This window comes from Tyto alba, unplaced genomic scaffold, assembly GCF_018691265.1.
Source record: "Tyto alba isolate M040663 unplaced genomic scaffold, T.alba_DEE_v4.0 Super-Scaffold_19, whole genome shotgun sequence".
In the NCBI taxonomy this organism is placed as follows: Eukaryota; Metazoa; Chordata; class Aves; order Strigiformes; family Tytonidae; genus Tyto; species Tyto alba.
Genome location: NW_024881281.1, coordinates 5,995,594 through 6,046,573, shown reverse-complemented (window position 1 = coordinate 6,046,573; position 50,980 = coordinate 5,995,594). Strand labels below are relative to the sequence as shown.

Here is a 50,980-nt window from a genome sequence, read left to right as displayed (position 1 = left end):
CCTCTTTCTGGTAGCTGAGTGCTTTCTGATAGTATGGCAAAATCCAAGCCAGGAAAGAGTGTTTTTAATAACCACAGGTGGATAATAGGTTTGCAAAACACAGTAACAGATGGGTATTTTAAATCAAAAGAAAAACAGAGAGGTTAAGAGGGAGCACTCTCTTGCCAGACAGTTAGAGCTCAATACCTGCCCAACTTCTCTGAAGAATTACCAAGAGAACAAGAGAAAAAAACCTGCAGCTTAGTCATATTTGTATTCTTATTAAATGCAGGACTGCCTGAGGCGAACAAGAGCTGATATCATAATTATTGGCTTGCCTAGCCAGCTGCCTTCTCTCACCTGATGTAAGATCAGATCTTTCCAGCCTTTGGAGACTCTGTACCGCTGAGCCTCCACTCTCTCTGCAGGGCTGTTTGAATGACCTAATCCTGTCCTGGAGCAGCAGCACGCCGTTTTGCTTCAGTAAAAAGGTAAGAGGAAACCTCTGACAACTTCATATAGCTTTTTAGAATTCAGCCGTGAAAGCCAAACGGAAGGGGGAGCAGAACTCTTTTGCTTTGGCTCATCTATTTAATCTGAAGTCCCCGAGGCTGACTTTGAAGAACTTCAGGCTGAGGGAAGGGGAAGGTCAGCACCTACATCCCGTTCCTCGGCAACTCCTATAGGTATTTATCAGCCACAAGTGAAGACTAGCAAGAGAAGGATACAAGAAAACACCAGGTAAGTTCATAGATCCATTGGTCTAGTACTGTGAGAAATGAAGACTGTAGTTGATTTCCCAATGGAAAAAACAAACAAACAAACAAACAACTTTTCTTGTCTCGGTGTATACCGGCTTAATCTAAGGTACTTTCTGTTCCATAGTTACAAAGAAAGCTGGAAGTGTTTATCACTACCTGAAAAAAAATAAATAAATAATTTTTTAAAATAGCAGAAAGACAAACCAAGAAAAGTATTTATTAAAAAAAGGTGGGAAGTCTCATGTCTCATAGACTCCTACTAGATTTATTTCAAACTTTTCCAATGGTGAAGCAAAAACTTGGGAAGTTATATGTTTTGAAATCAAGCTTGCTTTTACTACGGCCTCCGTTTTAAATCTGTTATTTTTGCCTCGTGTGTTTTGTAGTAGATGAAAACTTTTTTTAGACTTAACTCTTGTATTGAAAGGTGACTGAAGTGACATCCAGATAGAAGCTACGATGTGTTAAGTGCAGAAATTACTAAATTTGAGTACTGGAAATGGAAACTTGTTTCTTATTTCTCTATATGTGCAAGAAGTATATCGCTTTCTTTTCACTTCTTAGTTTCAGACTGTTAGATTTCCAGCAAGAAAGGAACTGTTTGTGTTACAAACACAATAATTATCAAACCTATAAATAACAGCTAGCCATCATTCACTCTTGGCTCTCCTGCAAATTTACTGGACATCAGATTAAATCTTGGGAATTAGATTTTATTCTATAAATTTTTCACTTTGGTTTATCCGAACTGTATGTTTCTAACTTGAATACTGATATGAGCTAGGTTGGACTGGATGGGGTTTAGACTGAAAATGTATATATTTTGTTCATAACTAATTATGAGCATAGAAGAACAAAAAATATTAAATAGCTAGAGTGCATATTTCTTAAATAGTAAAGGATTGTGTAGTTTTCTTTCAACCAGGTGATGCCCTGTATTATATATGTAGCCAAGAAAACATACACATTGTTTACCCTACATTCCGGTGAGGGGAGATGAACATGGGTAGAAGTAATATTAATGTAAATGAAACATCCTGGTAATTTGAGCATCTACACTTGTCTCAAATGTTAAAGTATAGTGTGAGAAAGTACTAGCTTGTGCATGAACAGAGATACTTGTATAATATTGCCGTGTTCCTAGATATAACAGGAGCCATGTGTCAGTTACTGAGATAGGAGTCAGTTGAGTACTCCTGGGAGTAAATGGAAATATCTATATGCCACTGTGATAGGTGTAATATAGGAACCTGGCAGGAACCCATGAAGACACTTGCCATTACTGCAAAACACTGAGCTGAAAGAGGAAAACATAGAAAGAGGGTCATCTACCTGAAGCAAGGTCTTTCTGATCCATTCCTTGTAATAACAGGCATTTTCTTTTTTAGGAGATTAGTTTGCTGCTCAGATACAGTTTTAGAATGAAATAATGAGAAAGACATATAAAAAACCCTAGAAAATGCACGATGTCCTTTTAGAGCATATATTTTGTAAAAACAGAAATAAAAAGAAAACATAATTGTTTAGGATTTCTGGAAACTAAACATTAACCACAACAGCATTCTAACTTTTTTGGCCATAAACTCCAGAAATTTAACAAAGAAGTGGTGTCATGCAGAACTACTTTCGAACATTAAATCATTCCCACAACCTAGTTGCATAGGCTGTTAAATGACCAAGGACAGGGAGAGAGTGGTACAACCTCCAAAAAAGTCAGAAACAGAAATCTTTAAGTCCTGCAAAAAATATTGGTAATTGATTCACATTAGAACCAAAAGGAGCCTGATTACAGCCCAGAGTGACCACAGCTAGTTCTGAAGTCAGAAGTTCTGCAGCAATTCATGCAATAATATTTAAAAGGCCTAAAGTTGGGAAAAAAAAAAAAAAAAACAAAAACAACAACAAACCAAACCAAACCAAAACCCCACCATATATTTAGCCTTTAAGAGGTAGGGACTCTAAGCACTGAAGAGTATATAATGAAGAATTTTCACATGTACTACTCTGTCCTGCTTATAAACCAAACAATTACAGATGCAAAACATTCTAGCAGCTTACGTCTCACTCATGTAGAAACTTTGGAAACTGGCTCTTTCTGACTGTGTCCATTGGAAAGTAAGGAAAAGTGTTGTTTTGGATGTGGCATAAGAAAAACAGTATTTGGTAGGTCAGTGTCTGTAAGCCATAGAAATAGTAAATGGAGATAACTTCCAAGCAGATAGGATTGACTGTTTGTGGCCATGTCCTCTATCGCCACTCAGAAAGCCTGAGCTTTATGATTTGGGTCAAACACACCTCTCTGCTCTCCTGCATCACAAAAATCATTAGCTCGCAATACAAAGAGATTAATTATGGAGATAATGCAGATTAAGTGAGAAGTACAAATAAAATCTTCCTCTTGTACATCTGTGAGTATGACCGGTGCCACACCTTTCCAAGGCAATTCTTCATTTAGTTAAGATTTGAAAGCAAGGTGGCAGTTCTCAGAAGCCATGCGAGGTTGAAAGAGGCTGGAAAACCCTGAGTAGGAGCCCACTAATAAATCACCATGGAATGGCATCATCCTGTCTGCCTTAGGAAGCAGAGCTGTGAGGTGCTGCTCTTTCTTCTGAGTCACTATTGAATCAATGCCCTAATACGGTGCTAACAACAGGATGATGCTTACATTAAGGACTAAAAGCAAAGTCTTGGCCAATTCTATTTATCAAAGACACTATGCCACTTTTAATAAGATTAGGGAAATAATTAACCCTTTTGCCACATTTCAAACATAAATTCAAGTCATACCCTCATAATCATAGCCAGCTTCTCTGCTACTTCTCTAACTAGCTCCTCACTCTATAGACAAACATCCTGTTTTTCTGTTGTTTTCTTTTAAATCAATTAAGTCCTGTACAACACAGACATTTTTTTGCATCACTTTTGTGCAACTAAGTCTCCTGGTCATATATGAGATACTACCAGTAGTTTCTTCCACAATGCCAAGAAAGCTGAGGCCCCCTCTATAATCCAACATGCCATGCTTGCTAGATTCTTGAAAACACCCTCTTCCTGAGTGGCCTGTGTGCCACTATTCTTTCTTCAAACCGACACATAAAAGAGCCATGTATTCCAAACAACTGCAGTAGAATATATTATTCTTTATTTTATTCAGGATGCAAGACCTTTAGAGTTGTCCAGAGAACAACAACATTACTTTTTTGTATTATATAAGCAAAATAATAAGATTATTATATGCATTTTACCTAAACTCCCTAACATTTTCAAATGAAACCTGCATTCTTTGTGCCCTGTTAAATGTTGCCAAGTATTGAAGGGAGCTGCTAAACATGTGGTTAGTAAAGTGATCCCTGTATAGTCTTTACAAATCTCAACAGTGTCTTTTGAGGCTTAGTAAATATATGTAAAATCATTTTAAGATGTTTGGATGAGACAGGGCTACTGCAATCCAGAGCATTATTATCTTTCTGTTGGTGAAGTGCTCAGAAATGAATGAAGCATATAGGGTGAGGTTCCATCAGAGTCATGTAATGAAGCTAAACATGCTGTCATTTTAACCCAATTTGTTTCCCTCTGTACTGCTGCCTCACCAGTTTGTTAGAGCCTCTCAAAGGAGCTCATCTAGTGTCAGCTTACAACTTCCACACCTAGCCCGTACTTTACTCCTGGAATGGGTAGGTATCCCTGCCCTGCAAACTCTTAACTGCTGGTTCAACAGACCTGCCAGGACAGGTCCCTGCAACATTCCCCTCTGTGGGCAAATGGTAGGATGCCAGAAATATTAGACAGGAACCTGTTCTCCCAGGAATGTAAGTAATTCATAGAAGGAAATAATTTACTATTTTCCCAGCTGGAATAATTAAACAGCTAGGCACTGTCCTCCCAAGGTGCAGAAAAGAACAAACGAGAGGGGGGAAGAGTAGCTGGAATGTTCTTCAATACAAATTCTCTTCCAGGCTAAACAACCTTAATTCTGTAAATCTTTCCTCATAAGTCACATCTTCTAGGCCTCTGACCATTCTCACTCCTCCTCCTATGGACTCCAAATTGTTTCAAAATGCAGTGGCCAAGACTGGACACAAACCTTCAGCTGATACTTTACCAAGACCAAGAGGAGTTAACTTCACAAGTCTCACAGAATATATTTCTGTAAGCACCTTATACCTGCTCGTATGTCTGCCTTTCTCATTATGGCATGATTTAGGTTCAGCTTGTAACCCATTAAAACCTCAAGATGTTTTTTATGCAGAATTGCTACCTAGTCACTTGTTGTCATTCACTATCTGCAGGATTTATTATTCCTGCCTACATGTTGAACTTGGTTATTATTGAACTGCGTTTTATTTTCTTCACATCCTTTTTCTGACTCCATATTAATCCTGTCCTCCATATACATATGCAAAGCCTTCCATCTTCACACTGTCTCCAAATTTCATTAGCGTTCCTCTCTAGTCTATCACACAAGTCATTAGTGAAAATACCAAGTAGTATCAGACTCTAAGATATCCACTCAAAATACTCTTTCATTCTGAAAACAAGCAGTCAGTAACTACTCTTAATGCTCCATTCCACCCAGCTTTACCTTCTCTCTTCTTGAGTTTTATCTAAACTAAATTTTCTTAGTTTGCTGCTGAGAATGTCATGGGAGACAGCGTAGAAGCCTCACTAAAGTCAAGCTGTATTACCTGTACACCTTCTCCTCTTCTTGCAAGGCCAGTATACAGGGAAACTACACTGGTACGACAGTTTCTCCTTAGCAAATTCATAACAGCTTTACTTTTGCCTTTTATTACCTTAGTTTAGTGTTTTGGTGGGTTTTTTTAATTTTGTAATTTTCTGGGAATTAAAGTTAAATCTGTCATCTGTAATTCCCTCATACTTTCTAGTTTGAAGACAGGGACTATATTTACCTCCTTTCAGGCTTGTATATGACACTCATACTCAGCGAATTCTCAGAGACAAAGACCTGCAGCTCTGCAGTAATTTCAGCTGATTCTCTAAATTCACTAGAATGAAATTAATTGGGGCCACTAAACCTGACGATGTCAAAAAGCCTCAGCCCTGTCCTCTGGGAGGTGAGAACACACGTATTCTTCAACGTATGAGATCAGAGGCAAACATCATTAATATTCCAGAATTTCTCATACTCTGACTTGGCATTTCCCCGTTAGTTTTCCATTGCGCTTTAAGGTCACTAATTAATGTATGCCCTACTTTTCCACCCAGGAATAGATTTGGGCTGGGTTTTTTTTCTTTGAAATGCAGAGTGTCTAGAGAGCACCTGACCTACCATATGGGTTTGAGGTCAGCTTTGTGATATCTGAATTCTGTTTTGGTAACATGCAAGAAATACTATTGTCTAGTGTCTTGTATAAGAACATTTCAAAGCACTGAAAAATTACATACTAGGACCAACATGTTTAACATTAGCCATTAATGCAAGGTTCTCTGTTTGGGGTAGTCTGCACACAGTCTTCTGAGGTGTTGAGCAATAATACCACATATTTTAATCTACAGAAATTTACTGTCTGTAAGTATATATCAGTTCAGTAAACAACATAAAATACTTGTATTTGTATGGAAAAACTCTTTGCCTCACAAAATTTTCATTCAATGGTTAAGACTCACTAGAAATCTAGCAATGGCTTCCTAGATTTCTGTCCATCTTCACACAGGTGAGAGTAGCCTGCAGCCTAATTTGACATGCATTGGCTAGCCATAGTTTCCAGCAGACAAACTTAACAGCTAAAAAACAAATGGGGCACAGCATAATTCAGTCACACCTGGTCTTTTTTCCTCTCTGACTCTATAAAAATACAACAGGGGACAGTTTTCAACAGGGAAAATAAGCCAGATTTATCTATGCATCTGTGTGCAGAGTGGCTCAAGAGGACTGCAAAGGGGACTGCAAAATTTGGTTCAGAGTGGCGGGTGAGAGCCTCCACAGAAAAAGTAATTTTATAAAGATATTCAGCAAAAATAGGAAAAGATCAGGTATACACGAATAGAAGATTTTCCCACATATAAAGATGCTGTTAAGCTAAAAAAATTGAGAAAGAATGACAAAGAAAATTTAAGAGATAATGAAAATGTGGAAACTGGAAATATGCATATACTGAAACTGAAGGTAGGATGTACCAGGAGTGAACTGAATGTAACAATCTTCATGGAATTCTGAAAAATAAGCATATCATGGATCTATGATACTTGCACATGGGTTTAGACACTGTAAGAATCAAGTTTCCACCTTTATTTCATAACTGCCAATGCAAAAATACATACTCTTGGCAAAATAAAATTTGTGATTCTTGTATACTCACTAGTCCGGCAGCACTGAGTTCCTCAAAAAATGTAAGATATGCCAAGAATCACAATAAGAAAAGTGATAACTGTCAGTATTTAACTTGGAAAGAGAGAAGGAAAGGAATACTTCACTGAAAACCAAAAAAAGAGAACCCATAAGAATTTCTTTGCCCTAGTTTATCAAGTCATATTTGATGATGCGTTCATTGGTGATGTTTAACGCTCAGACAAACACGCATGTTTTTTGCAACAGACACAGGGCCCAGATTTCCCTGACAGAAGAAACTAGGCACATGCTTTTTATTTTTCAGTTGTTTTTCTGCTGATACTTTAATCTAGCTGACCTGGCACTGAGCAGGGTGAGTTGGACCAGGTGATCTCCTGAGGTCCCTTCTAGCCTCAGCTTTGCTGTGACACGGAATCTTTCCAACGCTATTTCTGCTCTATAGCTCTTGCTGTGAATTGGAAACAGCAGCTGTGAAAACCAGGCACCTTATAGCTCTGCTCTACAGAGTCCCAGCCCCAGAAGAAAATGGCCTTTGACCATACTGTGAGATCTGCCGTAGGAAGCTACTATCACCACAAAACAAGTTGACAAAGAAAGCAAAGTATGAGGTTCCTTCCAGTAGCTGCCTGGCCTCTCCACCAGCAAAGAATAACTAAGCTGGCAAAAGCTTCTCATACAGAAATTTATTTCACACACCCTCAGATAAAACTAATCCCAAACACAAACCTTAAATATAAAACACGTTCCACGCTTCATAACTGATAGCTATCACAATATAAAATTCTGCGTTCAACAGGAAAAAAATATTAAATTGGAGTGCATAAATATGTGAATGCAAAAAGTCTAAAATAAAACGTTTTTTAATTTCAAGACTTGACTTTATGAATTAATATCTAAAAAGTCTCCAAGCAACATGCTCTTTGTTCAGGATGCTACTTTAGCTTGCTGGCATCTTTTTCATTCTACTGAATCTGTAGCACTGTGTTCTGCTTTTGCATTACAGCCTGTAGTCCCCCAAAATACTATCATATTATAAATTTAGTCCTATATGTGTTTAGTCAATTTGAAAAATCTAGAAACTAGAATGAGTTTAAAACTGTGTTACACATAGAGGTCTTTAAGAGAAAGTAAAATTCTAAGCCGTTGCTGTTATTGATGTTGGGTTTTTCTAAAATATAAATATATTTTTATATATCAATTCTCTTTTTTTCTCCTAAAATTACTATTCTGAGAACAGAGTTAGCAATAATATAAAACTGTACTTCTAGTCCCTTAATGAATATTCTTTATCAGCCGTGCTTTAAGCACTAGAAACAAACACCTATAAAAAAGTTTAATTTGCATTATTTTTTATGTATAAGAAAACGGAATGGTTTTTGTAATAAGTTTAGTTTTACATCTCTTTCTTTAATGTGGTAATCCCCTAAGATCAGTTAATTATGTTTTATGTATCACAGAAATTTAATATTTTAAGAAAATAAATGAGCAAAGTTTCAATCTCTTTATAGCTAGCTGCTCCCAAAAAAAGTAACATTGCATTTCAATAAAGGAGGTAATTTTTCACACTAAGGACAGAATGGACAAAATCCCTGTTAGAGGGGGCATGAGTCTCCCAGGAAGAATTTCTCGTGCTTCATAAGCTGCATGATGATACATGTGCGTCAAATTCATCATGCACACAGGGAAAAAATGCAGGACTTATGATTCCTGTTTAATTTTAGCTTTTTTCTTGTTTCTAATTTTCATCTCTATTAAGAATTTTGTAACAACATCAAGGATGTGTATATAATTCAACAGAATTTTGTAACAGCATCAAGGATGTATATGTAATTCAATACACTTGCTTAAATGATGCTTCCTCAGTGAAACAGAAACTGTTTATTCAGACTGTTTATTGCAAAACTGTTTCTGCACACACAGTTTTTGGATGTTTGTTGTTTCTGTGAAATTCCTATCCTTTATTTCAAGGGTGTTATTACCTCATGTTTTGTGGTGAAAGAAATCTCTATTCTGTAAAGTCATTGGGTTCTTTCTATAAGTGAGAGGTGGGAAAGGCTACTCATTGTGCAATAGAATCAAATTTCTCCTTAAAAAAAGCTGTGAACTTTACATTTTCTAGTTTTTGTGGTTTATTCAATATAGTTTTAATTATTTTTTTAAAATACTTTGCCATAAGATATTTTAATTAACCATAATTTGGGACAGAAAGAATTAAAAGCGTATTTGTTGTCTCAATTATCAATATAGTTGACATGCTTACCCTCAAGGGATCAACTCAGTAACTGGACAGACACACAAACAGATAGAATTTGGAATTTGTTGAGAAACAGTGGGAAGTAGATCTGCTATTTTTAATACATATATAGCTCTTGAAGGAGATTCTCTATTGCTTCAGGTATTCATAAAGAAGTAAAAATATTTAAGCATGGAAAAGACTATTATCATGGTCTCCATTTCTTAGATATTCTATTGATAGAACACTTTTGAGATTTAAACTCTGAACAGGTGCCCTTAATCTCCTGAAGAGGGGTATGCATTTCACAAATTTCTGCATTTTCAGTGTTTTTTGCTGGGCACGGGTGCCATTAATTACTTAGTACTGCTCTCCTGTTCAGACAGATAATGGCCAAACAAAAAGTGGATGTAAAAGTACCCTATGTTCCACAAGGCAGATGGATCTGGCTGAAAAGTTAATCCTAGATAAACAAATCACATTATTTTGCCAAAATTTTGCATCAAGCATTTAACTCATGCTGGCTTGAATGATGTGCTTTTAAACAACCAGGAATAAAAAGAACTGGGGAAAGAAACTTAGCTTTGTTTTGCTCTGCTTTTAGAATAAACAGTTTTCACAAAGATTGAAGAATTTTCCTGAAAGAGTTAAAATAGCATAAGATGAAGAATTAAGTAAAGTTAACTTACAAATCAAATAGCTATTCTCGGTATTTTTGCTTTTAACAGTAAGGAAGCAGTGTTTATGAAACAGAAATAGACTCTAGGAATAAATTAGGCATTGGAAAAACAGGTGGGTGTAGCAGAAGGATGAGTACTTGGAAAGTGGGAAGGGTAAAGGGGAAGAACAATCACTGGTCACTTTGCAGTGAAGCGGAGAGAAGGTTAATTGGGTGAATGAACTTTGGTGCAACTTAGTCTGTCAGATATGGCCATATTTGCAGTTTTTAGAGGCTCTTATGCTGGTCTTATATCTCATAATTGTAAATAGAGATGGTTTCAGTTGTGTCTATTCTCTCATAACTTCCCTCATTTCCAGATCTTTTTTCCCCCAGGAACTTCCTATGTACTTATATTAACAGCAGACATTAACTCTTCCAAGGCTTACAAAGAATGAACATAATCCTTCCTGAGAATTTTAATGCCTTCATGCACAACTTCTTGTTTTGTTCACTGTATTAGATTTGCTTTTCCTTCCCCCTCCTCCCTTCTTTTAGACTTCCTAATTTCAAGTCATTTATATCTCATCTTGTTCTCAGCAGTTATTCCTTCCTAAAGGATTAACATATTTGTATGTTACTCATTTCACCAAACAATGTCAGGCCATATTTTCCCATAAGGTTCTTTAATCCTCAGAACTGTCCCTTATTTATTCTTCAGTCTGTCTGACTGTCTCTTGCCCCTTCTGGTATTCCACAGCCAATGTTTTAAATTACAAAACTTGGTTCTCAACTTGATGCTGGGGTGTGAATGACTTTGTAATTTTGGGGGCAGGGAGGGAAGAGTGTGGGGATAATCAGGAATTTGCCTTTTTATATCTTCACCCTAAATTTTTTTTCTCTCTCCCTTTTCCCTGACTGTGTCGGCCACAGACCCGTGAAGTCGGAGCTAGCGTTCATATATTTAATAAGCCACAAAAAGACTTTTCCTTTCCATTAACTTGTCCAGCCATCCCTTGAATCCATACAAGTTTTTGCATCTACAGCACCCTGTGGTAGGGGCTTGAACAGCTTAGCTACACGCTGTGTAAAGAACCACCTCATTTTGTTAGTTTTGCATCTCCTTCCTATTAAGATCATTTGATGGTCTGCAGCTGTTGAATTAGAGAAAGACTGCCTTCAATGCCTGTTCACCCTCTGTGCCTCTTGTGATTTAATAGATCTCCCACTCTTTCACCATCACCAAGCATCTTTTTTCCAGGCCAAACCCCACTTACTCATTCCTCATATAGAAGCTGGTCCAGACCTTTGATCGGACTTGCAGCCCTCTCCTCAGCCTGTCCTGGACAACTGTCTCCTTTTCAAAACAGGGAGAACCAGAACTGCACTGTGCTCAAGACGACAGTGCATCATGGGTTTATACGGTAGAAAAAAATCGTGTATCTGTTTGTTCTGGTTTTCCCTCACAATTCTTAACATTTGATTTTGCTTTTGGGATTGCTATTATCATTGAGCTGACATTTTCATGGAACCACCCATCATTACTCTTTCCTGAGTTTTAATGGTCAGCAAAATACATTTTTTTTTTCTTTTTTTAAAAAAGGAAGTTAGGATTACTTTTTGGTAAACGATGTTTTGGTGCTTCTATTTAAGTTTACCTACAAGGTTAAATGTCCCGTCACTGACTCTCATAATGTCTTTTTGCTGTTCCTCCCACCCAATCTTCATCATAACTATTCAGAATAATATTATCATCTGCATATTTTGTCATTTTGCTTTTCACTTCATTTTCTAGGTTTTTGGTGAATACATTAAACAACACAAAGACTCAGCAGACCGCTAAAGATCACCCACAGCACCAGTGATCTCTTTCCTTATGAAAAATGATTACTCATCTTTACCTTTCATTTTCTATCTTTTAACTAAATACTTACCCATGCAAAGACCTTTTCTGTGGATATTCAGGATTTCAGTGGATATTTAGTCTCCTTAAAACCTTGTGATGAAGCATCTTGTCAAAAGCTCTTTCTGATAACCTAAGCAAATTATCAGCCCAATTTCCCCAGTATACCAGTTCAAAATACTTTAACATGCTAACCAGTATTGGCTGCTGCACATATAGAAACAACACCTGAGTTTTGTGAACAGAAAGGCTATTGCTAGGACTGGAGAAATAAATGTCATTCTCCATTACCTGTTCCTCCATCTTTACTACTTTATATGCAACATTTTTCATGCATGCCTAGGAATAGGTGTCAGCAGAATACATCACTCCAAATCAGCTGTGCTTCTGTGAGCTAGCTGGATTAGTTACTAGTTGCTAGGTGGATGCTGAAAGACCTTTGATCTTAAGAAGCCAAAATAGGAGCTTGAGTCTTGGGTTTGTTTTTTTTTTTTTATCTTTTCAAAGGTTTCCTCAGGAACTAAATGCTTGAACTAGTGCTGCATTATTTCTGACTGCATACAATTTCTTTTCTTCACTGAGAGTCTTAGAGGCCTGTGTAAACTATACGGCATAACCCAGACTAAACATGTAAAACAAGTACAAACTATAGCTTGCACTGATTCAGTTTAATTCTATGTAAAACTAACAGAAACTGTCCCAATGAAAACTGTAACTTACAGCAGCTTTGCCGGCTAACATTAAGAACTCAAAACAGATTATAACGGGTGAAATTCCCCTTTGTATATATGCACTGTAGTCAGACATTTCCAAAGCAAAAACTCCAAAAACACTTCAGTTAAATAGCCCCTGAACTTGGTTATCTCTGTCTCTACTGTTTCTCTACTTAACACATCCCTGCTCAGTGAATCAGTCATTCAAAGTTTTTTGTTTTTTGTTTTAACATACTCAGCTTACGACTGTGCAAATAAGATTCCCAAATCCATTCCTCAGATCAAATAAAGGTAATTACAGAGCTTACTGTGGGCGATTCCCAGTGGGAGGGTGGGAGTGGCCACGGGTGGGGCTGCAAGGTGAATACTGTACATGCACAACAGAGAAAATGGGAATGTACCACACCCATCATAAAACATGCTGCCACAGCCAGCAACAGAAACCATTAGGGTGGATCATCATACACACCTTCTCATAAAGACAGAAAGATGGCATGAGATCCCAAGATGAACTCTCAAGTCACAGGGAGATGAGCATGACTCACTGAGAGAGAAAAGGAACATAAAACAAATTATAAGACTACTGAAGGATCTATGCCATCTGTCCCCCATGTTCCCCCTATATGATGTTCCCCAGAGCATTAATAGTGTACACCACACTGCATACAGCCCTTAAGCTATCAATAAGTAATTCATGGGAACAGCTTACTATTAATCACGTTTATTACACTAGTACATAAGCAGCAAGGAACAGGGCCACAACACGTTAGATGTTGGGTAGAGTAGCTGACAGTTCCTGACCCATGATACTTGTATCATTCAGTGGTTCTCACATTTTTTTAAACGTTAACCAATCTCATCTCTTAGCATTGTCTTTAAAAACAACTGACACTTGCCTTTCAATTAAAATTTAATGCTGAACTCTAAAAAAAGAGATCTCATAGAAAATATTGTGGATAGCCCATAGACTGCTTTAGAAACCAATAATTAGAAAAGCCATAGTAGAAGGGAAAGGCATATATTGGAATATATCAAAAGAACTAATAACATGATAGAGGAAAGTAAAATGACATGGACTTTCATTGCAGGGAGAGGAAAGGAAAGAGGATGGATAAAGGAATACTTAGAAGGAGACAATCTACATGATGATAGGATAAAAGGACACTGAAGGGAAAAAACGATTATGCGAAACAAGGCTATAAAAAAGGTAAGAGTGAAGCACAGATGCAGGGACTGTGAGGGTTACCCGGAGAAGAGAAAAGTGGTAATTCCCTAGTATATTCTCATAGTTTTCAGCAATCCACAGTTCAGGAATGTTTTAGCCAAAGAAGGTATCTCTTTACTTACTGTAGCTGCTTTATTTCTGCTTCTTCCTATGACTTTTTTATGTCACATGATTGTACCAATGGCTCAACTATACCTTTTTTATCTACACATTCCCACTCCCCAGACCTGCTGCAGAGTAAAACTTTGCTCTGAATTCAGCACAAAGAATTCAGTTACACACTTACTATTATCAGCCCATGAATACTCTATGCCGTTATCTCTTGTGCTGGTTTGACTTGCCAACCAAGTCGGTTATTCATGAAAGAATCACAGAGTTTCTGTATCGTATTAACTACTTCAGCTCTTGGAACCGTGTCTGACTTCATGCTTAGATGTCTAGTATAAAGCAATGAAAGTTCATACTCCTCATTCAGAAAATAGCACAATCATTCATCCATAAACCAGGACAGAATATACAAAGGATAGGGTGTTGAAAATACCATCAGAGTTGCAAAGCTGGTAGGGAGAGCTAACATCTTTTTTTATTAGGTTAACTGGTGTAGTTGGAAAGATGTATTAGTGTTTATTACAATGAGGGAAAAGGTGTGGGGAAAACCAAGTCCAAATGACAAGTTCATTCACCTTCTTAGCTAAATTTTTCCATGCTTGGAAACTTTCTGTTCAGTGCTGGGTTCCCTTTCTGCTGAGCTAATTATATTGGCTCAACACCTGTGAGAGACTTTCTCTATCAAGGGCTTCACAAATGTTGAGTCTGACCGGTCTAGAAGAAATATGGAAATTCTTATAGTGTTGTTAGCTCAGCCGTACCGCATGAATTTCTGCCACGCTTTCTATTTCTGCATAAATTAATACTTTAGCATTAGAAATAAAATACATACCCAAAATGAACAGGATATGCAATGCAGATGAGAAGAAACCCTATGATCTGTTTTTCTCTATTTTGAGTGAATTGCTGTGTAGTCGGAGAATATCTGCTGTGTAAATGCCATGGCATGCCTACATCTTGAACAGTACATGTAGTTTTGGTCTTCCCATCCCAGAAAGGTGTTAGCAGAACTAGAAGTGGTTCAAGAAAGGGCTGCAGATATAACCAAAGGTCTGGAATGGCTTCAGAATGAGAAATGACTAAGTAAGTTTCAGTCTGTAAAAGAGAAAAATATAACAAAAAGGTAATAAATCACAAACCAAAAATCCTCTGCAGAGACAGACGTGTCCCTCCTTCCTCACAGTTGCTGTCAGAAGTAACAGATACAGGATAAAATATAAACAAAAAATAAAAGCTACAGTGTTGATGTAAGGATGGGAACCTGGACTAAAGACCACAGTTGACAGTAACACTGGCCTGTAAATTTTACTATGTTCAGTCATGCAAAGAAATGTCCTGGTTCTGCTTCTTAAAACATTTTTTTCTATACAATAGATTTAGGACAAATGCCTGCCTTTTGTTTTTTGTTTTTTTTTTAAAAAAGTTTGTTTATACAGATAGTTGTAGTATTCTGTAAATATGTTCTCATAGCAGATTAAAAACCTGCTGCAAACACTCCACTTTCCACTTACCAGGAAGCACTGGGATGGTTTAGAGCTCCTAACCACCCCTTCCTGAGAGCACATCTGGACATGGTGGCAATTACCCAAAGTCTCTATATAGTACAGAGTGATCTCTTGGTATTCAGCCTTGACTACAGGTAGTCCTTAAGGAAAAGAAATAAAAACTGGTAATTCAGGAACTGTCTCATAAAAAATGGCATCCTTCCTTTACATGAATTCAGTACCTTGATGTAGATGACCCAAAATTTTGGTAGACTTGTTAATGGCCCATGATACTGCAGACCAATACGCTGTCAATCACTCTTAAATTTCTCAGACAATTACTCCATCTAGGCTTCTTCTTCATTTTTGTATTTGTCATTACATCTTTTGCTATTTCATAATGAGTCCCATGTTTCTAGCACCCAATTTCCTTCAGTAATATTTGTCTTAACACACAACCTTTATTTACTACTACATGTGGCTGTCATAAATCGATTTACTTTCTCTCAAATCTCTAATGAAAATAATAAATTACATTAGAGTTAACCCTAAACCCCACTAGACAACATGCCCTGGTTAGATTTGTCAAATTAAGTTCATCATTATTCTAGTCAAGTGTCAGTTCACGTAACAAGTCTCAAATCCAAACTCATATGGAATTATTCCACAATCAGCTCTATTTGAATAGAATCTACACTTCTGTGGAGCTCTGAAAACCAACCACCTACCTACATGTAAACTCATTCAATGTTGTAACATTCAGGTTATTTATATCACTCTCAGAATATCTATTCCATAGGAACTGATTCACATGGAGAGATGTAACATCAGACAAGGTGTAACGCAGCTGTAGCCAAATCCTCTTTCCTCCCCGACAGTTACTATTAAGAGGGTAGCAAACACATCCCATGTAATATGACGCAGAAAGGGTCTCATGGTTGCAAACTTTCTTCACCCATACTTGAGATTATCACTGCTCCAGCCCTGATGAATTAATCTTGTTTTCCATGTGCTCCCACTAAATATGCAAAGTTATTTCCAGAGATAGCTAAATGTGGGCAGTAACCACTACCTAGCCATGAGAGAATTGACCTCAGAATCCTTGAATATGAAAGCAAAAATAGCATAGTTAAATTAAACAAAGACTCACAAACAGATCTAAATTCAGAAGAGAATATACAGTCCTTAGAAACTCTGAAAAAACTTTTCAAGTATCCTGTGATCAAGGTCCAATACATACTAAAAAGATGACCAAGAAAGCAGTAAGAAACTGATGTGGCTAAACCAGAGTTTAGTGCTGTGCAGACTAAAATCCTGCTCCTGAAAATGTCCTCTAAAAATATGGCAAGCCTTAGTAACAAGAACGCTAGAGATCAACAAAGCAATCATAGCTATCACCAATCATGATCCAACACAACCTTTAGTGGCAATCTGTCGGGAATAAGCTTTGAAAGAAGATCTTGCATACATTGTAAGCCACAAAAATTTCTGATTCTCATTAATAAATTCATTTTCTTCTGAAAGTTTCCTATATAAATAGTTAAACATAGAAATATTCCTGTATATATGGCAAGTGTTAGTCATAAAATTTTAGTCACTTCTACAACAATTTGAACTTGACATTATCAGGGGGCAGATTTTTATCTATAAACTGAAAAGTGGAATTCTAAAATCTGATGTCTTCTCTGACTCCTTTCTCATAAAAGACTCAGGAAAAAAATCCCAAATAGTTACTTCTTTCTTGCATCGGAAAACATCAGTGTGATTTGGAGAGGAAAACGATGATTTAGTGTTTTGGGGAGGGGGCAGACAAGCGAGTAGCTCACAGAAGCCAGTGTCAAGCAAGGATCAGCAAGCTGCCTAAGGCATGCATGCAGAAAGAATTACGAATTGGGGAACATCCAAACACACCTTCCCCTCATGAAAACTGATCTCAGCTCGAAGGGATGGAGAGGGCATTTACAGTAACATACAACGTTTAGAGCGGTTCGGGTTGCTTAGACGGCCCAGTGCCGAGCTCTGGTGAAGTGTATCACCTGCCAAATGCCCTCCAAGATCCAGAAAAGACACAAAACCAAGAATTGTTTGAACTATGGATTGCTGCCACAGGACTGCAGTCATGCAGAGCTAATAGATCAGCTGCTGCTACCTTGCTTATCCAAACGCTCAGCTGAGGTTACAGTTTCACACCATTTTCTTTTTTTCAAGATAGTTATCTTATCACAGGAGCCTGGGATTGTCATGCAACATTTACAAAAGTAAAAATTACATGGGCTGGGGAGAAATGGTTCCAGCTACATCTGGGATAATCAGATACCTTTTTCCAAATCAAAGCATCATTGTTTTTAACACATCCTACATCTAAGCGACCCACAATTCCCTTAAGCTGTCTCCCAGGAGCAGTTTATTTTAAATGATTGATTATAATCCCGATTATTGACAACTTCCACTGACTGTAATTTTTTCTCTCTTAAAGAACATTTTTCAGTAAGTGGTCTGATTTCTCTTTGCTAAAATCTGTATTAACAATGCAAAATGGTTTTGAGGGGTTTTTTGTTACATATTCTTTCTGCAAAATTAAATTAGTGTCTCTAAGGGACATTTTCAAAGAAAAAAAAAAAAAGATTTAAAGAACAGTAACACCAAAGATTTTTCAGTATGTTAATTTGGCAGTTTATAGTATTCATAGCTAGCTGTGATACATACCAGTGAAAGTAAAGTTGCAAATAGCTTTTGGAGCAAGAAGTCTGGACTCCAAGAAAAAAAATGAGAAAGTCAGAAGTACCTGACCAGAGATTTTTCTCACAGCAAGCCATATCCACAGTATGCCATTTCTAGGGTAAAGATAACTGGGAGAGGCAGTTATTACTGAGCTGCTTGCTGAAGAACGGTGCCGATCTTAATATGAAAACTGAAAACTGAAAACAGCACTGTGATCATAGACTTGGGATTTTTCCCCATATGGGAGATCCCTCTGAAATAGATTATTGACAAAGGCATTAAATAACCACCACTGAATGCAGATTATCAGCTCAACATTGTTTTAGTACAAGGCTGCTTCTCATTTAATAACCAGTAAAACACTTTCACTATGCAGGGGGGAATTTTTACAGTATTAAAATGGCAGTAAGACTCCTCCTTTCCTACCAGCCTCCATGAGACAGCAAAATGAAATTCATAAACAGAACCTGGCAAAAGTCTTGGAGAGGAGGGACAATAATTATTTGATCTTCCTGGACCTTTTGTATTGACTGTCCAAATAACCATGATATATTCACTTTGTTTTCAGAAAGGAGGTCTGATTGCCTTCGGTAAGCAGAGCCAGACTTTTCTGACCTATTGAATTAACCCTTTAGATAACACTTCTTTTTATCTGGTTCTGTCACATAACGACAACAGAAAAGCTTCAGGTGTTTTTATACTCTGCAACCAGAGCTTTTTGACTTACCTTTACTATTTTCATTAATCTGATTTTCTTGAAATCAAGCTCCTCCTTATTCTTTATTTGTGACCATTTGTCAGGTGTCTCTTGCAATGCAAAAGTCATTAGGCAAGAATTGTAACCGTACAAAAGCTTTTAATAAAATTCTAATGCTTAACACCACAAATTAGGCAGCTGGGTTGAAAAAATGCAGTATAAAAGAGAGGTCAGACACCGCTTTGTATAACCTGAAGATAAGTGGGAAACCAGCACTAAGAGGCCAGTCAGTGTGAAACACTTACCAATATACACACATACAAATTTCCTAGTTGACAATTTTCCCAGCTGCTTCTTTCAAGATGAGTGTCAGTTAGAAGCAGATCTCCCCTTCAGTCTCTAGTTAAGCTACTGGGAGAAGAGTCTGCACCTAAGACACTCCTGAATTTTATCTAACATATTTTTTTCCTGATATACTACTACTATAGGTCTCATACTTGATTCCCAAGCCCCATTATGATTTATCCCCTCAGGCAGTGAAGTCTTACTCATCGTAAATACAGATTTCTCTTTGAACTATAAGGGCAAAAAAGGCTTTCCACATTTTTAGGTGATATATCTTTGTTAACCAAACCTAAAAAAAACCCTTAGTTATTTACCTAACAGCCATTTAAACACGTGGCAAAGACCTTGCAAATTAACTCTTGAAGTAGCTTTTTTTCCTTGACTTGTGCACCTGAAATCTAAACTACAAAATTATGACATCTTTACATAGATACACACTTGGTGTGGTGTTACGTGCATGATATAAAAAGAGGATGCAAGTTTTTCTTTCGTAGTTTTACTGAATGGTTACAGTGAACAAGGACTGGGAAAAAAAAACATGGTAGAAAAATAAAATACTGTAAAATTAAATTTATTCCTCTTAATCCGAAGAACACCATCAGATACATTTCATGTATCCAGAGATCAAAGATTGGGAACTTGAGAGCAGACACAACTAACAAAAATAGGTATGAAATGATGAAGTTATTTACATATCTCAGATACATTTAATCATGCAAAACAAAACAAAAAGCCTGAAGGGATTAGTACTAATAAAAAAAAAGCAAAAGCAAAAATATAAGTCTGTTGTAACCACTAGTCTAAGTAATGATAGCAAAAAACCCTTTTATATAGTCCCACTGAAAGCATTTATATTACAATCTCTCAATAAAGCAATATTGCTAAATTTGGACAAGCCCAAAGCAATACATTTTCATTAACTTATGAACCTATAGAAAACAAAGTAATGACTTATTTTTATAAAAATTGTGTGGCAAATCCATATAAACTTTGTACCACATCATCACTGTAATTGTACCCACAGAACATTTCTTTAAGAGATTGAAAAAAAAATAAATTCAACTGTATTAGAAATTCTTCAGGATGGGTTATTGTCCAGCTGCATATCTAACCATGCTTAGTCATCTGCACATAACAAGATGGTTTCTTTTATAGTTTAAGTTTTAGAAAATATTTATTGTCATTTGATTTTGTCATAACAGGATTTCTATCTGACGTGGATTTGGTAATGGTTTCACTACTCCAAGATCAATCTAATATTAAATTTTCTTCTTCGGACACTCTGGAAAGGGACCAACAAGACCTCATGAAGACACAGGGGGATTCAGTATCCCCAGTTCAGCCAACTGTGAGTAAGATGGCCCAGTTCTCTTTCTCCAGAGGCACAAGTTCAGATATAATATTCAGCAACTGCTGTACTAAATCTCAGCATCATTAACTTGTAACAAAGTAAACACTGAAAGTTTTATTCTTGAATAGCAGAAACCTGAGTTATTCTTCTGAGCTAATCTTGAACTCCATGCTACATTTCCTGTTTGATGGCTTAAAAAGCCTATTTAAAAACAAAACAGACTATCCATTTAGCTACTAATCCAGTAAAAATGATACATTTAAAGTAATTCTCACCCTGTTTCTAAAATAAATAAATAAATAAGCAGACAGACAGACATCAGAACCTTTTTGTCTACTCCCTGCCAGTGGAGGATACCTTCAAGAACTTCAGAATTTCTTGGGATTTTTTTGGAATAAAATGATCTCTATTCTGTTGCCCGTATAGTCATCATGTTTTCTTTTCATAACAAAAGTACAACTGAGAACAGCGTTTTTCATCAAACAACATATATATAAAATAACATTATATATAACGTTATATATATATTATATGCATATAATATATATAGTATATATTATATATACATAATATATATATAAGATAAAATAACCATTGACATACTTTTATTACAAACTTTTCAGATGGAGAATTGACAGCATTGCCATTCATACAGTTTTATATAACTAAATAAAGGGGTTTTTTAAAATTCTTATTTAACAAAAGATATCATAAACACTTGTATTAGGACTACAGAGGAAAGCAAGGAAGTAAGAATTAAGAAGTTACAAACTAAGCAAGTTCGTGTTCATGCGAGAAGCCAGAAGTGTCATGAGGTCAGATTTGTTGTCTGCAGGAATCCATGACAGAACAAAACATTAAGAGCTTTGACACACAGGCCCATGTGCAAATGAATGAAAAAGCTGTGCCATGTTCCACTCTGCAGAAAGCACTGGCTTTACTCTGACTTCCCTTAGGGACTTCTTGAAATCTGTTTCTCCCATGAAGGCATATAGTCCTTTACCTGTTCTCCTAAAATACCATAAAACCAATTTGGTTTTGGAGGGGGAAGGGGGAAAGGGACCTCTTGGTAATCTGGTCTGACTTTTTGTGTAACACAGAACATTACATTTCCCCCTTCACTGAACACAATAACCTGCTCTTGACTTCAGCATGTCTTTTCAAAAGGCATCCAGGTTGTTACTCAGCCTTGATGTCAGGGAAAATATGCATATTTTCTAAGCTGAATGTGTTCAGCTTCAGGATCCAGACACTAGTTCTTGTTAAGCCTTTCTCTTCTAGATTAAAGAGCACTTTAGTAGCTGTTATTTTCTTTTTGCTAATGTGCAAAAGGGAAGGGAGGAGATGAGACAGGAAGAAGGTTAAAATGTCTGCCTAGAGCCTACCTGTCTCACAGAATGAGTGTGGCTATTTTAATGAAAGGAAGTGATGTAACTAGCAACATATCTGGCAGCTTGTAACACCATCAGAGAATGAGATCAAGCTCATTTGACTAAACTTGTATATGACAAGACTTGCACTTATCATATTCCTGTCATTTAATCTTTCATCACTTGATCATACATCATCTTTTCCCTTAAACTGTCAGACCAACTAGTCAATAGTTACCTAAGACGTCCTGTTTTGCCAGGATAGTTCAGTCTTCTCAATGCCTTTTTTAATTTACTTTTGAACAGTTTTGCATATCAAGTAACCAGAAAACCCTTTAGATCTTTTTAGGGTTTGTCTGCATGAAGGTGACTAGGACTAGTAATTTTATACTTCTCATCAATAACATATATTTTAATGTGTTTTTTTGTAAATAATGAAAATAATATTTGCTCATACTAATCCTAAATAAATGACAATAATTCATTGCAGGATAATCCCGGTTATAATTGCCAATCATACGAGTCAGACGGCAGGACAGAAAGGAGGAGTTCAGAGTCTTCTCACAGCCCCAGCCCTGCTTCTCCAGCCCAGGATCAAATTCATGGGAGATACCCCACAAGCCAAGGAATTCACTGTGTCAAGAACAAATTTAAAGCGTCTTTCAGTACTGAAAAGTTCAGACGGTACAGTTACGAGGAAAGTACTGTAGGAAATTATGACAGGTTTCTCAAAAGCAGCAGAAACCCCTTTCACCCTTACAAGAGGCAGATCAGCGAAGATGTCTTCCAAGAAGCACATCAAGCCCTCCCACCAGAAGGTTCACCCTTCAAAAATGCTAGAAGCATTGATGGTTTTGAGGGTCTACCAGGTTCTACAGGTCCTGACGAGTCAGAGTCATTTCCTACACACATTCCGAACATCACAGAACAACCATGGTGTAACAGCCTCCAATACAGCACCACAGGTCAAGATCACAGTTCACAAGTCATGGTCAGTATTTTTTCTGTCTTTTTTTCCTGTTCCCAAAGGCAAAAATATACTTTTGGAATTATTTTCTTATCTCTTAATGTGACTATATGGACATTTAGTCTTGTCAAGTTGCAGGCTAGAGCTCAGGATACACATCTATATTCATTTGTTCAAGTCCCCTTTTTTCTGGCCTTTCCCTACTGAGGAAAAACAGTCCTCAGAAAGGTGCACAAGGACAAGTGATTTTCCCCTAGACATGATACATGAATCCTAAATATCAAAATTCTTCCCAACAACAGGTTTTATATTAGTAGTTGTCATCAACTAGTATTTTAAAGGGACAAAAGTTCACAAAACATTATTTTTCAAGTGTGAGGTCATGTGTGTCAGATTCATTACAACACCTTGGCTGACTTGCATTTTTCTTGATGCAAATAGAAGAGAAACTATAAGACATCAGTACTATGTAAAATTAAATATCTGTTTATAGTATGTGCAGTGCAAAGGTGCCTGGGCTAATTCACATACCAGGTAGAGGTGATTGCCTATTTCGGGCAGCACAGAGATCCCTGAAAAGCAAGGCAAATTACCCTCCAGTATCTCCACGAGGTATCTCTGCTGTGATCCAAAGTGTAAAGCGTATCTTCATAATCTAGTGCAGACAAAAACAATGACTACATCTGCCAGGAGAGGGCCCTAACCACTGGTTCCAAATTGCTATGAGGCAAAGAATTCGAGGGTTACCAAAAGAAAGAAGTGTTTTTAAAAAAAAAAAAAAATCATCTTAATTGGATTAAAGCTATTTACCAGAGAATGGAGGGATGTTGTCAGGGTACATACCTGGGGATTGAAGCCATTCAGGTTAAAGAGGAAATTGATCTAAATCTCTTATTTCCTGGGTAAATACTCATCTAGGTCAGTTGAGTTTAATATAAAACCTATAAACACTTGATGAAAAAAAATTCCCATTTTATTCCCAAATCCTTGGGCTGCAAGATGTAGAGAATGTAAAGCCAGCACAGCAGGAGCCCTTTACCACATAGGTGTGACTACTCAGGAAGAGATTGGCTATGTGTTAATGTCTCCACTGGTTCAGTCAGCATGCACCTTCAAAGCTCTTAAACAGCTTACACGCTGCTGGCAAGTTGACATTTCTGAAAAACTTCATTTTACGGTCACTAAAACAGCATGGAGACTTATTAACACTGGATGCTTGGTGCCAGGATATCAAATCAAGCCTAATACGTAGCCCTGTACTAATCTATACCATAAAAGATGGTCATTATGGCCTTGCTTCAAAACAGAAGGATAAGTGCTACTAGTTCCTTGAAATAGTAAGATGCCTACGACATCAGCTCTCAGAACAGAACTCCTGTTAGGTGGGGGAAGGAACCTGAACTCAGTCACCAGACATGAGGATACAGACACTGCTTAAGACCCATCATTCCCTGCACTGTTTATTCCCAGCTGGAGCTCTATCCAGCTCTCTCTCAGCATGCCATGTGTTTGAATGGCTCTTCCAAAGCCGACAGCATCAACCCCACACCGTACGGTGCACTCAGCTTGCTAACTAAAAGACAGCAACACTTCACATCCAAGAGCCTGAGCCCTTCACAGAATCAAGCCCTGGGTGGAATCCAGGAAAGGCAGTCCTGTGAGAAATTAAGACTTGATCAACCTCTCTATGTTTATTGACACCGCTGCAGAAATAAATCACACTCTTACTATATTTCCTGTATCTTGATCAAATTAAATTGTCGGCCTAATTTGACTCCTCTTTGCCACCTCTTCCCTGTGCATTATAGACCTGTGCACTATAGACCTCACCCTCCACCTAATGACAAAACTCCAGCGTCAGCTTGAGGGTACTGACAGTCTGCAAGATAAAATCAAGGAGTATGAAAAAGAGAGAGAGACAGAGGCACCTGTGCGCACTCAGGAATGAAAGATGGAGTATGCAGTTCGTGTATGTAGGGAAAACAAGTAAACAGAAATGGACATTTTCATATTGCTGTTTGCATGGAATTTGGACTGGGATTTCCTTTTTTAAAACAGTAATTATATAAATGAAGGAAACAGTGCTGCTTCTTTTACCACTAGAATATAAAATAAATTCTGTGCAACACTTATGGTGACAGAATCAAATCCAAAACGTAATAAATATAATTAAATAAAATCAGAACAGTAACTAACAGAATTATTCTATTTTAAATTGAGTTGTTTTCTTTAATAACTCTTTCCTTAAATATTTTCTAGCAGGATTCAGACATGAAGCTTAGGACATCCCCACTGGAAGGGCAGCCTGGTTTGTATTGCTATCAGCCTCAAGTGCAGCAGATGTACTGTCCCTCACATCCTTTCCACCAGGTCAGTGCAATGTCTAGACCAAAATCCCCTGTATTTTTAGTCTTATAATGTTATAGTAGTTATGGTAATAATACAAAAAGACAGATGAAACAATGCCTGCTAAATTTGTGTTTGCAGGGCCATATTTGTATCCATACATTTTGTTTATGACAATGAGATCTTAGAAGAACCATATCTAAATGCACTTTTAAATGGTCATCCAGAAAAATGGAAAACCCCCAAAAAAACCCCACCTTGTAAAAATGGAATTTTGGCACTGCTTATTTATATTTTCCCCATTATGCTCAATAAAATTGGGTTTGAAACCAGATAAATTATTAACATAACTGTTGGCATTTCAGGATGCCACAGAATTAACTGTGCTTTAACTTCAGACTAAAAAATCAAATATATGTGACTGTATACTTAAAATTTAGATCAAACATAGAAAAACACTTTTAAAGCAAAATTTTAACAGCAAGATGATGCTTGCTTTCCGTGTGCTTGATGGCACACACATCTCTTGTAATCTTTTGACTGTTACATCATCTCCAGTGAAAGATTATTCAGCTGAAGCATAATTGACAATAATGTTGATGATACATGAGAATGCACAATATTAAAGTTGTTCTTCTATAATGTAACTATATTATTAATACTAAAAATGCACAGGAGTAACTGACACCTTGTTTTTCTTGAGTGTGTTTAGATGTCATTTGAATATATGTCAGTTCATATTTTCAAAGCAGTATATGCACAGTATCTTTGTAAAATCATACATATAAACCTTAATTTTATATGTGATCCTAGTACATATTCATAGAGGTTAGTGAGTGTGGTCTGCTGAGCTTTGAAAATTTGGCATGGAGGAACAGTGTGTATTACAGAAAGTAATTTTCATGACTGAAATGTCTTTAAATAATTTTCTTTAGATGTAAATAGTGGTGCTCTTCAATGTATTAAAATTTTCCTCTTTTATGGTCAGTAATCTGCAATGTACAAAATTTTCTAGTAAGAAAGACACTTGAGGAGATTAAAATACGCTTGAAGCACCCTATTTAAAACAAACAAACAAACAAAACAAACCCCAAAACTTATTTAAGGTGAAATTAAGGCAAAGAGGATTTTTCAGATATATATGCAGAAATCCATATACAAAAATAGCACAACTACCAAAACTCCCAACCATTAGAATTGAATTAAATTAAACTTACAGGGAATTCATATCTATAAAGTATTTGAACATAAAAGCTCATACTTGAGTTATAACTCCTTTGATCCCAGTGACTGATGACATATTGTGGAATCAACTATACCATCTCGTTCAACTTGCTCAAAAAGTAGAAAAAAAACATGACTAACAGAGCACTGATTTAAAACTGTGCAAAGAAAACAAAAAACAGGTTACCATATGATATTTCATTGGGATTGTTAATTCATATGGTGTTACTACTTTGAGTCACTGAAATAGTATTCATACCATTCATCATCAGGATTTAGTCCCTCATGAGGAAAAAGAAAGGTTATTTTTAGCATGATTGTCTTTAAGAGGACATCTAAGTAACTTCTGAAAACAGAATGACCATAAAGAACAAGAATAGACTATGTTGCAATTTTATGATAATTAATAAAATTTAAATCATCCCTCACAGATGGCTTTTTAGGAATTTCATTTGTTAGAGTTTTGTAAAACATTACTAAGGAAGAATGAAAGTATTCCATACTTCAGTATTGGATTTCATATTTTTAAGTGTGTATTTCTTATGCTTATAAATACCCAACCTGTCTATTGAAACCTAAAGGAAAGTGTCTCATTGTTACAGTATATAACCGCTCAGATATAGAGAGGAATAAAATAGGGACTAACTGTATCAACCACCTGGAGAGCTCCAGGGACATCTACAGCCCTTCTGAACTTCTCCAGTCTGGCACAGTTAAAATGATCAACAGGATGGTGTGGCAAGGCAGATCAATAAGCACCCTCAAGTACCAACCCTTGCATGAAGTAAACTTCTAAAATCAGGTTTCTATTACTGTTATCTTTCTCTTCCTGCTCCCTCAGATGTGGCTGGCCCCTGACCACTAACGTACTGAAATCAGCTCAGGAACTCAGGGGCACAGAGGTTCTTCTCCAACTAGGAGACACCAAGAACACACCAATTTGCTTAGAGTGTCCAGGTGCTACTGAAGTTCAAAGTGTTTCAATATCAAAGGCTTTTGGTATCCACTGTTCTCAGTGGGTAGCCCTGTAAAGCTTGGGAAGTGTACAGATGCTAAATTGAGATGCTAAAGAGAGAAGGCATAGGTAACAAAGAAGCAGTTCTCCTACTTTGAGTCAGGAAATATGGCCAGAAAATAATCTCACTCCTGGCTTTTTCTTTTACCTATCACTGGCATTCCACTAGACACAATTTACTGAAACTTCTTTTTTCCCCCCATAATGTGGCAAAAAGGTAGTTATATTTTAAGTTCTTACCAACACTATCATAATAAATTTACTTGTTTTTTCTTGTTAGCCCAAAACTCAATAGAAATGATAAAAGGTAACAATAAAATTAAAATAGAATAAAAAGGTGATATTACACTACCATCCTAACCTACTCATTGATTGATTTTGTTATTGTTATTTTAGAATAAAAGGGTCCCAGATGAAGGATTAACTTGCCACAAAAGCTCTGCTGCAAATATAAACTAGTTCCCCACTGGGACTGCGGCACAGACATTGTGGATGTGTCACAGCACCATGCGTCTTACACACAGTATAAATGTCAGGTTTGCATGTTGCTTTAGCAGAAACTCCAGTTAGCTTAATTCATATGAATATTTTTAAATTTGTTAATTCTGAAGCAGGCACCCTTCCCCTGTCACTGCTGATTTGATACCAGTACTATTACTATACATTGGCATTAACCACATTCAAAAAAACCTACAAAATTAAAGCTGAAATATACCTCCTGGGAGTTGCTTGGCAAGATACAACAAGCACTAAGAGGAAAGTCTTCCATCCACCTGCAGGCTGGCACCGTGACAGATCTCTTACATGCAGCAGGTTTCTGTTAGACTTTCAATATTTGTGCTTCTTAATGTTACTGTAGTAAAAGTATGGCAACGTGTTCTACTACTCAGAGGAAAAAAACAATAGGTATAAGCAGCCAAAGTCATAACAGGTAGAATTGCTGTCCGTGTGCCATAATCAGATACTGGTAAATGAAAGAACATGTGATATAAGACTAAGAAGAAGTGGAATAACATCTTTTGCATGAGGCAGCTCCAGTATTAATACTTTACATTTCAAATTTGAATGGAGCAGTGCAATTTAAATCACTAGGAAGTTACACTCAAGGGAACGGGCCCTTTAGCCTGAAGTGAAGGATGTTCAAACTACACCTCACTTTTCATTAGAGGGATGAGAGAGATCAACTCCTTCGTTAACTTTGTCCAAATGATAAAATAGCCTCACCTTCCCCTTTGCTGGACACAACACAAATGATGACTCATAAGAAAAATTACTTCTTATTGACCTGAAAGAAATAGCAGACACTTACTGAAGTCATTTACCCACCCACCATAAAATACAGACACCTTTCATGCCAGTTGTGCGACTGTAAAACCAGCTCAAGCCTGTCATACCAGACCATTCCTCAGCCTTCATTCCCTCAAAAAGGAGTAATGAAACCAATAAAACAAAAATAATCCTTAAAACGCCCAGTTCTTGCCTTTGGTGATGACATCACAACCAGTCCCATCTTAGTATTTTTTCCTTTCAAATAGCCACTAAAACCAATAAAATAAAAATTATTGTACGAATTGCCCAGTTTTCTACTCTGTTGAAAAATCTACACACAATGCAACGAAGTAGGCAGCACAGAACTGCACATGGAAATTAGTTCACAGATGCTCCAGAGACTGCAGTTTTGCCCAGTATTTAGTTTAACAAGGCAAAACGTGATTAATTATGTACATCTCATTTCTTTTACTCTGCTTACTGCAGCAAGCAAATTAGTGTATTCAGTACGTTTTTCCACATTCCATCACAGACAGTTCAGTGTTAGAAAGATAAAAGCAAACGGGCAAAAATTCAAGCAACAATAAAAGTACTGAGAAACTGAAATAAGTTATTCAGAATCCAGAACAAATAAATAAACTATGAACATTTTGCAAGCACATGATAACCTCTCACAGGCATTTTAAGGGGACAAAGACCAAGAGCAACAGAAGCTATTGGTCTGAAAATAGGAATGACAGTAAGAAACTAAAGAGCTGTATAAACTAATTACCAAGGAAGTTTTCCCAACAGGTCTCAAAAGCTACATTATAATCTTTCAGAGGAACCATAAAGACCTCGTGACACAGGACTTCTAGAGCTAAGCAATAAAACTCTAGAACAGGGCTCAGCAGCCTTTGAGTACTAGGGAAGGCATGCAGGTAGATTTTTTTAATAGCATATGACATGACTCCTAATTTTGGCCATGCCCTAGCCCTGGCATCTGGAAAGATTCATCTGTAAGAGGCTGAGATTCCTCTCACACTGAGCTCTGAGTTCAGCAGGAGCCTTTGCCTCACGGAGAGCCAACTGATGGTATCTTACCTTAGCAGGGTAGTGTTTCTTTGTTCTTGAAAATTGCTTGCCAGCAGGTTTAAACTGTAATTTGGAAAAGAAAAATATGTGACCAACTGCTGTGCTAAAAAATTGAGAGCAAACCTACAGAAACTCTGATGCAATCGAGGCTATCTATATGTATTATCTCCCCTCTTTCACCTTTTTTTTTTTTTTTTTTTTTTTGCACTGGCATATTCCTGTCACGGTGATCGCATGACATTTCTTTCATGTGTCTTGAGCTGGGCAGGCTTAGAGATCTCCTGCAGTGACAGTTTAGCAGTTCAGTGGCAGGCAGCATTCTGCTGCTTGTCCCTAGGGGCAGGGTGAGGGTAGCATACATGCTATTTCATTTTAGTTGTCCTGGCTATTCTTTTTTAGCTTTCTGATTTAGAAAATCAGGGGAAAAAGAAGCTGCCTAAGGTAGTGGTTAATAGCACTTAAACTTCTGGCCTCTTGGAGAAGCCTGTTTCTTGTCATTGACTATGAGGGAACCAACAGAGAGGAGCCTCACAGCTTCAGCAAAAGTCAGGCAATATGAAAACCACCTTTGAGAAATGTCTCATATGCTGCTCTCCTGACCCCTGGAATGACATTACTAACTTGCTCTATAATAATACATTCACTTTATATATATATTCTGATGCCACCCACTAAAGCTTTTGTTGGTATTGTTTGGGTCTTTTACTGCCATGCCTGATAACAGCAAATTAAATGGATTCTTTGGGATGTTATTCTTATGGGACTAGATTTTATACACTTTGGATTTTTGCCTTGTATCCTTCTCCACCTAAAGACCAAAAAAAGCACCACACAAAACTAAACAAGGCTCAGTTCAAACTTCCCTGTTTCTCCCTATTTTTTTAGTGGCTTTACTTAATAGGTTTATTTTTCTATGGTGCATATTGCTTGAAGTACATTATTCTGTTTTTTTTATTATTTATATAAATAAAATTACTCCATGAATTTACTTGGCTGCATAGTGCAATGTTCAGGAGAGGCTGAGCATGCTAAGATACTTCAACGGCAAAGGAGATGGTTGAAAGGAGATATGCTTTAGGTCTATAAAACTATGAATTTTCTGAAGACATTTAATAGGTTACTCCCATTTTTCACAAGAACTCAGTAGCATAGCAAGCAATAAGAAAATACTTTTCTGACATATTTGAATTTGGAACACACTGAAGCAGGATCTGGTAGCAGCCAATATATCAGTGAGTTCCTCTTCACACATGCACTGTTTCTTCTACTTCTTAAGTATTAACTAGTAATATTAAAGTTTTCCAATATCACACTAGTAAGACCTTACGTCTGACTTGGTGTGACAGCTATTAAATGTACGCAGAAAACAATATACTCAGAAGTAAATAGTTTAACACTGTTATTGAGAAAAATATTTTTGGTAGCTTGTTGCTAAGTCAAGTAACATCTCTTTTATTGTATCATCAGTATCCCTCAGGAGGCAGCTATCCTGTGACTTACATTACTTCTTCACACTATCCTTACCAAAGAATTGCTCCTCAAAGCAGTCAAGAATCCCAGCAGCCTCTATTTCCCAAACCCATCTACTCCTACAGGTAATAAAATATTTTTTCAAGTCCTAATGTTACAGGAAATACACTGTTTACCTATGGCCTATTTCCAGCATCATTTGCAATAACATGCTTACTCTTATTTGTCTTGTTCCCAGTGTGCTTTGTCCTGTTTGTGTGAATCACAAGATGTTCCAGACTCTGGGGCCAAGGCAGAGGGAAATTAAATGTTGTGAAGTGTGAGAACAGTCTTGCTCACCCTCACAAAAGCTAGACGTTTCTCTAACACAAAATCTTAGGTGTTGCAAATTTCATCAGCACTACACTAATCACACTTAGCTGTCTTTTCCAGGACCTGTATTAAAACTAATATTTTTCTCCAGTTACTAGGGGAAGGAAATGTCTAGAAAACATATTAGATAAGCTAGTCACCACACATGCTTAGCCCCCAAATAGCAGTCTATCGAAGTAGATGAGACAATTAAATTTTAATTATTCCTTCTGTCACTGTCAGTTTGATATTCTCTTTGTGGCCTTTATCAGTTTAAGCATTCAAACACAACCTTAAATAAATACTCGCAGGATTTGAAAGCCTGTGGTCTTGATTCCATTTCCTATTACTTTATTTTAAACCCAGCTTGGACCTTCTATACGCACCTTGAGAACTACCTCTCAAACTTCAGCAGTGTTAGGAGATTGCTTATGAACAACTGAATGGCAACTCTGAGCATCATCGGTATTCATGCTATGACAGTGAAAGCCAGAGTAATTACATGGACTGTGAAAAGTAGTCTTTTTTTCTGCTTATGAGGAGTCAAGCAGAACAGGCTAAAATACTTTTCTTTCTCTCCCTAAAGCATCCTGATCTTCATGGCACTCAAAAACAGCAAGACAGGGAGTTTGCCAGTCAGTGAGATTTACAATTTCATGACGGAACACTTTCCTTACTTTAAGGTGAGTTCCACAGGGAAGGGGGGAAATCTCTCTCTAAGCTTACCTGGCAGCGGAGGGAATAAGGAAGGTGATGCAATCTATGAAAAACTAATTTATTTGTAGATTAATATCAAATCAGTTACACACTATATAGCTTCATAATCACAAACTACCCAGCATTTTAGGCCTAGGCAGAAATGTGAACACGATGTGGTAATATTTAACACAAAAATATATTAAGAACTGGTCCGACTTTGAGTTTGTGAAGATAACAGTGGCCATTCTTCACTAACAACTCATAAAAGGGATAAATATTTTTAAAAAACACATCCATTCCTTCCTCTCAGATCTCAAATACAGGCAGAACCGGTCTTGTGGCTTCATCTGCCATCAATAGCACCTCCAGATTCCCGGGGAAGCAGAGGTTCAAGGTTGCCTTGCTCTGTTCTGGAGCTGGGATATCCGTATTAGGCAACTTCATCACTTGCATACACCGTACAAAGAAAAGTATAATATGTGATAAATGGTGCTAAGCTCATAATTACACAGTAATGTTGGTGAAGGTAAGGGTGTATGGTTTGCAGCAGATACTATTGAAATTTAAATCCATGCTATGAGAGAATGGTTTCTTGCACTTGGAATACAAGTGGAAAGAGATTAGTCAGCACATGATCCAAGAGCAGAAGGATTACAGTTAAGATTTTAAAAAGAGCTATAATAGAACCATCGACTCCTGCTCAACGTAGAGCTTTATTATTGCTGATTCTTCAAAACCATCTCACTAAAAGTCCAGATCAGGTGACTTGCAATTGTTAGCAAGGCTCAAAAATTAAAATAAAGAAACAGGAGTCTGTCCTGTTTCCTACTTCAAATAAACATGCAGCAATTAAACCAAATTTAAAGCAGTTACAGAAGGGTAATTCAAACATTAAGAAAAAGACACTAAGAATTACTAAGAACACTAAGTATTAAGAAAAGAACACTAAGAATAACTACAAATAAATGTTATGATACAATTTTGCAATGGTTCTGAACAGTAACAAAGGATAAATAATGCCCGCAAAAAAAAAAAAAAAAATGAACGTCGGTACTCAGAGAAAAAGAATACACACTAACATGAAGGAAGAACTGTTAGGATCCATTAAACATCTGTATTCACAGATTTCCTCCCAAAGGAATCACTAGCTACTCTATTATTTGTTACAAGCAAGGGAAGGGAGACAAAAAAGAAAGAAACCTATCATCATAATTCAATAAGTATCGCATCACAACATGACAGGTCATAATCCACTGAAACAAATCTGAAGCACTCTAACTTTGTTAAAATACAGGGACACAACTGGTTTTTAGGCTAAACATACATTAAATTAAGTAATGACAGTAGGGAAAGGAAGAAGGGTAAGATGGCACATGACAAGAACATAGAAGCTGTCATTTTTTTTTTTTCATTTTCAAAACAAGAATAAATATCAAGAGTTGTATTTTGTCCCTCACAGAAAATTAACTGTTTTCTAGGCATTTACCGCTAATTGCAAGAAATATTATTAATCCAAAGGAAAACAGTTTGAGGATTGTGAAAAAAAGGTCCTGGGACACAACATGTTAAAATTGATATTTTATAGAACTACACTTCTTAGTGTAGTGCACAAATCATGTGATCTACAACAAAGTAATAGATTTTTATCTGATTACTATTTTCTAGAAAAATAGCATGATTTTCAAGCAGAGCTGTGAGAATATTAAAAATAAGTTTTATAGGCATGTGCACGTTTATTCATCATACCAAACAAATTAATTCTCCTTTGTCTGACAACACAATCAATTACAAAATTAATCAGCAGCTTGCAAACCAAATGCTGCTGCTGCCAATGTGCACAGAATTCCTCAGACCCAAGACTGTGGCTCTGCCAGGTGTCACCTTCCTGGTCCTGAAGTTATTCTGACACAGCATAAATATTAGGGAGATACACATCTTTTCCTCAACTATCTATTGTGTGTAAATATTGTATATTGTGTCTATTGCAAGATTTTGTGTGTAGATGTGTATAGGTAAGTGTGTGTTCATACAGCTGTGGGTATAGATACAGATGTGTGTATACATACACTCATCTGTACAGTAGGTGCCTTTCTACCACAGCTTTAAATAACTGTTCTATACCCAATCTAAATTTTTCCCTTCTTATCAAAACTTCCCTGTTCCTCAGGTAGTGGGTTTGGTGGTGGGTTGTTTTTTTTCGCAGATCCTCATGTCTTTTTGTTAATTCATTTAAAAATCGATGAGAATGAGGTTACTGCTGTCATACGCATTATAGGAAAAGAATGGTACAGGGGCTGCTACTGGAACATTCACTATTTTGTGATGGCTTTATTTTTGCATTTTACATACAAATACTGTCAAATGATTGAACAGTTCCACCTCAAACATCCTTAAAATAAGCAAGCAAATATTATGCTTACGGGCACTACACCCTGTCTACCTCTGGTCATTACAGCAGCCCACAGAATTATCAATATATGGCAAAAGCTGGTATCCTCTATCCTCCTTTTTTTGAAGAGTCTTCAGCAAGATGAACTAATATAAAAACCAGCAAAGAACATCTTGTTGTTGCTACCAGAACTCACTAAATAGCAGGATAAAACAGGGGGAGGGGAAGCAATTTAAGCTGGAGAGAAACAGAGTACAAGCGTACACAGAATCTTGCTGGGAGACATTAGATGATACAAGCCTAGTCAAATTAACTTGTATTCGCTGCCACAGCAAATTTAGTTTCTATGATGCAACAATCTCATTTCTAGTTGAAACAGAGCAATCCAACTCCTACGTCCTAAAAAAAACATCTACGCAGCTAAAGTTGAATTACTCTTTGATGTACCTCTCCCTTCTCTTGAGACCTAGATTTAAAGAGAAAGGGTTTTGCAAGATCACTGAACTCTTTAAACTTCAAGAGGCGGTCAGGATCAATGGGTCTGTACAATAATATTTTTTGCTTGTCATCCTTTTTTTTCTTTGTAGTGATTAGTGAGTCTAACAGAAGGCTTTAATCTTCTTAATTGGAGTTATTGCCAGTGGTCCAAGAGGTTAGAAAGGTCTGTGGTGTGATGGAACTTAGACCAGCAAGTATTCTCTTGCACTGTCCAACTCAACACAGCTTCATCCACTCCACGCTGAATGTAGCTATGGCAAAAACAAGCCATGGCAAAGAAATTCCAACTACACAAGAGCAACTTCAGCAGCCAAAGCTCGGTTCATTAACAGTCGAATGTAACTTAAAAAACTGGTGACAGAGCTGTAACATGAACACACTGCCCAAGTGCTCCTTCAGGGCCTGCCTCAGTAAATGACTATTTTTTGCTGCCTAGCAATACCAAGTTTAATGCAAGAACCTGTTCCACTCCTGGCAGCAGGCTCCAGAATAAATCCGTGTACTTTTTGCTCTTATGTTTCTAAAACTATCTCACAGTTTACACCCCCACACATTCTGAAAACCTCTGAGAAACACATGCCACTCCCATCTTCTGTGGTGCTTAGCAGAAACACTAATTATCCCGTCTAGATACAGACAGAGGTATATGTAGCCTCATGTACAGGGCAAGAAACATGAATATTCTTTCAGGTATTGAGTAGCTAAGCACACATCTTACCTTGGGAGGAACAGTTTTATTTACTTTCAGAACTGCCAGAAAGCAACTTGACTATGATCTGCAAGGGAGAAAAACTGACTCATCATCTTCAGTATTACCCTATAGCAGAAAGAGATTTAAAGGGGTTTTTTGTTGTTTTGCTTTGCTTTTTTAAATAGAAATGCATGTTGTCTCATCTAGGAGACTGGCTAAGAGAATAGTGAAATGCTGACATCAGGTGGGCCAAAAGGGTAGAAACTGTGCTGCTATGAAGGGAAAATAGTTTCTGTTTTAGTAAATAACATGTATTTAACTTCCACAATTCAATATTTTTTAAATGAAAAAAGCAAGTATTAAATCTGACCCTCAAATTCTTCAGTAAGGCTTTCAATACCTTAACCCATAAGGTAGTCCTTCACAAGCTAGGAAAGAACAGATTTTACATTCCTGATAAAAGTAGAATTTCTGTGAAAGTATGTTAAAAAATTCATGCTGTATCATGTGAAAGCAAAAATGAACACAAGTCTATTTATAAATGATGGTCTCAGAGGAAATCTCTTACACTAGGTAGCAATTAAAGAAACTATCAAAAAGCTGGCTTTCTGTGGGAGAAGGATCCCTATTAATAAAGCATAAGAATAGAAAGGAAACTTAATACACATAAAACAAATTTTAATCTTTATCTTCTTTAAAAAGCCTATGGAAGATCATACTTATTTCTTGTTTTCTGTTCAGTAATTCTCTGTGGTTGATATAAACAATTATGACAACAAACATTTTGCATCCATGAATATCCATCAATAGTGGCACACAGACAACTTCACCCACCTTTCAGAGAGTTGTTTAATTTCTTTCAGTTTTTATGACACACAGATGAGGAATTTTGGAAACAAGAAAAGGGAAAGCATGTAAAATTGATTAAAAAAATAAAGAGAAAAGGCCTCACATACATTAGTACTGAGGATCATTCTTTGTAATCCAATAAACTCAAAAGTGTCTCTGAGATTTCTCACCTCTGCAGATGCAGACCTTTTAGAAAGAATAACATTTGACTGACATAGGTATAGCTACAATTTTAATTTTTTTAAATGACCTTACAATGACAGGGGAAGTCTAGCTGGACTAGCAGTTGCATCTATTACAATGAAGTTGGGTTTCTCAGGTTGATTCCTACCATTATGTAGCAAGTCATTTTTCCTGCTTCCTATTTACTTTCAAAATTATAGTGCAGTGGCAATGAGCTAAGACAGTTCTACTCAGATATGCAACAAATAGCATCATACAAAATACCTACCAAAAGAAATGCAAGGAAGTGACACATCAGGAATTTACTATTGGAATCTTCTGATATGAATGCGCATACTAAATTTACAAAGGCTTAATGTGATTAGCAGTATCTTCTGGCTGCATAACCAAATAAGCAGAAATCAGTGAAACCAAATAAACAAACACCAGAAAAACTTATATGCAATAAGAGGATGCAATGCCATTTCTTCAAGATCAGTATTTCAGATTAGGCATCAAACAGGCATTTCCCATCAGAATCTGAGCATGACTGTTTTGCTGGGTATTTCTCTCTTTAGCCTGTACAGCAATATTCATTTTCAAAGTTCTTTTACAAGCAATCAGGAAAAAAAAATATTGTAAAAATTAAATTGTATAAACAGAAGGTTTGCACTAGGTTTTCTTTTCTTTCCATTCTTAAAGTTGAATGCAAAACTGTCCTCAGGGAAAGGAGGGAATTTTGTTTCCCTTTGATCAGAAACAGCCTAAATAAAAATAGAGAAATCATTTAATGAAGCTTATATGTATTGTTCAGTTTAAAGAACCTTCCAGCTTCCACTACTGAGTCAAAAATAAATGCAAAGCAAAAAGATGCAGTGATCAGATGTAGAAACCTGTATCTCATCTGTAGGGCTTGTGATTAAACCATTTGGTTATATAATTGGCTAGCATACAAAGTTACACCTACAGGAGCATGCTAAAATTCTTTTGAAGTCTGCCTGGACACTTAATTTGAGTCCAAGTAGCACACAGTCCTTCAATTAAGTGTTTGAAATTTTTCTAGGTATTCCAAAATAGATTAAGATAGATTTCCTCTTAGTTCACAGTTCTCGAATATAATTCTTCACACAATTTTTGTAATTTGAAAATTCACTCTTAAAAATCCAGCAGCCCCTCTGACAAGGCCAACCTTCTTGCTTAAAAGATCAGTTACTATTTTATCTGATTCCTCTCTTCCCACACAACATGACTGTAACATTTTTGTGGCTTCCTTCTAACGTACAAGTTTCATATTGTAGAAGGTATAATCTAAACAGCATTTCATATAATCTCACCAGTCAAACAGAGAAATATATTTGTTGTTTTTGTTTTGTTTTTTTTTTTCTTGAAGTTCCATTCTTAGATTGGATTTGTTTTTCCAGACAGCTCCAGATGGCTGGAAGAATTCTGTACGCCACAACTTATCTTTGAATAAGTGCTTTGAGAAAGTTGAAAACAAGTCAGGCAATTCTTCTCGAAAAGGCTGTTTGTGGGCTCTGAATCCAGCCAAAATTGATAAGATGCAGGAAGAGCTTCAGAAATGGAAGAGGAAAGACCCAGTTGCTGTGAGGAAGAGTATGGCAAAACCAGGTCAGTAATACATTAGTGCATTAGTTCTCAAATAGCAGTCCCCTGAACTCTTCTTTGCAATTGGCACCAAGCTGTATAGGAGAATTTATACGTGACTTAGGAAAGCATTAAAGACTTTTCCCTGGTAATAAATTGATTGTCAAAACAAGAAAACAATATAAAAAGCAGAACTAAATAAGACCTGGTTTTGCAGGAGTGCTTCCAAATAGGCACAAAGAAGCTTCACCAAGAAAACATTCTCTCTCAACATCTCACTAACCTTTAAGATAAAAACAACACTGAAATAAGTACAATAAATTTGAAAGTAACCGATAAATATCTAACTATTAAACACAAAAATTCAATTTATTACATACTCGGCACTAATAGTTCAGAAAAACATTTCAGGCTTTTGGAGTTCTTATTATATATGGGCTAGTACTTTTGTTTGCCATTCCACTCGCCCATTTCCTGAGGAACACTAACATTCTAGCTGCAAACTATGAAGGCCGTGTTAGGACTAAGTAAATCATGGGCCTTTTTTTCTTGTTTTGTAGAAGAACTTGACACCCTGATAGGCGACAAAAGTGAGAAGCTGAGAGCGTCAGTCCTGTCCTGCAGTCCCACTGGCGTTGCAGGCGCATCCCTTCCCAGACAGATGGCACTCCAACCCCACTCCTTGGGCGAGCCCTCCCTCTCCACGGGTGTGCCACCGCCACTACACGGCATCCACGCCTCGGGAGCCCTCCAGGTCAAGAACCCCTTACCAAATTTGCTCGGGGGGCAGCAGACCGCCTGCTATTCATCACCGCAGGCTTTTCCTCAAATCGCAAGTACGTTAATGCAACAGTCGCCTGACCCTCAGACCCTCTTTCCTTCTGGGGAGGCTCAAAGCGAGCTCAGACCCCAGCCCAGCATCGCCCAGGACTCCCCAGTGCCGGCCCAGACCCCCCCGAGCTGCGGGGGGAAGCTGCTGACAGAGCACTCGGCAGCCAGGACAGTGCAGGACACGCTCATGCAGGAGGGAGATCTCAGCAACGACATCGATGCTCTTAATCCATCCCTGACTGATTTTGATCTCCAAGGTGAGTACCTAAGGCGGTTTTATCTCACAGCGGTCAGGCTTAGTACATCACACTGCGTAAGAGGCATTTACGGCCACCTTTTTTAACTGCTTGCCCTTGCCACTGCTACAAAGACCAGCTTACTAGGTGACATTATTTTGCACAGCATGGAATTTTGCACTGTATCTTTGAAAAGTTTCCCAGGAAAGCTACAGATTTTCATTCAGAGTTTAAAAAAAAAAACAAAAAAAAAAAACAAAAAAAAAACCACAACCAAACCAAGCAAAAAAACCCCAAACAAAACAACAAAACAAACAAACAAATAAACAAACAAAAAAAACCTGCTTACTTTTGACCACAACTGCTTATAGTAAATACTGCAAGACAGTATTTAGAATGTATTTTTTAAATTTAGGTGTATTTTCCACTGAAAACTACTCAAGCACAACTATTTGGTGCATATCGAGAGAACTGTCGTGTAAGGAGCACAAAGAGAAATAATTTTAATTGAATTAACATGTTAATTTTTTTCTTTATCATTATTTATTAACATACTTTCCACATCTCTGCTCAAAAGAATGCTGTTTACTCCACAAGGCATTCACATGATCTATGCCCTGAACAACTGTATTTTCTGAGGCGTGTTCTTAAATATTTTGTCATGTAATGCTGATAGTAAACTTTTTTATATTAAATAATTGAATCATCTTGAGTGGACAGGATTTTGAACACCAAGAACATAGCTTTCCATGCAAAAATAAGGAAAAAAAAAAAAATCCCACACAGTTTGTTTGTGTGTGTGTGCATTTATATGGGTATACATATAAAATAAAACCTGTGGGTTCCAAATGATAAAACTTGCTGCACCAAAAAAACGTGCAAGAATTGCCTTCCTGTGCAGACAAAAAGTGGCACACAGAGCCACCTAAAAGACAGAGCAAAAACCAGTCTCAACAATCTACATGACTCAGCGAATGCAATCATCTTGCTCTTGTACTGTCACAAATATTCCACAATCCTGCCATGCTCAGATTGCTTTACTAAGATTAACACCACAGTTTTCTGAATCCTCAGCTTCTTCCTCTTTTTGGCAGCAGGATGTCACATTCCATTCATTTCTCTTAACCTCTTTCTGTTTTACTCAGTTAACATGGAGCATGCTCATTTGTACTGTGGATATTCTGTGTGCTTCACCAATATGGTACAATTCCAACTTCCCTCTGTCCTTGCCCTTTACCTTAAATTATTTATTTAAGCTTTTTTACTTACTTTTTTTCTTTCTAACATTAACAAATCTCAAATTAGAGGTCCTATAACTTAAGATAAGGCCTGCACACTTGGAGCAAAATAATTATACACACACACATATATTTAAAACAAAATTATTTTTAAATTTCTTAAAAATTGTAACAAAGGCTTTAAAAAATCAAAGGAGCTAAATATTATCCCATTTGATAGTCTGCAGATGGTGTGTGTATAGCTTTGGAGCAACACCCTCACTGCCACTCTCATCCCACCCCCCCAAAGAAATATTCAATGATGAATATGGAAAATACAACCCTCCTGCAGTAACTTATTTAATGCTTCCATTGTGATACGTGCGTTCAACGGAAATACGAGAAACCTTTTTGTATGCATTAGAAAAAAGTAACATTTCAGGTCTTTCAATTTGTCAGGTCAATCACATAACCGATAATTTAGTTTGCAATTCAGAGAATCCTACACCATAAGAATACAAGAAGTCCAGTTGTGCAGTAATATTAGTTGCAGATTTGTCCCATAAAATGCCATTAGCTCTTCCATATCTTCTAAAGATAACAAAGGCAAATTCCCCTTTCAAAATCAGTGGCTTTTTTCAAATAGAAGTTGTGCTTCATAAGAATACATTTGCAACAGAATCTTGCCAATTATCAAGTGAAATAGTTTTCTTAAATTAATGCTACTTTCTCCCAGATTTAAATTTATTATGCAAATAATATCTATCTAAACAATTTTTTTCCTTTCTCAATCAGAAATGATTAAAAGTACCTACACATACAGTATACACAACTGTAAAGTTACAATTTCTCCCGTAAAATAATGTCTCAAAAAGCATATATAAAGGAAGCTGAATCAATCCCTTTTGCTTTCTTATAGGAAATCTTTGGGAGGAGCTGAAAGACGACAGCCTAGCTGTGGATCCCCTAGTTCTCATTTCATCATCCCCAACGTCTTCCCAGTGTTTCCCCTCTCACTGTCAGATGGAGAACAGCAGCAGCGTCAACACCCAAAACGGAATTCCACACGGCAACCTGCCCGACCTACAGCTCACTACTCTTTACTCTGCCTTTATGGAATTGGATACAGTGTCTCCTGCCTACCTAAGTAATTCTGGATCCAAACCTATAGCACTAATGTGAACCACGCACCAACCTAATTATTATTTTGCCTAAATACAGTCCTAACCATCACACACACTTACCGATCTGATTCATGTCAGCTGAAACTGTGTCCATCGGAATAAGAATAATCTTTTTCCAGAACTCACCCGCAGGATATGTAGCTTTACAATTATAATTTTCTACAGAGAGATACTAACAACAATTTTAAATGTATTTAAAGATAATATTGTTAACGGCTGAACTGGTCAACACCATTTTATCAAGCCACTCATCTTCTGCATCTTCCAGAAACAAATGGCTATAACAGGAAAACAAATTATTGACTTTTTTTTTCCCTTTTTTTTTTTTTTTTTTTTAAATGAAAGCTGCTTGCAAATGAACACAGAAGTCAAAGCACACAATAATCTAACTTATTTCTTGGAGCCAGTGATGGCAACAACATCTGACACAGACCACTCAAAAAAAAATCTGCATATTAAAATATTTATAGTCCCCTTGAAAGAAGTTCTGAGTTTTGGTAAACAAGAACATACACTGGAAATTCTGCAAGTATTAGAAGATAGAGGACTAGCTGCTGACAGACTAAACCAAAGCAACAGATATACTTAGTGAAAAATCCAAGTTTTACTGTATTTAAAAAGAAATTTAAAACTCTGCTTTTTTAATAAAAAGGAACAAAACAATTTAGTACAATTTTTACTTGGCTGGAAATTATTCGCATTCATTCCTCTATTTTTATCCACATAAGCTGAACAGTGAGATGAATTATTCAACCATTAAATCAAGATTTTGAAAAATGTTAATTAAAAAAGAGAACATTAATTGTTGCATTTAGCCAAATCCAGAGAGCTTCTGTATTTTAACATCCATCTGATACATCCAACAGGGTTTATTATGATGCTGAACTATCCCCTGCATTGGGACAGGGTATGGTTCCTGACATCAACTAAACTAAGGCATTTCAGTAGCCAGGTTCTCAGGAACACACTTCTCACCTGATCTACCATGAAGGTGCTGCTTGTGACATGACAGAACAGTGGTTTATTCCAACTGAGGCAATCTAAAGACAAAGTAATTTTGATTAGGAACCTTTAACAACACTAAAGCATATAGTCTACAACAACAACAACAAAAAAATCAAAGTACCCTTTCTTGGTTGACATCTCTATTCATGTATTATGGAAACTCAGAAGAAACTAAGTTAAAATTTGAGTCAGACTGAGCCACTTACACTACAAAAAAGCAACAAGGAACTACAAAGAAAAGTACAGACAAGGTAGAACAGTGAGATTGTATTGTTAAAATAAATGCATGTAGGTTTAATTAGCCTCTTTGTCACAGCAAGGTGGGAGTGCTGCCAGTTAAGACTGAAGCCAAATCCAGGTTCCAATCTACACCCTCAGCCATGCCTACTAGCCCAGACTTAAAATCAGATTAGGGGCAGACGGATAGAGAAGACTCAGGAAGAATACATGCGATGCAATGCTGTAATCCCTCACACAGCTATCAAGAAATCCTCACTTGACTTGGGCCTGTCTTCCTCTGCGTTCCTGCAAACAGAATATACAGAGTGAAAAACGCAGTCAAGTTTGCCAAGCTATTCTATGAAAAACAAAACCAAAAACAAACAAAAAAAAATACAGCAGGAAGGGAGTTATGCAAACATACTAGAGCTCAGTGAAACAATTCTTGACCGTTGTAACATTTAGATAAAGAAATAAGGAAAAAATTAAGTACACCACATCACTAGAAATGTGCATGTTAAATGATAAACCTAAAGCATATAGTAAGTATAAAGCTGCTAAATATAATTTAAGTTACCAAGTTAAAAATAAATACCTACCAAGTCCAAACTTTAAAAGCAATAATATTATCCTAGATACCTTTTTCAAAAAAAGAATAAAACTAATATATATCCTAAAATAACCAAGCACTGAGGGAAAGCAAAACCAAACCAAGCCCCTGCCTTGCACTCAGGCAGCAGATTTTTGTACCCTTCCTGGCTCTGCAACACACAGCTCCTAGTGTTCCTTAAAATATGTCAGCATCACTTTTAAGCCAAAAATAATATTAATATTTGGTAAATAATGTTATCTACAAACATTAGACTGTTTACAACCGATCTGGCTTGTTCTGAGAGATTGGTTTCCACAGCTCAGTGTGTCCATAAACTCAGAACTGTCTGCTCAGACCCTCCCAAACTCCTCAAATACATTTACTTAATAGTGAATAGCCACTCTGAGGTCAGCAGGACTTTTGCATAGAGCTACCTATATCCTTAAGGACTCATCAGTGTAAGAGTCTCTCTGTTTAGAAGTCCTTCACTGCAAACACCAAAGAGTTGCTACGCAGATCAAAATTTTCAGACACCTAAGGGAGTGAGATACTCAGTTCTCAATTACTTTCAATCATCATTTGCATCAAATTCTTGTTACCCCTTTTTAAAATCCTTAGATACATACTGAGTATCATACAGTGAACCACATTGCAGCCAGTATACAGAATGATATAGACCTTTGCAAGATACTACCCTGCAGAATTAACCATCTTCCCAGTATTTTATATTTGGCAGAGGGAGATGATGACAAGAAAATTCATGAGAACATACCAGATGAAGGGCATCAGGAAGGTCCATCACTCTAAAAACATAGCAAAATTGTAATAAAATACTTGTGATTAAAGCAAATCCATGGCACATGAAAAATCCATTATAATCATCAGTATGACTCTGGACAACACTTCACCAAGATGAGTTAAACGTCTGCTACAGAAACTCCAAATTCAGAGATCTTAAATCAAGAAAAGCTAAGCTTCTTTTTCTGTTTTAAAGACTTATCATTTATGAGCACAGCAATTAATGATTTGTAAATTCCTATGTGTCATTCATATACTCTGTGATCTGTGTCTAATACGCTAAGGCATTCTCTCAGATGCACCAGTATATTCCATGCTTGTGACCATACACATGATCACAAGGTGGAGGAGGAGGAAGGAATAGAGAAAGAAATCTAAGTTTCATTCTGTATTTTATACTTTTCTGGGTAATAAGCCTTTGAAGAATCATCAAACAAAGAACAAAAGGGAAAAGAACACTCTAACATGTTTTTTCTTGTGTTTTGCTTGACTTTCTTGACACACTGTATCTACACAAGAGATACTTGTCCTCACTATATAAAGTTATTTATTCTAAGCACCTTAAAGTATTTTCTCCAATGCATTCCATATTTAACATGGTTGGACATTTCACAGAAGTTAAAAGTCATTACATGATTTTTCTTATATTAAAAAAGAGTAATGTTTTTTTAAAAAAAAAGACTGCAAGTTATTAACTAATATAAATTGTCTGGGGTTTCCTCCTCTCCCCCATTTCAGGCTCTTACATCCAGAATTCAGTGTTTTGCTTCAGTTTAGCATTAGTGATTCTGGTACACACAAAAGAATCATATTGAAATATGAGTGCGTGATGAAAGAATCACACTATAATCACAATTCTGGAACAATTATTTTTAAAAAGTAAAAAACTATATTAATCTAACTACTTTTATTTAAGTTTATATAGAGGAATAATCCTTATCTTGTGCAATCCTTATCTTGTACTTTCAAAATAATTTCTGACACAATCATTGATAGCACAGTAAATATTTTCTTAGAACTTGCAGAGCCGGTGACACCTTACTTTGTACCTAACATAAAATAAGTGTTTTGCACACATTGCAAATCTATTTAAGATACATTTGCAGTAAAGGCCATTTTAAGTAGCACTCTGAAAACAGGGGGAGAAAGGGCATTTTTCCAGTACAACACTAACAATGTTTGCTTAATCAGCCTAAACCAAACACATTATGCAAACAGCTATTTCTGTCTAGGAAAAAAAAAAAAGTAATTACTATAAAAATATCTTATTATCAAACAGCAGAAGGTGTTCACTGTTGCCCTCTCCAGCATATGATTAGGAAAAATTTGCATTCTAAAGTTTAGGATTATTAGCTTAACTTTTTTTTATTGTATGTTTCATTTAAACTTCAGAAAATTCAAATATGAGCAATTTATATTGGAACTATGTTTTCAAGCTCTTTTTTTTTTGACATGCTCCCAAATTTACTGTTATAAGACCTCTGGCTAAAGTAGGCTGCCTCCCATATGTTCTCTTGTTCTTGGTATAAAACCATCACCCCTGAAGATTCATTTGCTTTTGTTGATACATTTCTTTCCAGATATGTTCATATCTGTGCACAGTCTTTCAAAAGCCTGGCACAGCACTGAGCTACCTAAAAATAACAGTGATTAATAGATATTACGAAACAGATAAAGTATTAAATAGCACATCAGTGTTACTTTATGTCTCTAACATTTTCCTTTGCACACAAATCTCAAACAGAAAAGTGCAGCTGACTTATTGGCACTTTCGAATAACTTTAAACTACCAGCTGAAACAAATATTTGGATTCCAGAACTTAAGTTAATCAACTCTAATGCCCCATTTTTATACTGCAGTCAGACTCCTAGATCTGTGTGTAAATGTGTTTAGACTACTAAATATCAAAAACAGTAAACATATTTACATAAGCTTTTGCTGACTTCTTAATCCATTTCTAGTCTAATGCAAACAAAAGGATATTTAGTAGCTGAGGAAGAACTACATGGTTCACCATTCATCCCCTCACTGCAGTAATGTAAATGAAAGCTTTAAATTAGTGTTTCCCACATGCAGCCATAGCAAAAATTTTCTTGAGAACCACTACTTTGTTTTTCATTAAAATAATGAATGATGGAGTTAGTTCATAAAACAAAATTTAAACCCAGTCCTTCTGAGAAGCAGAAAGGGGCAATTATTTTTTTTGTCCATACAAAGAAACAAACACACACAAATAACACTTGTTTACACTGAAAATAAACAGCCGTAGGAACACCATTAATGTATATTGGATTTATTTCCCCTGACTGCTTCTCAGTCAGCTCACAGACTGCCAAAAATCACAGATACTAGAAACCAATATAACAAACGTTGAATGGTTTATGAACTGCCAGATCTCACCAAAAAGCCATCAATGTGAAACCATCACCAAATAAGAGCCCTCCCTGGTAGTGGGAAGCTGGCAGTCAGTGCTATTCAGCATTTTATAATAATGATTTTTTGCCTTTTGTTATCTCCACATCAAGACTGGATACCTTCCCAGTACCCTTCAGTTACGGATTTCTAAATTTGGGCTCACTACAGTGAGGGACACAGAGATAAGCAGGAAGCCAGACAGCCTAGCAGTCTTTTCTGGGATTAATTTCTCTGAATCATGGAGGGCCATGAGATGCCAACAAGTGCTGGAGTTAGTTTCCAAGAACTACTAAGTTCACACCAACTTTGCTGCAAATCATTTTTACGCACAGAAAGCATGCTACATGCCTCAAGGCCAATAAATACTGATGAGCAGGCTGCAGTTGCTATTAAACCCTCGTAATGCAGCCACCTGAATAATAAAGCGCTTAAACATTTTGCTGCTTAGGTGAATTGAAGATTTCCTATTCTGAATCTATTGATTTTTGACTTGGGCGCAGGAGAGGGGAGTAAAGCCGTTAAACATTTTCTCCTGACAAAACCAATTAGGGCCCGGCTGCAGAACGAAGACCGTCATTAGTCACATTACTCAAATTTCTTATTCACGCAACTGTCACCAGAAAATTAATTCCGTCAACTGAAGAGCAGCAGGCCCAGGCGGGGTGGATGACGGCCTTCCAAGCGAGCACTGAGGTGATTTACGGAGAGCCACCCGGCCGGCACCGCGGCGGCCATTGGGCGGGAAGGGGAAGGGGTCGGCGGCCTGAGCGGGGCTGGCCGCCTGCCGCCGCCACCACAGCCCCGGGCGAGAAGGGCCGCGGCGCGTCTCGGGGTGCGGGGAAGGACGCGTTTCGTGGGCTGAAAGGAAAGGTGAAAGGCCTGGCAGCAGGCGGAGATGAGTAATAAGCTAAAAACAAGGCAGGTGGGGCTCCGCATTTCCTACAGGCTTTGCTTTCCTCTCCAGAAACCTCCAGGCGGGCAGTTGCCCAGAGGATTTGTGTCGTTACAGTGAGCGGCTGCAAGCGGCCACGCACCGAGCTCTCGGGTAGAAGCAAATCAGTTGCAAAAAAACACTATAGAAGAGAATTTACATGATTTGGATGAACAAAGAATTCAAGATCTCATTCACCAGGCAGCGACTAAAGAATTTAATTTCAACCACATGAATAAACCCAGCATGTTCTCGCCTGTCTGAGGCACCAGGCTTAAGTGATTACTTAAGGCATTTATCATACTTACCTTTAACTCTGTGACTTTAGAACATCAAAAAAAAAAAAACAACCCAAAACCTACGGAAAAATACTTTGTACCAAATATCCAGTTAATCTAAGGAGATAAACCACAGCGCTTTTAGTGCAAGCTTTTGTTTCAGCTGGAAATTCTCATTTTAACTTATCTTAAAGAAATTTAAATGTTAGCTGAAATAATACTTTAAAGTTATCTAAGTGGTGACACTTGTGCTTGTGTTTCCTGCAAGTCTGTCTTGCCTGATAGCCACAGGAAGTCTATGTGTGTGTATTTGTCAGCTGCAAATAACACTTCTGGACTGTTATTTCAAATTTAGTTTATGACAAATACCGGCTGATGAACGCCAGTGGGGGAACATCTTCAAAAGGTACTTGACATCTCAGTGTTAGACTTGGCATGTCTGGGGCAGAAAGTTTTATTTCCTCTGAATCAGGCCTCCACGAATGCTTTAATTTTAGGGGATATAGTGTACCCTCTGTTCTCCTGACTTATGAAATTGTACAGACATCAAAGCAGTCAGCAGGTTTAATTAAACACTTAATTATATATGAGGGTGGTAAGGTATGCATTTGGGAAATAAAAACATTATTTTCAAAACTAGTTGAATGACAGTGAACAGAGTAAAATTTGCATAACCGTGGTATACCATACCTTTCACAACATCATTCATAAGGAAAATGTGTTGGGTTTGAGTTTTGGTGGGGGTTTTTTTACTAAAATAGGTTCTAGACATTTCTAGCTTTCAGGTCTGGTGCATGTAGCACCTTTCATAGCTGAAACAGAGGCTGCAGACACACACCCTCAATGCTTTGTATGTCCAATTCTTTGCTTAGCTGCATACACTAGGAAATGCACTTTACAGCACACACAGGACTAGCAAGTAACACATAAATGTAACAGTTTGATATTTTACTGAAAGCTTTACCTGTAACTGCCAGATGTTTTCCTTTGCCCAAGTTTCGCTACTTCAGTTTTTGTCTTGCCTTTACTGAAAAACAAAACTACATACGCTTCCATAGCCAACCAAGTACAACCGTGTGTATAACTGCTCCAGTAAATATGGTAAAACTGGCATATTCCAATAATTGATCATCAGGAATAATTTTTTACTCTTTATACCTAGACTATAAAGATTATGAAATATCCAGTTTGCTATTCTGCTCTTCTGATTCATTCTTTCAGTGGGAAAGAAAGAACTGAAAGTGTTTAGAACTTTTCTCTCCCATATGTGTTAACTTCCTTTCATAAAGTAAATTTCATTATACATTTTGTATATTGCTGTTCGTCACTTCCCTGCCTGTTTGTATTTCGTGCTACAAATTACTTTCATAAGCAAGCTTCATTAACATGGTTTACGCCCTCTACTAGAATAATTAAATTATTATTAAATAAAACAACTCTTTGTTATTTAAGGTCCCATGTCAGTTTTCAGAATAATGGCTGGGAATCATCCAACTGCAATTATGCTCTACCTACCCAAATTCTCTTTGTAGTTTTAATTAAAATATATTATCCTGCATGATTTCACCTCCTATTTTAAGTTTTTGTACAGCACCGGTTAAGGAAAAAAAAAATTATCTCATAAAGCAATTCCTCTTTTTTGTGGGCTTAAATAGGTAGAATAAATACCTTTGTTTTAGTCTAGCTTGCAATCATAGACTTGTGTAATCTCTAAAAATTTTTAAAAAATCAGATACATTGTCTTAAAATTATACAATGGGAAACTTGGAATAGTATATCACTGAGAATTGTTCTTACTACAGTTAAGAAATGTTAAGGGAATGCAAGTCAACAGGTAGATGAATGCCCTTGAACAATGACTAACGAATTAGAAGCCTGGTACAAACACGTAAGATTTGCCACAATAGCTAAGCAGCTGACAAACGTCATAAGAATCTGAGGAGATGTACAGAACATCTCCAGGATGATTAGGCATATTTATTAATAAATGAGACTGACATACTAGCTAAGGGAGGGAAAAAAAATGAAAAAAAGCATTGGGAGTGCAGTATATTCTTGGCAGATATTTAACACTGGGAAATTTTGTCTTGAATAAAATTTGGATTTTTTTTGTTAAAAGAGATTTTCTTCAACCTCAGAAGTTTTTCAAGCAGTAATTATACTTGAGCATCAAAATCAGAGAGACTGTTTAACCTGCCTCATTAGCACTATTAGTACTGATTTTGCTATCTCTTCTGTTTAGGTATTCAGTGAAATCAGCATGTAGTCCTTTCAAGAATTCTAAGAAAATAGACCTGATGCTTCCAGTTGTTCAGGTAATTCTGAGAGTAAGTTTAATCAGGAGAGAGCATCTAACCACAGAGGACCTGTACAGGCAAAACCAGAAACCATCCTCCAATTTAAAAGAGCCTGTAAGAGAACTGATGTCAGACTTGGAGTATATCTTCATTGCAGATTTCAGATGAGTGATAGCTGAACAATAGTCACATTACAAACCTGTGCTCAGGTCATCACCCTATTGCAGAACTCAGTGCGGGCATTTCATGCAGCTCCAAGTAATAGTCCAAAAGTTAAAGCCTTGTGTTAATAAATTTCTTCTGCAAGTTCTAGTACACAATGGTTGTTCTGCTGGATACTGTGTTACTAAGGCATCCTCAGAAATTCTGAGGAATCAATTACAGCAGATACTTTCAAAGAAAACCATTATACATGTTTTTCCTCTTAGAGTTGGCAAGTTGTTCTGCTTCACAGAGAAATAGAGATATTCCCAGGAATTTTTGACTAAAATATCAAAACATCCAGATGG

General features: G+C 36.9%; 1 protein-coding gene and 1 long non-coding RNA gene across 7 annotated transcripts; one reads left to right on the top strand and one right to left on the bottom strand.

Moving 5' to 3' along the window:
* The first annotated feature begins 377 nt into the window (after positions 1 to 377).
* Positions 378 to 42,589, top strand: FOXN1 (forkhead box N1). 6 transcript variants are annotated; one of them, XM_033004315.2, is made up of 11 exons: positions 378 to 470; positions 12,797 to 12,848; positions 13,646 to 13,764; positions 20,340 to 20,485; positions 22,349 to 22,849; positions 25,085 to 25,195; positions 31,221 to 31,348; positions 32,161 to 32,257; positions 38,284 to 38,491; positions 39,028 to 39,555; positions 41,671 to 42,589. In XM_033004315.2, the coding sequence occupies exons 4-11, from the start codon at positions 20,366 to 20,368 to the stop codon at positions 41,931 to 41,933; spliced, it is 1,956 nt and encodes a 651-aa protein (XP_032860206.1). In that variant the 5' UTR covers positions 378 to 470; positions 12,797 to 12,848; positions 13,646 to 13,764; positions 20,340 to 20,365; the 3' UTR covers positions 41,934 to 42,589. The 6 variants fall into 6 exon arrangements, with proteins under 6 accessions (XP_032860206.1, XP_032860198.1, XP_032860192.1 ...); XM_033004307.2 differs by lacking the exon at positions 12,797 to 12,848; XM_033004324.2 differs by lacking the exons at positions 378 to 470; positions 12,797 to 12,848 and adding an exon at positions 638 to 720 and having other exon boundaries at positions 25,088 to 25,195.
* On the bottom strand, positions 38,350 to 39,335 carry LOC116964556. The gene is made up of 3 exons (XR_004408794.2): positions 39,238 to 39,335; positions 38,673 to 38,750; positions 38,350 to 38,464 (listed from the first exon to the last, which is right to left on the bottom strand). It is a non-coding gene; the product is annotated as an uncharacterized LOC116964556 (long non-coding RNA).
* Positions 42,590 to 50,980: the final 8,391 nt, after the last annotated feature.

Coding starts and splice junctions, on each gene's coding strand:
- FOXN1 (XM_033004307.2), top strand. CDS start 20,366: ATGGTTTCACTACTCCAAGATCAATCTAATATTAAATTTTCTTCTTCG. Junction 22,850..25,084: donor ATCACAGTTCACAAGTCATG/GTCAGTATTTTT, acceptor AATATTTTCTAG/CAGGATTCAGACATGAAGCT. Junction 32,258..38,283: donor AACACTTTCCTTACTTTAAG/GTGAGTTCCACA, acceptor TTGTTTTTCCAG/ACAGCTCCAGATGGCTGGAA.